At 33.9% G+C, this 72,089-nt stretch overlaps 1 protein-coding gene and 1 long non-coding RNA gene across 2 annotated transcripts; both read right to left on the minus strand.

Annotated features, from left to right (window-relative positions):
* Positions 1-9,023: 9,023 nt before the first annotated feature.
* On the minus strand, positions 9,024-9,926 carry LOC145270102 (uncharacterized). The gene has a single exon (XM_080125704.1). The coding sequence runs from the start codon at positions 9,924-9,926 to the stop codon at positions 9,024-9,026; it is 903 nt and encodes a 300-aa protein (XP_079981830.1).
* Positions 9,927-19,383: 9,457 nt separating this feature from the next.
* Positions 19,384-32,207, minus strand: LOC145270848 (uncharacterized). The gene is made up of 2 exons (XR_013865599.1): positions 32,139-32,207; positions 19,384-21,997 (listed from the first exon to the last, which is right to left on the minus strand). It is a non-coding gene; the product is annotated as an uncharacterized LOC145270848 (long non-coding RNA).
* Between the last annotated feature and the right edge of the window lie 39,882 nt (positions 32,208-72,089).

Raw genomic sequence — 72,089 nt, forward strand, 5'->3', positions numbered from 1 at the left:
GTCAACTTTAATAAATCATATGAAAACACATACAGGAGAAAATTTCTTTACTAACTCAGTGTTTGAGAGATAAAGAACTTAAATGGAACATTCGAATATCTATGTATCTTCATATAGAGTTCAAGTGTTAGCCGCAGGTTGTGGGCCCCATGATTTCTGAGAACTTTTATTTAAAAAAAAGAAACAAATCATGTTCTTATAAAATATGTGGCTGTTCTTTTGCAGATAAGTCATATTGGAGACTGACCAACCATTTTGCACATGGCTTTCTTAAAAACATTACAGAATCAGAAAACAAATTTGCTACAAAATCACATAAAATAGTAGTTTAAAATACTCCAACTTGCATTTCAGAAAATTGGAAAAATGGGTAAAACAAGAGTGAGACAAGTCTTTTTTGGATTTATTATTATTATTATTATTATTATTATTATTATTATATGAAAGAAGGGAGACTTTATAGACTGACTTTAAAGAGAATGTCTTCACTATGATAAGGACAGAGTTATAATGACTGCTCACAATCAAAGTTTGATTTCCAATGCTTCTAAGTAGATAGAAAGGAAACTGGAATCGTTGGAAAATTTTCTATTTCAGTAATTATAGGAGATAATAAAATTAGACAAACGAATTTTAAAAACTGGTGAACCAAGTGCAAAAGAGATTCAAACCAGAGAGAAACCACATTCTTGTGAAGTATGTGGTTCTTTTGAACAAATGTCAACTTCCTTGAGTCATATGAAACACATGTGAGAAACAATATTTGATGATTTTTCAAAATCAATACCTCAAAATTGTATTCAACATCACAAAACAAGAACCAGCAGAACAACGTCTATCAGGAAACTGGCCAACCATTTTTCACAAGACTTTCTTACAAATATGACAAAATCAGAAAATAAATCTGCTTCAAAAATCACACAAAATAGTAGTTAAAAATACTCCACAACTTGCATTTCAGAAAATTGGAAAACGTCTTTTCCTGATTTTTTATAATAATAATAATAATTATTATTATTATTATTATTATAATAATTATTATTATTATATAAGTAAGGAATGTTTTGTAGACTGGCTTTAAAGAGGATGTGTTGACTATGATCAGGATAGAATTCTAATGACTGCTCACTATCAAAATTTGATTATCAATGCTTCTAAGTAGATAGAAAAGAAGCTGGAATTTTGGGGAAATCTCTATTCCAGTAATCATAGGAGCAAATAAAATTACTTAAAAGGATTTAACAAAGTACTTGATAAATATATCTGGTGAAACAAGTGCAAGAGAGGCCGTTTGAATCTTAAAACTTCCAACTCCCAAACTTAACACTCTGTTGTCAAAATTTACAACTTCCAAACTCAAACTCTGTTGTCAAAACATCCAAATCCAAAACACCTTCTTCTTACTCGTCTTCTGTTTACTTTACGTCTGTTTTTATTCACCTTTTTATCATTTGCATAGAAATGCAACAGTCTGCATCGCTCTAGTGATCGCCTATGATAAAACCAACTTGGTAACTTATTTAGTGTTTTTTTCTGTTTTTGTTACAATACCAAACTTTTAAAGCATTCACACATGCTAGCCAAGTAAGTTTCGATATTTCCTACAAAGTAAAATAAGAAAAACTAAAAAGCCATATTTTTGTAATGTATGTGGCACTTCTCTAAAAAGAGAAAAGAATATAATCCTTTGATTATGTTGATAATTTTCTTTAAATAAAAAAGTTTTTATTCTCAAGTAAATGTTTAAAATGAAAGAACACAACTTTTATGCGAAGGACTTCAGGTTCTTCTTCATAAGCCTTGTGGCACCTATAACTGGTATGATTGATATCTCCCTAAGATTCCAGTTTCTTTTAATATCATACATCAGATATCTTAACAGGTTTTTACTTCTAAAATTTACTACATCTCAATAAAACATCTATTTTATATCAAGTATTCATGTTTAAATATCTACTTAAGCGTTGTAAGATTTTTTAAGTACATTCAATAGTGAACAGGAATGGAGATGAGAGATTTCCTGGCAATGTTTAACTCAATTACAGGAGATTATTGCACTTCATTTTATAGGAAATTAAATAAAGCTATCAGCATTAGGAGGCTTATTGTACTTCATTTAATAGAAAATTAAATAAATAAAATCAACATTAAGTGGTGTGATCAGATCAGCAAATATGTCCCTGCAAAATATCACTCCGATAATCAGATGATGCAGCTTGATTTCTTAGTTTCTGCATCTTCTACAAAAACTTTCTCCAGAGATGCATTAAACGATGTGAGAAATGTGTAACTCTGTGATGTTTTTATCTAGAAAAAGAAACAAAAAACTGGCAATTTTTGTTGTTTTAATTATATTTGAAATTAGTCTGTGGCATTATTATTTACTTTTGCAGCATCATGATATCGAGAAAGTATAATTTTGTTTCCCAGAACACTAGGTATAAATTGCTTGGTTTACTTAATGTAATATTTTCTTGTTCAACAGAATTTCGTAGTCTTTTCATAAACACAGTTTTTCTCACTTGCATTTTCGTTTTCAAGTGACCAAGGTTTTTTGTTTAATGCTCGATTAAATTAGGGTAATTGACTTCTGATCTCGTGGTGGTTGAGGCCTGGCTCTCACTTTAGATAAATTTAACAGACAAAAATTACACGTGTAGTAAAACAATGAAGATTTTCTGGTTTTCAAAGGTTTTATTTAAAGAGAAATTTTTCAGAGGAGGAGAGACCATTATCTTATTAACTAATTACTTCTTGATCAGTTTTTCTAAGTTAGTTTTAAGGATGAAAAGTTAGAGATGCAGACAGCTAGACATGAAGGTTTTAATAGTTTAGATTTTCCTTCCATATTCAGACTGATTTTGCTTATATAGAATCCAGATTCAGACTCCCTCAAAACTCTATTCCATCCTCAAATACGTGATATACTTTTTTGCTATATCATGTTACACTTGCATTTCTTACGTGTTTAATTATTGAACGAAACTTTCAATCACACCACCTGCAGCATTGCATATTTCTGTTTGCTGACAGATTATCCTGAGATGTACTGCTCTAAAATTCAGACGTATAATCCCAATATTAAGAGTTATTTTTCTAGTTTAAAGGTTAGGAGGAGAGAACGAGGTTGACGGGGAGAACGAGGAAGGGAAAAGTGGGGGAAGTGAATTAAAAAATAAAAAAGAATATAAAACGAAAAATACATATAAAAAGTAGTGTTAATGAAGAAATGTAGTATTGGGAATCCCAGCTTAACTGCTATCTAGGTAGTTTAGAAATAGAAAGTTATGTAAGCATATTTTGATTTCCCATCAGCGAGTTAGCAGGGTCAGAAGGTTAGGTTTGACAGAGGCATTCAAACTCAAGTCATCCTTGAACGACCTAGATAGAATGCACCAGAAAGTAAGGGGTGATACGGGAATTGTGGGTAAGCTTCCGATTGACAACCACATGGGCTGGGAGTTAGTCTAAGCAGCAGATGAAGCAGACAGAAAATTGGGTCCTCGACAATCAGGGTCCGAGATGATAAGCTTGCCTTGAATAAAAATTTGAAGCTTCAAATCCCATCTTGTTGTTCATTAATGAATCTGTCTGCAGCAGTAAGTACCACTCCCCAGCAAGATGGCAGACCAGCGACCAGAAGATATCATCCGCTGGCCAAAGCAACCAGGTATATTCACACTACATTGTGCATACACGTCTTAGAAACCTTCCAAGGCAAAAGAAACTGTGTAAGAATGAGAACACACGCACATATAGCAGTGGACTTCACATAAGATACGTAAGATCACACACACACACACACACACACGTATATGTAAAAACAGTGATGAACGTTAAAGTACTCGTAACAAGAAAACGTAAAAGTAAACGATTAGTAAAAGCAAACGTTTAATAATAATAAAGAATAAATAATAAGCACATAAACTGAAAGACGAGCACACACACACACACACACATATATATATATATATATATATATATATATATATATATATATATATATATATATATATTGTTGCCTACATAACCCCAAAGCGAAACAATGATGAGGCTAGCCAATACCAGATGCGTAACTATTTGGGGAATGCTAGGCGTCGCATGTGTTGAAAACAATTCTTGCATCTAGTATCACGGTTAGGCCACTATAGGTGAATAAAGAAGATATTGCAAAAAAAAATCATCGTATTTTTTTAGCAAAATGCGCAGTTATTTATTACTTTCTTTTCTTTTATGGTATCGATTCTTAAAAGGATTTAAAAGCACTTAAAAGCATGGTACATTAAAAATGAAAGTTTCAGCTTATCATTTTAAGCATATTTGTGCCCACAAATACAGAAGGGGTTGTAGACAATATATATATATATAATATATATATAATATATATATCGATTATAAAAAAGTACGTCATTATAAAATTCATTCTTCACTTCATAATCGGTGAAAATTACGTATTGATTGGATAATTACTTGATTTTTGATAGATTTTTAAAGTATACTTACTCTCTCTTTTTGTTTTTGTTTTGCCCGTACCGATTTTTTTTGTTTTTTTTTTACATATTAAAATATAAAAGTAACTGAAACAATTATGATTTAAAAGTTAATTAAATTTTTTTGTACACGACAACTTTTACAATCTGTTAATATTGAATAAAAATGTGAATTTTAATTTCAAGGATTTAGTTAAGATTTTTAAAAAAAACTTAGTTTTAGGAATTTAAAATGGGTATTTCGTAGAATAAAAACTAATTTAAAAAGAAAAATAATACAAATTATGATATGGAAAATTAATAATAGAAGAAATTTTGTCGGTTAGCTGACTCCATATTCACAAGAAACTTAGGTCATCTTTTAACTCTGATCTTTTTAATATTCACGGTTTTCCAAAGGAACCTGAAATATCAGGGTTTTTTTTTTAAATATTAAAAATACAGTTTAACAGATTTAATTAAAAATTATTTTAGATGTCAAATAAAATAGAAAAAATGGCTTTCAATATTTATTTTAACTGTAGAAATTAATTTCTTTCAACATTTGTACAATTTAGATATTATGCTTATCCCCTTCACAATAAATTAAACACGAAAATATCTTATTTTCTGTTTCAGAGGACAAATGTAGATAATGTGCTTAGTCTGGCAACTTCCTTCGAATTATACTTTCTTCCAATTCCAAAATCGACCTACAATATAAAGTATTAAGAACTAACGACAAAAAATAACGCATGAATTTCTGGTTGCTTTTTTATTGATGATAACACCTTCACAACTTTTTTTTAAAATTCAACTTTCATATGTTTTCGACTATGCTGAATGAGAAAATATCATTTAAATTTTGCAGAGTATTTTTGGGGATATAAAGACCTATATTATACACTATAATTCAATGGCTTCCATGTATGCGTGTGATAAATTAATCTACTTCTCTGCGACTGCCAACTCCCACTTTTTTAAATATAGTATTTGCGGGTGATTATGCTGACAACGAATATCACAGTTACATTTGGGGCAAATATCCCCTCCTCATCAAATGGAATGTTTATTGCAAAAGCCATTCCTTTAAGAATTTCCAGAATTGACATAGGAAGGGTGAGGTTATATTATTTTATTACTTTATTAAGCTAAAAAGAACGCCGGCAAAACAAAATAAGGGAAAGAAAGATGGCCGATCGCTGCTACTACTGTCTCCCAGAAGGAGAGAGAAACAGGGGAGGTAATTCGGGGTAGGGAAGAAAAAAAGTTCTTTTATTTTCAGGTCATTCTCCGCCGCCTAAGAAAGTCCAGTATCACAAGGTTCTTCCAGGACATATTTTCGGACAGCTTCTGCTCAAACTGAAAATAGAGAAAAGGAACAAATTCAAAGCTGGTAATTTTCAGCTAAATATGGAGGTTTGCGACGAACTCGAGACGAGCGTCTGGGATTTAATGCATCAGCATCTTCAAGGGAAGTTCTTTGCAAATCATCCAAATGTGAACGGCGAGGAGATGTAGGAGTGCCAGTTTTGGGGGCATAATTTTCGATGTCTGCCAGAGTATTAACAGCAGAGTCTTTAGTGACGCTTGGTGGAGGAGGATGATCAAGGCTAGACTTGATAGAGTCCTCCGTAGCAGCAAGTTCCAGCTGTGAATAGTTGTTTTTGTCACCAAGTGGTGCAATATCGCATAGTTCGGATTGACATCCAGAATTTTCACTGTCTCAACTAAGGGTTCATATTTACTTCCGCGTACATGGCATCTCAGGAGCGCAGATTTTGATTTGGCTAACCAAGTTGGTATAGAATTGCCAGACGCAGATTTCCTTTAGAAACTAAACAGACGTTCATGATGATTTCGTTATATCTCTCCACTTGGCCGTTGCCTTGTGGATTAAATGCAGTTGTTCGACTGGTAGCAATGCGCCGAGAGAGAAGGAATTCCTTGAGTTCCTCGGACATGAAAGCAGTGCCTCGATCCGAATGTATGTATGAAGGGTTTTCGAAAATAGAAAATAGACTGGTAAGGTGTTCCTTGACAGTTGCTGCCAAGACATCTGCACAAGGGTAAGCAAAAGGGAAACGGGAGTATTCGTCTACTACAGTTAGCAAAAATCGATTTCGAGAATTTGTTGGCAAAGGTCCCTTAAAGTCTATATTTAACCTCTCAAAGGGTTGACTTGCTTAATGAGCGTTTGAGGCGGAGTTTTAACAAATCTAGGCTTTATCTCAGAACAGATCTGGCATGATCTGGTTACCCCTCTTACATCATCTACGGAGTATGGCATATTCTTGCTTCTAACAAAGTGTACCATTCGGGTTAGTCCAGGGTGACACAAATCTCTGTGCAGAGCGTATAGTTTCTTGATAGAAATTGTGGCTGAGCAAATTCGAGATAGAGCATCCGCAACTGCATTTTGTTTTCCTGGACGATAAGTTATGTCGTAGCTGAAGCAGGCGAGTTCTAGCTTCCATCTTGTGATCTTCTCATTTTTTATTTTGCTCTTGCTTTTGGGGTTGAACAAAAAAAAAACAGATTTTTGATCCGTGACAAGTTTAAAATGCTTTCCAAGTAGTAGGTGTCGCCATTTTCGAATGGCTTCTACGATAGCGTAGGCCTCTTTTTCAACTGAAGAGTGTTTCTGTTCAGCAGACGTTAAAGTCCTAGAAAAGAAAGCCACAGGACGACCGTTTTGGGTGAGCGAGGCGGCGATGGCATGTTCTGAAGCATCTGTTTCGACCTCAAATGGTATAGTGTAGTCTTTGGCTACCAGGGATGCTTTTGCAATTTCTTTCTTCAGATGCTTGAAGGCATCCGTTTGTTCCTCGTTGAGGGGAAAGTGGGTGACCCTAGTTAAAGGATGTAGTTTTTCTGAAAAGTTTGAGATCCACCTGGAGTAGTGGGAAAACATCCCCATAGCTAGCCGAAGTGAAGTATGGTCTAGAGGTAGAGGGAGGTCCACCAATCCCTTGAGTCTGTCGGGGTCGCGTCTTACTGAACCACTGCTTATTGTATATCCGAGCAGATTCACAGAGCTAAACGATTAGTGACATTTGTTTTTATTCAGTGTCAAACTGTACTTATCCACGCTATTCATGAACTGCTTCAGATGGTTATCATGTTCTGTCTGGTTTTGGCCACAGATAGTGACATTTTCAATGTAGGCATAAGTTCCTTTGAGGTCTTCTTGCTTGATGGTGTCATCCATAACTCGCTGGAAGCTAGCTACCCCATTGGTCACTCCAAAAGGTATCTGACAAAATTGGTAGAGGCTCCCTGCAGCTTCGAATGCAGTATATTTTCTTTCTTTTGGTCTGATGGCAACCTGGTGATAGGCACTGGTTAAATCCAGAGTGCTAAATACTTTATAACCAGCAATCTCGTTTACCATGTCCTCTATCCGAGATAGGGGATAAGCGCCCAGAAGAGCAAATCTGTTTATTGTCTGGGAATAATCTCTTCTTGTGGTTATCAGGGGATATCACAAGCATTTCAGCTCACCATGGAGACTGAGATGGTTCGATAATCCCTTCCTTCAGCATGCGTGATATTTCAGATTTGATGAATTTAACATCTGGTAGGCTGTGACTCCTTGATTTTACTGCTATTGGACGACAGTTGGGGGTTAGGTTCGTAAACAAAGAAGGATAAGGGATATTATTAATTGCTGTCAATCCACAAATCGTAAGAGGGGGGACTGGTCCTCCAAAAGGTATTTTCACAGAAGAGTGTTGGCGTAGGAAATTATGTCCGAGGATGACGTCACAGCATAAGTCGGCCATAACAGCTAGTTTGACATCATCATATTTTCTTCCGCCCAGATTGAGGGATGCTATGCAATGCCCGAGAGTAGAGGACGAATGCGAACTGCTAGCCATAAAAATTTTTCTCGAACTTGCCATGGTCGACAGTCTCAGCCTTTTCACCTTATCAGGATGAATGAAGTTTTCCCAGCTTCCCGTATCAATGAGTATATATATTTTTTTTACACAGTGATCACCACTTATCAAGGCCCGGAAGCCACTCAGGGATAAGGGTTATTGCAAGTACATCACGTTAGTGAGGAGATTTTATGAAGTGTTAAATTAGGGGGGGCGGTTCATTAGGAATTTGTTAACATTAGACTTGAAGACATCCAAGTTGTAGTCCGGAGGGAAGCTGGCAGACGGAACAGAGTTCCACAGGCGTGCAGTTCTAAGAAAGAAGCTTTGCTCATGAAATCCGCGTTTTGATTTAGGCACAGATATAGAGTGGGGGAAATTTTTCACAGTGGATTCAGCTAGACGGGTGTTTTTCGTGAAAGATTGGCGAGGGGGGACCAGGGATTGGAGTTCAGACGAGCACCTGCCATGAAAATAACGATAAAACAAGGATAGGCTCGCAACGTCTCTTCTGTGGGAGAGGGGTTGCAGGGTAGAGAAAAGGGCATCCCCCACTAAACCACGAAGTCTATTTTGTACTCTGTCAAGGCATGATAGGCTATTTTTGGCAGCTCCTGCCCAGATATGGCAACAGTATTCCATCCTTGGCCGTACTTGGCTTTTTATATTATTATATTATATGTATATTAACAGACCTGCCCTTAATTTTACCACACAACGATGAGTGAGATAGACTCTCTGTAAAATTGTAAGATGGGATAGAAGCAAGAATCGATTCATCGTGATTTATAGCGGCTGCTGTAGGGGATCGGCAGACACGAGCAAAATGTCCTTTCTTGTTGCAATTCTTGCAAACGGAGATTCGGGCAGGGCACCTAAATCTATCGTGTCTCGGGTTCCCACAGAAGAAGCATTTTTGTCCCGAGGCAGCAGCTATAGTGCATCCCTCACCACACTCAGACTGGTCATCACTCTCTGTAACTTCGGTCTGGACAGTGGAGGCAGCTGCATTCAGAGAGTTTTGTAGGGAGTAAGAGGCTAATTGCTTTTGCGCCATTTCGAGGGTTAAAGCCTGGTCATACGCCGTGCTTAAATCTAGCTTCTTGTTCTCCAGGAGTCTCTGTCGTATATGATTGGAAGAAATTCCTTTGATGAAGGCGTCTCTGACGTAGTAATCCCTCGCCTGAGTAGCTGTTGCGGCTCGGAACTCGCAATCCTTGGCTAGTTTATTAAGGGCCTGTAAATATTGGTCTACACTTTCGTCCGTTTGTTGACGCCGAGTAGCCAGTAAATGTCTGCAGAATATAGTATTTTTAGGCTGCACGAACACAGCTTCGAGAGTATTCATAGCAGTGTTGTAATCGTCCATGTCTGATATATATTTGAATATAGTTGTAGAGACAAGGTTAATTAGTAAACGTAGTTTTTGTCTGTCTGTTAGAGGAGTCTGCTGCGTTTCGCTGACCGCGTCAAGAAAGATGTGAAAAAATTTTTTCCAGTAAAGCCATGTGTCTGCCGCGTCCGATTTACTGGCGTCCACATCTAGTCGGTCTGGTTTCAGATATTTTTGCATCTTTTACTTTAAGCTGAATAAATTGTTGTGTAGACTGAAGATTTATATAGCTTGTATAAAGCTTTATTCAACTAAAAAGGGCGCCGGCAAAAAAACAAGCAGAAAGAAAGATGGCCGATCGCTGCTACTACTGTGTCCCAGAAGGAGAGAGAAACAGGGGAGATAATTCGAGGTAGGAAAGAAAAAGTAGAGTTCTTTTATTTTCAGGTCAAACGGGGCCGACAGAAATAATCGAGAAATAATTTACACATTGTTCGTTTTTATCTGCATCAGTATAAACAATGGGAGTCAGAGAGTTTCTAGTTCGATGTAAATTGCAGGCATTAAAGTGCAAATTCTGGGATATCCAGGAAACGGAGGAATACCTCATAGAGCAGGTCATATCTGGAAGGAAGCACCCAGAACTTCAAAAACAACTTCTAGCGAAGGGTGAAAATATAACACTGCATGAAGCTATAAACTGTGGCAGGACACATGAAGCTTCCATAGGCAATATGAGACAACAAGCTGAACTAGACGAACGGAAAAAGCAAGAAATAGATGCAGTGCGATGCTAGCATTATAAACGATGCAGAGGCTCCCACCCGAGCGTAAAATATCCGCATGGGATACCATATGTTCAGCTTGTGAACGAAAAATCATTTGGCCAAAGTCTGCACGAACAAAACTGAAAACGCAGCAAGGTATGTGCCGACACGCACAACAGGGAAAGAAAAAGATTATAAACAGAAGTATAAAAGAACACGTACTAGCACCAGAACCACAGCAACTTGATGCACTCAATAAATGTCTCTCAGAGGGACAATGAAGGGATGTTTAACAAGTTTGAACAAATGTCTTTTTACTTTATCCAAGAACAAAGCGACAATCGAGCAGATTTTCACAAACCTCCCAGGCACCCATTTTCTGAAAGCTAAGGCTGATACAGGAGCCGAAGGCAACATACTTCCATTATGTACTTTCCAGAACATGTTTCCACACCTGATAAGTGCAGCAGGACAGCTACTCCCCGGTGCAATAAATATAATATAATGGTTCTCACGTTACCCAGCACGGATCCATTAAAATAGATTGTTCACACAAAGGGAAATGGAAGGCTCTCAAGCTCTTTGTTGTGACAAAAAAGGGCCTACTATCACAGGGCTACCTTGGACCAGAGATCTTAAACTAGTAACTCTGCACTGTGCGATCCAGGAAACTCTAGTCTCAATAAGATCTACACAGGATCTGGTAAATATGTAACCAGACCGTTTATTTAGTTTTGACAATATCAGCAATTTTAAGAGTGAATATCATATTGTCCTGAAACCAGACAACCACCCTATTATGCACAGAGGAAATGTCTCATACATATGAGAGAAGAAATCCAGACGGAGTTGGAGAATATGGTGAAACAAGGTGTTATACAAAATGGGTCAGCAGCTAAGTCTATGTGCGTAAAGGCAATGGAAAACTCCGCCCGTGTTTAGATCCGAAAGATTTAAACAAGGCTATCATGAGATGCCATTACAAGACCCCTACAAGTGAAGAACTGGCACATCTCTCTGGTGCCAAATATTTTTCTACATTGATGCCAAAAATGAATATTAGTTGATCAAACTTGATGCAACCTCACAACTGCTGAATACCTTGAACTCCCCTTTTGGAAGATTTTGTTTCCAACGGATGCAATTTGGTCTGGTGATGTCTCAGGATGTGTTTATCCAGAAGGTGGACATGATCCTAGAAAAGTGTCCTGGAACTCTAGGGCTGATCGATGGTGTCATTCTCTTTGGGGAAACTCAAGAAGAGCATGACAACAACCTTCATAACTTAATGAGAATTGCACGGAAGGAAAGACTTTGTTTCAACCGTGGAAAGTTTGCCATCAATAAGAAACAAATTCATTTTTTGGTGCAATCTACGACCAGAATGGAATGCACCTTGATCCCAGCAAGGTAACAGAATTAAAAATGTTACCCAGTCCATTGATCACCATCCACCTGCAGAGGGTGCTGGGAATCATCACATATATGGCACCTTTCATTTCACACCTGTCAGATCTCACAGCACCTTTAAGAGATCTCCTTAAAAAAAGAAGTCGAGTACCAGTGGAAAGAAAATCACCAGAGATCCCTCCAGCAAGTCAAGGATCTCATTTGCAAAGATATGCTGATGTCATACTTTGACCCTTCAAAGCAAACTGTTATCCGGGTCGATGCATCAAGTAGAGGAGTTGGTGCCGCTCTCCTTCAAGAAGGTAAACCCATTGGATTTACAACGAAGTCTTTAATAGAGACTGAGCAACTATATGCCAACATAAAACGGAGCTCCTTGCAGATATTTTTGGTTGTGAACAATTCCGGACTTATATTTATGGAGGTGCATTCCAGGTGGAAAGTAATCATAAGCCCTGAAAATGACCAGCTTAAAAAATTTGGTTGCAGTTCAACCTCGCCGCCAACGCATGCTGTAACGTTTGCAGGGATATGACATGACAACCGTATATCGCCCTGGGAAAGATATGGCACTGGTAGATGGATTCGCAAGGCTACCAAACAAAAAAGCTAAAGAAGCTATTGACTTGGCCCTGAGGGTAGATTTTGTTTCTATTTTCAACCCAAAAACTGGCTCAATTAAACCAAGCAACAAATGAGGATAACACACTATGTGAATTTAGGAAGATTATTTTAAGAGGTTGGCCCGACACACTTTAAGAAGTGAACAAAAATATGAGACTTTATTGGCCCTATCGAAAATGGCATATTATTAAAATCAAACCAAATACTAATACCCAAATCAATGCAGCAAGAGATATTACTGAAAATACATTATGGAAACCAGGAGATGGAGAAATGTAAACTCTGAGAAAAAAGTTGTGTTTTCTGGCAGAACATTGCCAGAGTGCTGACCCCCTGATGTCCCACGAAATCCTGGTGAGGCCATGGCAGATAGTGGACACTTACTTGTTTCACACTGACGGTCTCAACTTTATGCTCATTGTGGACTATTATTCCAAGTTCCTATTTGTGAGATTGCTAAAGGAGTTCTCTAGTCATGAAGTTATCAAACATACAAAGCAAATATTTGGAAAACAAGGAAATCCAGAGAGATGAGGTGACAATGGTCCACACTTCAGCTCTATTTGTTCCAAGCAATTCGCAAAAGATCGAGGCTTTGAACATCACATGTCTTCACCCAGGTTTCCGCAGTCAAATTGCTTCGCAGAGTGATGTGTCCAGGCAGTGAAATCTGCATTAAAAAAGCTGCTTCAAGTATTCGTGACTTGGACATGGTATTACTATGCCTGAGTTCGACTCCTCTAGATCATGCCATTCAATCACCAGAACTCCTATGCCAAAGGAAGCAAGCTGGGAACATATATATATATATATATATATATATATATATATACATATATATATGTATATATATATATATATATATATATATATATATATATATATATATATATATATATATATATATAGTATGCACAGCTGGTAAGATTTAATCAATGAACATCTGCTCACCAATAAATATCAAATGAAGATCTAAAGTTATTTTATAGTAAAAATGTAGAAAATGACATTTGTCAACTGATGCAGCTGATATTTCCTTGCATTGGATTATCAGAAGATGTACCACGATTAAGATTTGTCATAACTGCACATCGGACCAGCTGTATGTGTTTTAAATAAAAGAAGCAGACAAGTGGTCTCCTGCACTTTTCACAGAAATGGGCCGAGAACCAAAGCCGTACATAGTACAGACCCCTTCAGGAGAAACTCTGCGTTGACCCCTCCGGAAGCACATCACGTCCAGACGTACACCCCACCGAGGTTTCTCAGGAGCGTGCAAGAGACTGTTCATCCAGTATAGAAGCAAACAACACTCAAAGGCAACAGTCACCTGTTAACCAAATACCCTATGAGGTAACACACTAAGACAACCATACAACCACCATATCTGGATGTATTATCAAACCCCCAAGATTTAGAGATGAAACAATTACTGATTGACTTTTCTTATTTATCTTTGATTTTGTCTCATCAGTTTATAACTATTTTCCTTTTTCTATCGTTTTATCGAATTATTGAAAGAAGGGGGATGTGATATTATGAATAGTTACCTCCCCTTTGCCAACTCTATAAGGAACGGTGTTTTAAATATAGAACCACTTCCGTTTAGGCGGGATTTTTTTTCAGGACAACAAAAAAGGAACTCATATCAGGACTCCTTTAACTGTATCTCATGCGTTGTCGCCCTTCCTTTCATAAAAATGATAATATGTCAGTTGGTAGTGGAAATTTGGTAAATTGGATTACTTAAGGGGGTGGCTCATGAAGAATTTGTCGACGTTTGACTTGAAGACGACCATATTGTAGTCAACAGGAAAGCAAGAAAAAGGAACAGAGTTCCACAGCCTACGGTTCTAAGGAAGATGCTTTGTTCATTTTAACTATAAATATACGTTTTTATAATTGAAAATTATAAAAACTTTTTAATTTAAAGCAATATAAATAAAACTTATAATTTTAAACTATGAAAAACTTTTTAATTTAAAGCAATATAAATAAAACTTTTTATTTTAAACTATGAAAAACTTTTTATTTAAAGCAATATAAACATAATTTTTTATAATATTAAATTGTGAAAACCTTTTTTGTTTTAATTTAAAGCACCATAACTAGAACTTTTTTTATAATTCTAAACTATGGAAACGTTTTTTTTTTTAATTTAAAGCAATTTAAATAGAACTTATTATATTTTTAAACTATGAAAAACATTTTTTTTTTTAATTTAGGGCAATATAAATAGAACTTTTTATAATTTTAAACTATGAAAATCTTTTAAGTTTAATAATATAAATAAAACTTTTTATAATTTTTGTATTTCTTTCAAAATTAACAAAAGTTACATTTAGAAAAAGACGCCAAAAAACTGAAAAGGAACTGAAAAGGGCAAAAACATGGCCCCTAAAATCATTTTTCGACTTCAATGCCGAAATTAACCCCCACCACACCCTTCCGGATATTTTTCCGCTTTCCGATATCGAAACGGACAATCTTCTTTTCACTTTCTTAATTATATACATTTTTTCACTTTCTTACTAATATGCGCACGCGCGTAGTCACTTGACGTTTCACAAGGTGCATGAATACATGGCGGACATTTTAAATGATAAGAAATATTTTTCATAAAATAAAAAGTTTTCACTTCATTTAATAGTAAAAATATTGATGTAAGTTTTCACGAACTGTTTACCAAAGCATATTTTATGTTTTTCCTTCTTTTTGGGGAGGATAGGGGTATTCAATTATAGAGCTTGTGTAGTCTTACATGTGCTTCTGCAGTTTAATTAACCGTTTTACCATAAGTAACGCGCTGACATTTACCGAGTAGAATATTGTTTAACATTTCACAGAAATTCTGTGTTTACATTTTGGGAGGCGGTGGAGGGGAGATGGTGGATGTGTTTCGGCGGCCAACTTACTTATGGAAAAACGGTTAATTAAACTGCAGAAAACCATGTAAAACTACACAAGTTCTATAATTGAATACCCCCCACCCCAAAGAAAGAACGACAAATATAAAATATGCTTTTGTAAACCGCTCGTGGAAGCTTAATTTTCTTTAGATCAAGTAAAATGCAAACCGTAAATTTGATCAATTAAAATGCAAACCGTAAATTTGATCAAGTAAAATGCAAACCGTAAATTTGCGACGGATTTGATCATCAGATTTGTGGCTCGCAACATCGAATAACCCTAAAAAACAACAACAAATTAGTGGTCGGTGTTCTGTTATAGCGAAAGGTAATATTTACCTTTTAATTTATTTTAATAAATATTACTCTAAATACTGTTTTTAATTTGTGGTCTTTTCTTTACGTTCTTTCCTTTCACTCAAGATTTCCTGAAAATTACCCCTTTCCTCCACCAATAAACCTTACTTTTTTGTGCCAACGCCGCTGGTGGGGAAGGGGGATTCCAGTTACATGTGTCATATTTAGCCTTTGTTCGTTAGTGGAAAACGAGATGGCCGCCATTAAAAATGATAGGGATTACGTTGGATACTGAATGTCTTGAAATAGGCTAGCAATAATTATAATAAGCGATTGGTGAATGTCAAAGTCAAGTATGTGTTTTGTTTCATGAATACATTATACCAGGCATTATATATTTATTTCGGATCATAAATTTGATATTACTTATTGTGTGAAGTATGGCGAGGGTAAAAATAAAGCTGTTTGCAGTTGGATTAATTTGACATTTTAATAGCTTAATTTGTGTTAGTAGTGTTTGTTTTGTCCTATTTGAAAGCTAAATGATTTTAACTATATATTAGCTATAAACGATGAATTACATTCTACCATAAAATTATTACCAACGAGTTTTAGTGCGATTAAGTTTTATTTTGCGTATGGATGAGTGAGCTATATTTATGGATTGCAAAATAAACTTAACATACTACCTACGTATACTTTGTAATGATTAATTCCTATCGTCATTTCCAAATGCTAGTTAGTTCTCGCAAAAACGTGTTAACTCAAAATATTCATAACCTCCGAAAATTGTTTTAAACTAGAAAAATTACACTCTAATTCTTATATATTGAAACTGTACCTACATAATAATTTTGTTAATTCGTATACATTTTAGCAAGGGTTAAAGTCGTACATGTCGGCAAATGAAATATACCGTGCTGCAGATGGTGTGATTTAAAGTTACGTTCCCTAGGTAAACGCATAAAAAATGAAATTGTCACATGATATGGCAAAGAAGTATCTCATGAGGCGAGATAAGCAAGATGTCTGGTTGCCTGTGTCCCTCAGTTCCTGTCCTTAAGACTAACTTAGAAAAACTGATTGTGAAATAATTAGTTAATTAGATAGTGGTCTGTCCTCCCATGAACAATTTCTCTTTGAATAAAACCTTTAAAACCAGCAAATCTTTATTGACCGGGCACGAACTTTTGTTGAACATTAAATTAAATTAACCAAAGCTGAGTAATACAATTAGATTTCTGCAAATTTCTCAAACTTGTTGAGCCGAAATACCCAAGAACACGTGTCAAACAACAACCCTCTCTGTGCACTTGGCCAGAGGAAGTAAAGAGGTGGAAAAGAATCTTCAATAACTCACATACATACCTTTATCTCACACACATATTCTTACACTTTATCTCACACACATATTCTTACACATTTACGAGAGTCTGCTTTCTGTATAACGATTTTTAATAAAAAACATTACTAATTAAAAATAACTATTATATCCTTAGAAAATTGTAGATATGAAAGTTTTTTTTATAAAATTATGTTTTCCTCAATTTTTCATTTAAAAATTCTGTTTATCTTTTAATTAGCATTTATTAACTGGTGACAATAATTTGCAATAATGTTCAATTTATTTCCTTTATAATAAATATGCACGTCACAATGCATTCTTCCTCAACTAATCAAGCAATAGTAATTGGAAAAAAGTAACTCATTTAACAAAAAAGAAGTTAAGAAATAATTTAACACCAAATTTTTTATAATATCGATGATGACATGAATAGGATCGTTTACACGACCGGTTTTGTTGATGTTGTAGTGCCCTGCTCTAATTTCTCATATGAGCAGAACAACGGAAATTAGCACAGTTATTAGTTTTTTTCTAGATAAGACATCACAGGGTGACATATTTCTAACATCGTTTAATGCGTCTCTGTTTTTGTAGAAATTCAGGAATCAAGATCATTTGGAAAACACTTTTCTTTCAAATACAAATTTCTGGTTTGCGTAAGTAAAAATCGGATCACGCAAATTATTGCAAAGTGCATGGGAAAGAATTTCATGGGCGTCTGAGCTTCTGATCTCAAACATTGTGTCGTGGATCGAAGTGATATCTTCTAAGGGGAATATTTGCCTCTTGATTTTGATAACTTTATTTAATTTCCTCAAATTCACAGCATATAAGCTGCTGTAAATTGTGGAAACCGGTTTAACACATTTAGAGTGAATCTTGCCTCATCAATTACAGACGGTGCGCAACTAGATCTAGGTCTTTTTCTACAGATTTCATGACTTATTGGAATTAATAATAACGTTTTACAAGAATAATATGTTACATCGTTTCTTTTAATTTGTGGGAATTGAAATTCCCAGGCTAACTCGATTATCGCCCTTTAACTCTGGTAATCAGTCACATAGCCACGTCACTTCCTGTTCTCAATATTTCTATCTCTTTTTGCTAGAGCCTGAACCAGTCACCACGTGACAAAACTCTCTCTGGGTTGCATGACCAGCCAGCCAACCCTCCTGACAAACCACCCTAGTCTCTCATCAAAATACTTCACAAGTAACGTTAATTCTTTCTTCTTTTCTCAACGAACTCTATATTCATTTCGTCACAAGAATATTTATGCAGATAAATCTTAATTCATTCACTATCAAATATCAGTATTTGTCGTCTCTTCACTTGAGACCATTTGCTTCAATCTCAATCACCAACACACGAGAATGGAATCGTCTATAAAACAAACAGGTCAACAAATTTCATCAAGAGTTTCCTGTGGTTTGTGTGATTTTAATTAAGACAACTGATTAATGCATGGCACTTGATGGGCTCGATTACACATTTAATTAATTTCAAACACTTTTAAATCAAGAACAATTAGTTGAGAGTTGTAATTTGCCACATGACCCATGGATATATAGATCATTACATGTGACATTTCTACTCTATCAGACCAACGGAAGTTGGCCAAAGTCATTACCTATTGAACGTCTTTTTTATTTAACATATTTTTCACAATAAACATTTATGAAAACAACAATGATAAAAGGCTAACATCTTTAATATACATTTAGATATGAATATTCGTTATAAAATATATGTTTTATTTATTAAATTTAAAAATAAAAGTAAAAAATTGTTAAAACATGACATAAAAGATGTTCTTTCGGTTTTAAAGATTTACATGAGAATAACACTCTTTGTTTTTAAAAGACAATTAAGACAATGAAAGAATTGCTATCGTTTTCACATTGAATGGAGTATACTACCGGATGCCAAACAAAAAAAACATTCACAAAATCAAACAGTACAATTTTGTGTTTGCATGTTTATCTAACGCTGATTTCATATAAACAGAAGAGCTACATTACAAAAATATTTTCAGTTTTTCTTATTTTACTTTGGAAAGAAAATTGAAACTTACATGTCTAGCATGTGGGCGTGTTAAAAGAGTCGGTCGTCTAAAAAAATAGAAAAACTAAAATTGTTGCCCATTATGGAGATGCATAAAATTTTTAAAATAGTAAAAAAAATCTTAAGACGTGACCTCAGCATAAAATAATGTATCTTCAGGTGGTTTTAAAAATTTACACGAGACTATATACATAACCAAATATCATATTTTTTCTCAAGTTTTTGCGTGAGAAAATCATTTTTGACACACAGAAATACTTACACACATAACAAAAATATTGTTTTTAATTTTTATTATTTTAGTTCTTGGTTTGGATAGAGGAGAAAGAGGAAGGCATGCTACATACATAGCTGTGTGCAACTCGACTTCAATGTTGAGTTTTGGAGTTGGAAGTTTTGACAACATAATTACCGTATAAATCATTAGTTTACCCATACATACATAGTCGTGAATTTTTCATTAAGTCAGTTAGTGTGTTTCATATATTTTTGTTTTTGTTTCATTTTCTTCAGTCAACGTTCTCAGAAATCAATGGGCTCCCTATCTGGGGCTCACAGTTAAACTCTATATGAAATACATAGATATTTGGATGTTCTATTCAAGTTCTTTTGTCTTTCGTATGTATTTGCATATGACACAACATACATCACAGAAATGTGGTTTCTGTCTTTTTTAATTTAATTATTTTGTTTAAATGGCGCATTCTACTCGATGTCAGCCATTTACCCGTCATCTCATACATTTCCACCGAACAATCATTTTAAGATTCTAACATCTGTTTTTGAACAATTGTTTGAGTCTCTCTTGCACTTGGTTCCCCAGATATATCTGCCAGATAGTTTTTAAAATTCTTTTGTCAAATTTCAGTTGCTCTATAATTATGCCGAACCCAGTGTTATTAAAACATTAACTTTTGAAGTTGTTGATTTTCCTTCTTGTCTCGTATTATGTCAGGTTTAACAGCTCCATTTCTAGGCACGTAGCTGTAGGAATCAAAGTCATAGAGTTGATTAAAATAATTTGCTGCAACATTCAATATTCTACATGTTAAAGATCGTCATGTAGATATACTTACACATTCCATTGAATAGTAGCAATACTCTAGAAGGACCTGACAGATAGCTATCAAATGGCTTACACTAATTATTTCTGTGTGTAAAACGTGCCCTTGTTATTGCTGAGATCGCTCATCTTCTGTCATATTTGTAAAACAAACTTGATTAAAATGGTTGGTAATTTTCGTGATAGAGATCCTTCTGTTAGTTCTTAATTCATAAGGCTGTATGTTTCCTGTTTTGTATATGACGCAAAAAATCTGATTTCAGTGCAAAAGAAGAACCACATTTTTCATCTAGGGGGGAACACCAACCAGATGTCTACCATTCCCCCCTACTTTAGTGAGTCAAACCAAGAGGTCTTTTTAGGATTCTAGCCGTCCTTTTCAGAGCATTTGTTTGTATTTTACTTGCACTTGGTTCACCGGGTATGCTTGTTATGTACATTTAAAAGTTCTTCTTCATAAGCCCAGTTGCTCCTATGATAATTGATATGATTGAAACGTCTTTTAATTTCTGATTTGTAGCAGTAGGGATTATGTAGTCATAGTGAATGGTGTAGTTGTGTTTTCATATGCCTCAACAATTGTGACTTCTGGGCAAAAGAAGAACTACATACTTCACAAGAATGTGGTTTCTCTCTCATATGTGTTGCCATATGATTCAGCAAAGTTGATTTACGTGCAAAAGAAGAACCACATACTTCACAAGAATGTGATTTCTCCCCCGTATGTGTTTTCATATGTTTCAACAAATCTGACTTCTGTATAAAAGAAGAACCACATACTTCACAAGAATGTGGTTTCTCTCCTGTATGTGTTGCCATATGAGTCAACAAAGTTGATTTACGTGCAAAAAAAGATCCACATACTTCACAACAATGTGGTTTGTCCCCCGTATGTGTTTTCATATGACTCAACACATTTGACTTCTGTGCAAAAGAAGAACCACATACTTCACAAGAATGTGGTTTCTCTCTCGTATGTATTTTCATATGACGCAACAAAACTGGCTTCCATGCAAAAGAAGAACCACATACTTCACAAGAATGTGGTTTCTCTCCCGTATGTGTTTTTATATGTCCCAACAACTGTGACTTCTGTGCAAAAGAAGAACCACATACTTCACAAGAATGTGGTTTCTCTCCTGTATGTGTTTTCATATGACTCAACAAATGTGAATTCTGTGCAAAAGAAGAACCACATACTTCACAAGAATGTGGTTTCTCTCCCGTATGTGTTTTTATATGTCTCAACAAATGTGACTTCTGTGCAAATGAGGAACCACATATTTCACAAGAATGTGGGTTTTCTCCCGTGTGTGTTTTCATATGTCTCAATAAAGTTGGGTTACACGCAAAAGAAGATCCACATACTTCACAAGAATGTGGTTTTTCTCCTGTATGTGTTCTCATATGCCTAAACAAATGTGACTTCCGTGAAAAATGAGAACCACATACTTCACAAGAATGTGATTTTTCTCCTGTATGTGTTCTCATATGCCTAAACAAATGTGACTTCCGTGCAAAAGAAGAACCACATACTTCACAAGAATGTGGCTTGTCTCCCATATGTGTTTTCATATGACAAAACAAATTTGACTTCCATGCAAGAGAAGAACTACATACTTCAGAAGTATTTGGTTGTTCAGCCATGTTTGATTGCATCTGATTCCACAAATATATGCAATGTAGTGTATGATGAAAGGAAGCCTTGTAAATTTTTACTTTAGAAAATTTATATGAAGATATTTATAATTATTTTAAACCTTTTGAAATCCTCAATGAAGAAAGGTCCATGTTATCCATTAATGAATTTCTTTTCATTTCTTCATATTCTGGAAATATAAAATACATTAAAACAATATGTTTCATGTGGTAAAATTGAATTTCTTATGTTGATTTTTATTAAAAATATCCCAAACACCTATTGTTAATGAAATTCAAAAAAAGAAAATGAGTAGAGGTTTATGGAATTCTGGTTAGGTAACCAAACTAGTTTATTACTATTTTCAAATATTTAACTAAAAATCTTAACATTACTTCCTTTTAGAGACGATGATTGATTATTCATATTATGTGAATTCTTCAGAATACTGTGCTCATCATGATGTTATTTATACAACGTTTCTATGTTATCCCCGATCTTATTCAGGTGAATTGTGTCGAAATTGGGAACCTTTTTCTTGGAATTAGAAATCTGTATGAAACCTTTTATTTAGTACATAAGAGAAGCATTTGCTCTCGTGTTGGTAGCAATGATTGAGTAAAAAAAATTGAAATTCTATTTTTTTGTCTGATGATTGAAACTTCAATGTTCAGGAGTATGTAACTTACAACTGAATTTTACCAAGTCCTCTAACCTAAGCATCACGAATAATAGCAGCAATCTTTGTATGAAATTTAAGAAGATTTTATCTAGACATTATCACGCTGTTTTACTATATATATATATATATATATATATATATATATATATATACAGTGGCACTCAAAAAATCCCCACTTGTCATTTTTTTCAAAAACTGCAAATTATTCTCAATTTAAGCTAAATTGAATGTAACAGTTTTAAAAAAACCTATACCCCATTTTATTCATCTTTTATTCCTTTATAATTTTACCTGTTCATATTTGACTGAAGTATCTTAGTGTTCACATAAATTTTAAAAAGAACTTAAAATACTGAAGGCATAAAGAAAATCTGCACTACGGAAAATTGTATAACTCTTCACCAAATTGTATAACCCTTTGACAGCCTACACTCTTTTGGGAATTCCTTGAATTAGCCTTCAGCAATACTCTAGTGAAAGGGAATCCAAGTTCTCTTTAACTTTTGTCCACAGTTTTTCTGGATTTGTATTTTTTTTATTAAAATCAGTTGGGTCAGCAACAAGATCACTAAATTTACAGGAGTTGAGTGGATCATGTAGAGTAGTATTTTAGGGTGACCAGAGCATGGAAATAAGGGGAAATATCAGCTCTCCTAACCATAAAGGCTTCAGTCCGACAATTTATAAACACTCATGTAAAACAATATAGTGGAATAGACTAGAGAAGAAGACTAGTCAGAAAACAGTTGCTGGTCTTCTTTATAGAGTGTTTCAAGGATAAAAAGGTGAAGATACTTGAAATGAGACACGAGCCGCAATATCTTCAATACACTTTTCAGAAAGCCATAGCAGAAGTAAAATGGAGGATCTGGCTCAACGTAAGGCAGGAGTATGAAGACGAGTCGATGGAGGTTTGTCATACAGGACTGCAAATTCTAGTTAAGGCCACGAATCCGGTCCCTCAAGATATAGAGACAGATGTAAAAGAGGAAACTAGCTAAAGAGTAGTGAACTAGTATTAAAAACTTGAGTAATGAAAATTAGGTGTTACTGAACAATGGCATACTGATGCACGGGGGTAACATTGGTACATCAACTTTTTTATTAGAATTGAGGGAAAGAATTATAGACCTCTTATGGATAGAGAAGCAGAGGTATTAGTAATTTTGTTTTTAAAGCACTTACACAGGGACCTGAACTATGTGATAAAAAAGTTAGTTTAAGAAAAGCTAATGCGTCCCCATTAATTGTAGAAGGGCTCGTTCTATTGAGAGTAAGGATAGGAAGTTAGTCTACCCACCAGGATTTATTTGTTGCAGAAAATCTTCACACAAATCTGATACAAAACCGCAACTGGATTAAGAAAAATGAGGTGAGGATATACTTTGATTTAGGTCGATAAGATTATTTGACAAGTATATAGCTCTGGAAGAAGATACCCATATGTCATCAATAGTTAGGTTAGCACAGAAAATTATGTTAAAACCCAAGCATCAGCATACATTCATGATTCGTGCAAGTTTTAGAAAAGGTAAAATATTAGAATATGAAATAGAACAAATAATCAGTCGATTTATTAGCAATCTTAGCAGAGTATTGGTAGCTAATGTAGTGGTAAAGGTTAAGTTTCTGTTGATTATAACAACACAAACCAGTCACCTTGCAAAATAGCGAAGTGAAGTGTGACTTGTAACATTACAAGATTACCATGCTTGATGAACAAAAGAATGAGATTCCTGAGAGTAATTGTAAAAGAATAAAAGTACCTGAAGAATTCAAGTTAGAAGTTAATATGTTGATGAAACATAATAGATATTTGTTCATTATGGAGGATAAGGACTTTGGCAGAACTGATATGGTGGAGATGCATATCAATATTGAAATGCATGGAGAAGCATGTATCGAACACTGCTAAAGCAATGAAAGTTGGTAGACATGGCAATAGATGAAGTTATGCAAGTGAAACTGAGAGATCGAATAGCACATAGAAAAATGAGGTGCGGATGTACTTCGATTTAGGCCGATAAGAATATTCGACGAGTATATAGCTCTGGAAAAAGATACCCATATGTCATCAAAAGTTAGGTTAGCACAGAAAATTATGTTAAAACACCAGCATCTGCATACACGCAAGGCTTGAGCAGGTTTTATAAATAAATCTCAGCAGAACTGATACGGTGGAGATGCGTATACTCGAATGCATGAACACATGCAGAGAAGTACGTATTGAACACTGCTAAAGCAAAGAAATGATGGGGATAGGTGTAATTGAGAGATTGAATAGACCAGGGAGTTTGATAGTGTTATTAGTAAAAGATTTTGCATAGATTTTATGGCTTTGAATAAAGTCACAAAAAATGTATGCCTGTGCATTAAACGTCATTGATAATATATTAGACTCACTTGAGTCAGCAAAATACTTCTCTAAATTAGATCTAACGTCAGGGAACTGACAGGTTAAATTAAGTAAGAATGATAAAGAGAAAACTGCGTTCACCTGCCATCGAGGTTTGCTTCACTTTTATATGATACTGTTCAGACTCGCAAACCCCCTGGGGTCTTCTAGGTATTATTGTCCATAGTCTTACAGGACAGGAAGATTAGGCATTACCATATTTGGATGATATTTTAATATTCTTAGATACGATGGCAAGTCACTTAGATCATATAGATAGGGTACTAATCAGTTTATGTAAGCATAACCTCAGGTTGAAAGCCATAAAGTGTTAGTTTAAGAGATCAGCGAGCTGTTAGTTCGCCTGGTGTGGAAATATGTGATGTTTCAATGGGACGACACGTTTTAGTTTGTCTTTGATAGCCTAAAAAACAAAGTTTGCAGATGTAATTATACTGGCTTATCCCAATCCTGAGAAAGACGACCGGCTGTACGTGATTGAGGCATGTCTGTCATATGATCATACAGGACTGCAAATTCTAGTTAAGGCCACGAATCCGGTCCCTCAAGATATAGAGACAGATGTAAAAGAGGAAACTAGCTAAAGAGTAGTGAACTAGTATTAAAAACTTGAGTGATGAAAATTAGGTGTTACTGAACAATGGCATACTGATGCACGGGGGTAACATTGGTACATCAATTTTTTTATTAGAATTGAGGGAAAGAATTATAGACCTCTTATGGATAGAGAAGCAGAGGTATTAGTAATTTTGTTTTTAAAGCACTTACACAGGGACCTGAACTATGTGATAAAAAAGTTAGTTTAAGAAAAGCTAATGCGTCCCCATTAATTGTAGAAGGGCTCGTTCTATTGAGAGTAAGGATAGGAAGTTAGTCTACCCACCAGGATTTATTTGTTGCAGAAAATCTTCACACAAATCTGATACAAAACCGCAACTGGATTAAGAAAAATGAGGTGAGGATATACTTTGATTTAGGTCGATAAGATTATTTGACAAGTATATAGCTCTGGAAGAAGATACCCATATGTCATCAATAGTTAGGTTAGCACAGAAAATTATGTTAAAACCCAAGCATCAGCATACATTCATGATTCGTGCAAGTTTTAGAAAAGGTAAAATATTAGAATATGAAATAGAACAAATAATCAGTCGATTTATTAGCAATCTTAGCAGAGTATTGGTAGCTAATGTAGTGGTAAAGGTTAAAGAACAACACAAACAGTCACCTTGATATGGGGCTGAAAAATAGTTAAGTGTAGTGTGACTTGTAACATTACAAGATTACCATGCTTGATGAACAAAATAATGAGATTCCTGAGAATAATTTGAAAGCAATAAAAGTACCTGAAGAATTCAAGTTAGAAGTTGATAAGTTGAAACATAAAGATTTGTTCAATATGGAGGATGAGGACTTTGGCAGAAGTGATGGTGGAGATGCATATCAATACTGGGATGCATGAGCCTATATGGAGAAGTGCTAAAGCAATGAAAGTTGGCAAGATGAAATTGAGAGATTAGAAAAATGAGGTGTGGATGTACTTCGATAAGAATATTTGACGAGTATATAGCTCTGGAAAAAGATACCTATATATCATCAAAAGTTAGGTTAGCACAGAAAATTATGCAGGTTTTAGGTCAATAAGCCTTTCTCATTCATACTAGCTAATCTGAATGCTATTGAGTTGGTTAAGAATATCAGTAGCATATCACATAGAAAATAGGCCCATTTTAACATAAATCATATCGCTTAAGGACTGACAACCAATTCCTATAATGCCTATCAATTTTAAAGTTTTATAAAATTAGTCATGTACTTTAATTAGAACCGTCTTAATGAAGTTTGTTGTTTTTAATTACATAATTTTGGTAATAGCTAAGAAAGGTGAAATATGAAAGTAATCTATATTTGCCTCCTCTAAAACGTTTCATATACTCTTAGACTCAAACCATAACCTCACGACTAGGACCAATCATGCAGCTTCAAGGACGTTCAGTGAGTAACTCGATTGCAAGATGATTGGCTGCAAAAAGAGAAAGAGAACAGAAGAATTTTTTGTTAGTTTCTCATGATTTCAGGTGAAATTCTTTTGGGGTAGGGGGTATACCAGAAACCACTTTGATGATTTTGCAGTTGAAATCTTTCACATATGACAGGAATTGATCAGCTTTTTCTCATGCTAATCTGAGAAATGATGTCCTTTTGGCGACCAATGAAAGGAAGGTGCTCTATATCTTAATACTACTCTACTACTTGTGACAATCACTCGGAGTTTATCTTCTTTGGCCTCAAGATGAGGAAGGGAATTAAAAGTTTATTCGCTTACATCCTCCCAGATAACATTTGAAACGAATCCAAATTTCATAAACACAACTAAACATGTTTTCTGAATATTAACTACATTTAAAATTAAAAAAAAATGAAAATATATAAGAACACGGGGGGGTACCTCTTCCATGCGTGTGCCTAGCTCTCTTTTTTTTGGCTTTAACCTTGTGAACTTTAGGAAAAAATGTAAAATTTATCATTTTTTTTCTTTGCTAATTGTTTTTGTGAATGTCTAGAATATTTCCAACTCCCAAAAAACCTTTACAATAACGAGTTCTTTTTTAAAATTTTGCTGAAAACGAATATATACTTTAAAAAGTGGTGCAGAAACATAGTTTTTATGATATGAAAAATGTACTTGTTTAATAAGTTGGGCCCACTTTTGATTTAAATTTTAACGTAAAATCAACACCCACTTATATACATATAGTGAGGGAGCATTTTTTGTTTTTGTCTTTTAGTTTATTTTTACGATTTTATCTTTCAATAAAGACATGAGGAGATTAAAGAACAAAAATAAAGAAAAATATGTAGAGTGATAAGTGTCATTCCTTATGTTATCAGTGGTGACCATTTCTGTAATTGTAAGTGCATGCATATCTTTGCTGCAAACAAGTAGTTTTCTGAATATTACTCAATGTCATTCCTTATGTTATTAGAGGTGGCAAATTTTGTACATCGCTTATCATCTGGAAAACTTGTTTGCGGCAAATTGAAATGCGATATTCATTTTCAGCCTATAGAAGTCGTCAGGTTAAAGATGATTGTTTAAGAGAAAAGTAAGTAACAATTTATCAAATCGGCTTTCCGGCAGCCCCCCCCTCCCAAAAAATTATAACCATGTGTCCAAAAAGTGGCTGCTCATTTTACTTTAAATTTATATAGAAAAGTGATCCCCACTTTTTGAAAAATAATTTATTTTTTGCATATCATGAAACCTAATTCTCTCCGCTAATTTTTCAGTATATATTCGTTTTAAGCAACCCCGAAAACTTTTTAAAGTCTTCATTGTAAACGAATTATTGGAGTTGGAATGATTTTAGACATTGACCTTTTTTTTAAGTAAAAGTCATTATTGAAAACAAAATTTTAGTGACCATTCGATAATGATCCGATGAAAAAGTGAAAAAAATATGAAAATAAAAAAATACACAGGGGGAGGGGTACCGCTTCTACACGTGCGCTGGCATTTTTTTTTTTCACTTTAAACTTTTGAAGCAGTGAAAAACGTTTAAAAGTTATAAAATTATTATTTGCCCCAGCATATTATAAAAACCTTTACCTCCCCATGTTAAGAACGGCTTTTATTGTCTATTTTTCAGTCAAGCTGAACAACACATGACAAATGCAGAGGATGCATAATTATAAAAACTGCATTAATAATAATTCTAATCATTTCATCTATCACAGTTAATGTCTCTCAAAAGACAAAATAGTTTAATTTATCTCGTCCTCACTTTTCAAAACAAAAAGTTAAAATGTCTATCATCACAATCCGGTAAGTAAATCAGAAATCCATTATTGGATTCTTCACACTATTGTTCTCATCTTTAATTTTATTTTTACAATGTTTGCACAATAAATAACAATCAAGATGAGAACAGTAGTCTTAATTGTGAAAAAATTAATTTCCAGAAAAGAATCAATGACTGCTCAGAACGAGAAGGGAGCAATGCACTTACCTTAGGTTATGAAAGAATTGCCCCCTTCCGCAACATAACCGTCTTGTAGTATCTTCGCCAGACGAAAGTGAAAACGATTTAAGCTCAATCGCCAGCAACCAAATCAACTTGTGGTGAAAGAAAGAGAAAGGAAAAAAGACAAGGGAATCTCCCCTCTTATATAATGGAGGGATCAGATGATTAACTATCACATGATCCGGAGCAGTAAAAAAAACTTTAAAAGGATGGCTAACAACAATGGTTAGTATTCAAGGTAAGTGCACGCCGATCCTTCTCTTCTCAAGCAATCATTAATCCTTTTCTTCACATAATAATCTAAATAATACAAAGAATCATTCCTCATCTAAAAAATTCAAAACCATAATATTGTAATTAAAGAATCATGATTATTTTTTAATTTAGTCAAAGTTATTTGTAAGGTTTGCTGGTTTGGTCAAGTGCACACATATGTGTGTTGCAAGTTAGTTTAGTTTAAGCAATGTAATTCCTAATGTTATCAGTGGTGATCAATTCTTTACGTGCAAGTGCATACTGAATTGACCACTACTAATAAGAATAACAATGTTTAATATCCAGATACATACTTGTTTGCAACAAATTTAAATGTGATATTCGTTTTCAGCATACCCGAAAACATAAAGGTTGTCATGCTAAAAAAGAGTGTTAATGTGGAAAGTAAACAATAATTTACCAAAACGGCCAACAAAGCAAATAAAACAAATTATCACCATGTGGCCAGAAAGTGGGTGTTTATTTTACATTAAATTTATATAGAGAATGTGAGAAAAATAAGTTAAACTCACCTGACTTGAGGAGGTTGATGATCGGGCCAAAAACCGGTGAGGTTTAACTCTTGCTTATATCTACTGCTGCTGCTGCTGATGGAAGTGTTTGCATATGAATGACTGTTACTAACTATTTAAAGGATTGGGGCATGTGGCCAGAAAGTAGGTGCTTATTTTACATTAAATTTATATAGAAAATTGATCCCCACTTTTTGAAAAAGTGATTTCCTCATATCATGAATAATAATTCTCTGTGCCACATATGATGTATATATATCATTTTTAGCACACCCGAAAAACTATAAAATAATCTGCTGAAATAAAAATGAAAACAAGACAATTTCTTTTTTACTTGTGAAACAGTTAAAAACAAAATTTATAAAAATATTTTTTTCTTTGGTAAACGACAAAGAAGTTGGTTTTTATGTTTAACTCAATATTAAATACAAAAAACAATCGACAGCGAAAAGTTTCAACGATAAATCCAAATTTTCATTAGGATTATTCGTTTAGTAAAGGTAGTTCTCTCCCTTACATTTTTAACGTATTCTGCAAATGCGCAAAAATCGATACTAAATTCATGTAGTAATACTTACGTTTTTGTTTTATAATCTGCTTTCGATTAACTTTATCTGCTTTTATAAAGGAAACGATTATTCAAATGTTATTGACTTTACAAGCTCAACTTTACATTCCAGATGACGAACGGAAGAGTAAGTTTGCAGAAAACAAAATTGAAAATAAACCACGATAAAATATTTAGTTTTAAATACAAATAACGATTTACCAAACGCCATTTTTTTACTCGGATTTTTCCGGCATTCACCGGAAGTTATTATCTCCCCTAGTACGTTCGATTTGTTTCTATTTTTAACCCTTTTAATTAACACTAGGTACAGGTAAAAATGGCGGGCAAAAAAAGGGGACCTAGTTTTGAAAGCCGATTTATCATAAATTTTTTGTAGGTTTCCAACTACTTTTTTATGGTATTTGAAAAATTAGAGATTAAAGTTAATTTCCTAAAGGGGGAAAAATATTTGTACACATTAAAAAAAAAATATGAAAAATGTTTTCACTGCGAGCTAACTAATTCAGCTAAATTTTTAAGTTAAATATATTCATTGTAAAAATCCTTTAAATGATAAATATTAGTTTTCTGGGTTTATTTCAAAGATAATTAGTAAAGTCCTAAGATATTGAGTTAAATAAAAAAACACCTTGTTTTAGCAAAAATAACTTAATTAGCCCTAAAAAAGCAAGTAATTTACCGTTCACCAAAAATGTAACAAACTAAAATTTTGTAAACATTATTATAAGTAAGCCCAAAATTTCAGCCAATCGAAACGCTGTTTCAAAATGAAATCATGATAGTAAAAGGAGGTAGAAGTGTCAGATTTCTTTCCCTCCCCAGACGTGCATCCATACATTCATATTCTGAACGTTTGTATCAATTTTTATCCTTTTTTAATTTAATTATTTTATGTTCCTGTTTTTAAATTATTTTTTTTTAATTATTGTTCAAGATTATATAAAAATTTTGTTACACCGAAAGTTTCACATTCTTTCGAGCAAGGAAATTGCATAATTAAGCGAAATCTGTAATTTAAAAAAAGTAGAAATATTTTTGCTATTATAAGTTTTTGTTTGTGAAAATATTAAATAAACAATGTTTAATTCAATGGTAATATTGAATATTGTAGTTCGAAAAATTCATTTTTCTTCGAGTTATATCGAATTAATTAATACGGACTTTAGGTCTTTTTTTCGTAATGTTTCTGTAAAAATTATTATTATTGTTACAAATTACAATGCTTTATTTATATATTAAAAAAGCAAAAATAAATTCTTGCGTTTTTTATTTATTACTGAAAACCATAACTTTAGTAAAAGTATTTTTTGTTTAAATAGAATAATACATTTCCACTAAGATTTAAATAAAAAATAAATAATTTTTTTATATATATAATTTTACATTCCGCGATCATTATTTGATAAATACTGAAAATTTCATTAAAATTACTTAATTTCCTGAGTTTTTTGGATAATTTTTAAGTAAAAGTCAAAATGTTTATACGTTTTGAGCATCGGCATTCATTTGCCCATAAGTAACTAATTAATTCCATAAATTACGATAAACAGTATTCATTCAATATTTTCACAAAAACACACGCATATTGAAAGAAACAAAGCAAACGAAAAATGAAAAAAAATGTTGAGAACACAAAAAGAAAAACTAAGAATCGAGAAGTAGAGCGGAAATGCGGAGTCGTATGCGTAAGGAAATGAACAACACAACTAAAAGTAAGGGGGTCGGACATGTGGGTAAAGAAAATAAACAAAGTTCGTAGTTAAGATGAAATAATATTAAAAATAATAATAATAACGTTAAAATTATTTAAAAAGTGTCTTTAAGCAGGAGATATATAATGTTTTTTTACCGGAGATGACTAAAAACGGCGAAGGACAACAGAAGATAAAAGACAGAGACATGAAAGGCTGCTGCTTACAATTAGGGAACAAAACGCCGGTCAACCTGCCGGTATCGAGTCAGGGGAAACCCTATAAGAAAAATGATCGGCCAAGGGAGATAACTGTTTAAGTGACCTCATAAGACTAAGGGCATAATATATGCAAAACAGACAACTATTTAAAAAAAAAGAAAACAACTTTTTAAACTGAAATAAAAATTTAATTAAAATGTATTTTTTTAATTGCACATAAGTTAATATTTTTTTTAATTGCAAAAAAGTTAATCTTGGAACTTAACTCTACTGTTTTGTAAGTAAACTTCTTCTAAGTGAATTGATTTTGAACTTTAATTTCACTTTAAAAATATGCGTGTATTTATGATTACATATATATATTAATATTACATAGAAAAATGCGAGCATGAAAAGAAATATATATATATATATATATATATATATATATATATATATATATATATGTATCTATATATATATGATTGCAACGTCTTGTCAGACGAGTGTCACTCCCTCAGACACTTAAAGTCCATGAGGCCAATATTTTTTTTTTTTTAGTCCTACCGGTGAGTTAACACGCACAAGCAGGCATGACACTGAAGACGGTCATTGAGATCAATTATTACATGCTTCCAGCATTTCAAGCCTCCACACATCAGAACTTTTCCATCGCCACAGGACCATTTTTATAGACAAATGCCTGAGGGAGTATCTGTACACAGATGATGTTAGAGAGTTTTAACATTGTACGACAACTAAGTCTCTGTCTTGGTTCAAAATGTTGAGATCCAGCAACAAGCAAGAGCAAGATAGCCAGCAATAAGTTAAACTGCAGACCAGCTTAATGCAGGTACTGGTCTCCCGCTTTATTTGCTTCTCCTAGAAAGGTTGCCTTCACCACGGCTTATGGGAGCCCTCTCCACCCCAACACACATACATACACACAAACACATACGGTGCTAGTTGGCCGTGGCCGTTGACCCCGAAAATGGTTCATTCGCCCTTTGGAAGGTCTTGTTTATAATCCTCCAGGGAGACTAGCCACCTCCTCACCAAACAAGTCTGGTGGGGGAACCAGTTTAGTCGCAAGTGACCCAATCATGAGGCAGGTAGTACTGGGTTACATCGTACCAGTAGCATATGACATGACCTGACACAAATGTATATATATATATATGTATATATATATATATATATATATATATATATATATATATATATATATATATATATATATAGCATTAAGAGAAATACGATATTTTAGCAAAAAATATAAATTTTTAACTTAAAATATTGCAGCATTAAGGATTTTTTTTTACATTCAATTTCAAATTATATAATCAATTCCTAGTGCTGCAATATTTTAAGTCATAAATGTATTATATTTTTACTTGAATATCTTTTTTTTTTTTTAGGTTTTAACAACTAGTACTTTAACTTTTCCAATTTTAATCTTAACCATATTACTTTTCAGTCTCGCATTTTCTATGTAATCCATGATTTTTTCAGGCTTAGCTTTGAAATAAAATTTTCTTCCTGTTTCACTTATTACCCTCTCTCTCTCTCTCTCTCTCTCTCTCTCTCTCTCTCTCGCTAGGATTGTGCCGTTCAATCAACAGTTAGATTTTGCCAATACAAAAAGTCGATTAGTTTTTTTTTAATATCTTGTTACGTCATCATCTCCGCCGTTCCAAGCCGATTTGAGGTAATGAAAACAGATTTGGTTGCTATGGTAACCAACAGCCAACCAGAAAAGAAGAACTGTTTTCTCATTCCTTACTAATCCTGAGAATTTTGGAACAGTAATTTAAAATATATATATATATATATATATATATATATATATATATATATATATATATATATATATATATTTTAAAATAAAATTCCTTTTTAGTAACTTTTGTTTTACTGAACGAAAATTGCATTGTTTGTTTGTTTTTTCAAAATATAGCTGAGAAGGTGATCTATGAACTGTAAAAATTGTTAGAAATTTAGTCAGAAAATGAATAAGCACTAAAGCTTGTCAGAAATTCTGCAGAAATAAGCAGGCTCCTCATTGGTCAGTTTGTCTGCCCACGATTTTGTTTGAACCATTCAGATTGCTTGTTATTACTAATTGGTGCCAAATTTATCAAGTAAAGATATTGATATTTATTGATCAGAAGAAAATATAAAAAATATTAATTATAATTTTATTGATATTGTTTGTCTGTTGCTTAAATATTGTGTTGGCGAATTTTGTTTTTATATAAATTTGGTCCACCATCTGGTCGAAATTATATTCAGCTTAGCGAAGGTATTGGTTATCTCCCTTGCACTATTAAATTTATATCATTGCTTTAATAGATATTTTATTTGGCTGGTGATTTGGGTCCCCAATTTCTTCCTTTTCAACGACTATAATTTAATGTTGTCGGAAAATTAAAACTTTCACCTCTTCTTTTTATTTCGATGTGAGAACGACCATTTTGATCTTTCATTAATTGGGTTATTGGTAGTGTCGAAGAATAATGGCTAATTCAAATTTGTTTTCTCGAATAGAAGCAAAATAATTTCGAATAACAACGACCCTAGCTTGGATAGGAGAAAAGCTAGATGAGGAATTCAAAAGGAATTTTTCTCCAGATATACACAAAATGGATATTCGAGTTGGATGATCTTTGCGATCAGTTTATTATAAAATCCTCAGTGGAGGAGAGATTGAATATTGTCAAGATTCGGCGCAGTTTATGGCGGAAGTTAGAAGGAAAATAGCAAGTTTTGGACCTGACTTGGAAAAGTCTAATGTTAATGTCCATATGTAAAATGTAGTTAAAGTGTCGTCAATTCAGTGGGAATCTGTTGTCAAATGAATTCGAATTTCGAAGCTTCCTTAGAAAATTCGAATTTTACACATCTGATTTAGATGACGCAGATAAACTCTTTTTACTAAAATCTAAATTGGCGGGAAAGGCATCCGATCTTTTATTCAATTTTGATATAAACCTCGAAAATTATGAGCAGGTTTAAGCTTATTTGAAGGGAAAATTTTAAAATTCATCTTAGATTATTAACCAAATTTTCGAGGACATTATTCCTTGATTAGTGCAATTTTGCCAATTAAAGACCTGAAAATTCTTCTAGATCGTAGAGTTAAGTAAAAATTGACTGAGAAGCACAAGTCATTTAATAAAGATTTTTTTCTGATAATTCTACATCAGCAATTATGATTGCTCACATTCTGTTCACTAAATTTCCAAACAGCGTGCACAGAAAGTTAATGAATAAATCTAATGAACGTTGCTCTCCTCTTTCTTCCATCATGTCGTATACTTTTGACATTTTGGATATTATGATGACATCACCATTAGTTGTGCGAGGCGGGAAAATAGCCTGCCAAAAATGTTAGCTTCTTCATCAGATCCAAAATCTGATATGGCGATGAGTTCCGAGCCTAAACACATTAATTCAAAAAAGAGTAGTAATAACTACAAGTCTCTCACTAATAATGATGAGATTAATAAATTTTGCAAATTATGTAGGGTTACTGATCACCCGACTAAAGTTTGTCCCAAACATCGGGACTTGACTCGAAAATTATAAGACCCAAAAAACTCAAATTATGGATCAGGTGCCTTGGTGAGCACTCTGAGACTGATTGCAAGTGCATAAAAATGAGGAATTTAAAAGGAATTTTTCTGCAGATATACATAAAAAGGATATCTGAGCTGGATGATCCTTGCGCCGTTTGTGGATTTAAGAACCATTTTTCTATAATGTGTTCCACATCCTTTGTTGGACGTCCATCATTATTGGGACAGGAAAAACGTATATTTCATGTATTCAAAATATCAATGTAGGCGAAAAAGTGTCCGGTCTATTTTTACTATCTTTTGGATACGGTAGCAAGAAGTACTTCTTTTCTGAGGAAATATTAAAGCGTTTAAGTTCCGGGAATAAATTACAACAACTTAGCGACCTGGAAGTGTCTTTTAAATTGAGACATCAGCGCCCCTTTTCTTTTTCTGCTTTGTTGGCAAAAGATTGTAGATTATAATTTCAATGGACAAATTTAACGAGACCACGTCAAAATTGACTAAAAGAGGGGTTTCGTCTTTTTCCTGGATACTCTAAATTGAATGGGCCTGTTATTCACGGCATAATAGGCCTGGGCCTTATTCTTACAGTTAAATAATATCCGTTTAATTAAATGTTTTTTTTGGGGGAGGTTCTGTTTGGAAACTCCCCAAGTACATAATTCCCTTCGGCCAGGGGTTTAAATTTTTTAATTTCAATGCAAAGGTTAAAGAAAAGTTACTGGCCTTTGATCAGGTTATTACAACACTATGTGCCTGCTATTCATACTTAATTGATATCAATAATTATCGTTCGGAGAACCTCTTAATAGATATACACTCTTGCATTCCATTGAACTGAGGGATAAAATTGTCAGTAAATTTAGACATATTTGGCACAATGACTATTTGCTCTCAATTAGAGAAGTAGATGCCAACATTAAAGATGACGGCCCCCTCCTCTCCGAAGGTCTCAGAGGGCGAAATCGTTCTCATCAAATCAGCAAATAAGTCCCGACCCTTCCCAGGTTCGGGCAAATTAATTAAATTAATTAATTAAGTGAAGGACTAGTATGTCCAAGTTCATTCTATAAAAATATTTATCCCTTAGAAGTAAAACGCGATTCAGAATCTGCAGTAGCTGAATTTGCAGAAGAAGGAGTCCCATTCTTCTGCTCTACATGTTCGATTGCCCATGATATGGTGTGCGGCGACTCATGCGATAATTGGTATCATTGCAGTTGTGTTGGGATTGACCAGTGGGACACCATAGGAGAGGGGGTTTGTACGAGTTGTACAGACAAAATGTCGAAATAAATCCTTGTATTCCATTATCTTGTAACTTATTGACAGTTCTTGTATTCTATTATCAGGGTCATCGAATTAAGTTACTTGTAACTTATTGACTGTTCTTTTTTAAAGTACATCCTTATCTTGTTTTAAAAAAGTAATGATTATCCATTACTTTTTCTTCCTTTCCTTAGCAGTGTGTAAGAAATTCCGCAGAAATAAGCATGCTCTTTATTGGACGGTTTGTCCGCTTACGGATTTTTTAACCATTCAGATTGCATGTTATGACTAACTGCCGAATATTTCTTGGCGCCAAAATTATCTTTTCAGATCCCCAGAATTAACAAGACGCAGGATTGAACAGATATTGAATTCTCACTTGCAGCTCAAAGCTTCGAAACTAATTTGTCCTTACTATACGTTTTAATGCCCAACTGTGAGGCGAAATGATATTACCATTTACAAACACGCATGCCCTTATGTTGGGCGAATTTTATATTTTTTGCAAACTTTTGTACTGAATTAATTGACGTTTTTCACTTTAATATAATGTCTGTTAAAGACGAAATTAAGGTCTACTGTTAGACTGTTGTCAGTTGTCCGCCATTGGACTGAATCTACTCCTAGAGGCACCACGCGACTTGCAATATCGATCTAACCCTAACCCGACTTGCAGTATCGATCTTACCCTCACCCAACTTGCAGTATCGATATTGGAAGATATCTCTCAACTCTTCAACAACGGAGTTTTGAAACCCAGTATTTATCGAAAATGAGCTATTAACTCTTCGGAGACATTACCAGCCCAGAGTGGCAGATAGTTGAAGATGATGCATCTTTTGCAGCATGGATCTTTTGCTTTAATAGAATTTACATTGAAGTTTAAAAGATGAGCCTGTTTTAATTCTGTTTGGTTTTCTTCCATTCTGCCAAGGGCAAAACCTATCTTAGGATTTTTCTCATATCATCTTAGCCTCTTTCACACAGCTTAATGAGACACGTGGGAAGGGTCTAGCAGTGACCTATCAGCTAACAGGGCGCATTGATTCTATCTGATCCTTAAAGACTTAAGGGGACGTCAGTCAGGAAGGACCGGGCTTTTAGCCTAGCAACACCTCTCCTCTTTCATCCCCTGTCCACCGGACATCTTCATATAGCATTAACGGTTTTCACTGGAGACAACTGCTATTAGCTGAGGACGACAAAGGAAATGTACTGATTGACCGATAATTACCTCAAAATGAACATTCTTCCTTTATCTCCGTTTGACATTCAAGTGTCTGCTGCCAATAAAATCATATTCTACGTCGTTATTGTTAAAAAGAATTATTTTGTTCATTTTGTATTGTATTTACTAAATATATTTTATTAGGAGTAAAACATTTAAATTCCTAAAAATGATGACATGACGCACACAAACACGGGGACAAGCTGTCTCGAAAAAAATCTTTTTTCATGATGACTTCTAAATATTCCGTTTTGAAAGTAAAAAAGGAAACATTTGTAGCAGTCGCTACAAACAAGCAAAGACAACTTCTCACAACTTCAAGATTTGAAAGCCATTTCTCCCTGGCTTGCCCAATCACAAGCTCTTTCACGTGACAGAGTATATAAAAGGCGAAAGCTGTAACCATTAATTCTCTTTCTCGTTGCTTTGCCCTGAAGCACACATCGCCTGGGTACTACAAGATAGCTATGGCTCTTTTCAACTCCTGTTTGTTTCCACATGTGCCAAAAGAAGATTCTTTACCACGCTAAAGAACATACATCACACTCAAGCACGACACCACACTGAAGACTTCGCCCTTTCTTTCTCTTTTAACCGGCTTTTTTGTTCCAGCAACTACTAGCTATAAACACGTGCATGCACAAGCACTGAACTATTCTTTTCTTCAACCAGCCGGCATGATGTTAATTTTATATTTAAAAACATTGAACACTTTTCTCTCTTTCACTGAACTCTCTTACTAACACGTTTCTCTCCTCTATCAAAGTTATTAACGAAAGTGACAAATAAAGTTTGCTTATTAAAAAAAAATCTTCGCAAGCTGGTTCCGCACTCTAACAGGCGCCGACTCCTTATTTTCAAGCCACTACCAAACAAACCGAAACTGAGCGCAACACAGTCGCTTAGGTAGTGAAGCACAAAACTGTAAAATGGCTGTTCATTTTCTAAGCAAGGAAACTAAATAGTGAAAGGACGAGCACGGCACACTTTCCACATTCATTCAGGTCGAGAAGGAATTTTTGTTAGTTTCATATGATTGTAGGTGAAATATGTCAGGAAATGATCTGCTTTTTCTCATGTTACTCTGAGAAATGATGTCCTTTCAGCAACCGATGAAAATAAGGTGTCCTGTATCCAAACAGAATCACTAGCAGTTTATCCTCTTTGACCTCAAGATGTGACAATCACTAGTTTATCCCTTCTGACCTCGAGATGAGGAAGGGGATTAAAAGTTTACTTGCTTACATCCTCCTAGATGATTATCATAGGTAACATTTGAAACGTATCCAAATTTCATAACAAACACATGGATAGGGGTTATTTTACTTATAGTCGAAAGAAAAATAAAATAATATATAAATAACAGAAGGGAGAAAACGGTTCCTTACTTAATTTTCATGACCAATACAATCAAAATTAATAATGTATCACACTTATTTAAAAAAATTAAATAATATAAGATTTTTACACTACTTTTAAAAATACCTTGATTAAACAACTTTCCAGAAGGGTAAATAATGAAAGAAATTAGATATATATTACTCAGATTTTATTTAAATGTTGCATATATATAATTTATTTTGCATAACATGTATGATGCTCATGTGAGAAAATAAGCAGCAGCTGTAGGAAAGCTGACTAGTGAAAACATGAGAAGCCGCCGTCTTAGCACCTATGCAAATAAAGCAAGTGTGTGCACACTGATGTCAAAGGAAAGAGAAGAGAAAAAGACAGAAAAAAGCACACGATGATAAAAGACAGCAATCAGACGTGTTTTGATTCATATGTCGACTTTACTTTTCAAAACGAAATTAAAGTAAAATAGTTCTATCACAATCCGGTAAGTAAATATTCGAGAAGTATTATTTTTACAATGTTTGCACAATAAATAACACTCAAGATGAGAACAGCAGTCTTAAGGATCTAAATAATACAAAAAATCATTCTTCATCTAAAAAATTCAGAATCGTAGTAACAAGAGGGAGATAACGGTTCCTTACTTAATTTCCATGGCCAATACAAATCTCAATTTATAATCGATTACACTTATTGAAAAACTAAAATAATATAAGTTTTTTTACACAACTTTCAAAATACCTGGATTAAACAACTTTCCAGAAGGGTCTTACCAGCTGAAATAAATTATGAAAGAAATTAGAGATATAATACTCAGATTGTATTTAAATGCCGCATATATTCCCGTGTGGCAGGGATATCTCTAGAGAAGATCCTAATTTACCCTATATGTGCTTCAGGGTTGCACTTGCTAACACCACTGCATTTATATTTGCCCTCTATAGGCCCCACAACAGCGGAGTTACTATCTTTAAGAGCATATCTGAGAAAATAGACCACATACTGTCTTCACATCCCTCGGCTAACATCCACATATGTGGTGACTTCAACGTCCATAACGTGGAATGGCTGACCCATTAAAATAAGACAGATGATGAGGGGAGGTTTTGTCATGATTTTTCCATTGCTTATGACCTCACTTAGATTGTTCGCGAGCCCACCCGTGTGCCCGATACACCCGGTCAATATGCAGGTCTCTTAGACCTTTTTATCTCAACTTCCCCTGAGCTATGTTCATGTTCCGTTCATTCTCCTCTAGGATCCTCCGACCACTCCGTCGTATCAGTTAAGATAAAAACGAAATGTAAGAAGCCCCCAGACGTACCCCTCCACCGTACTGTATACCGATACTCTATGGCTGACTGGGATAGCTTCCGTACTTTCATATCTGATTTACCTCTGCACTCCATGTTTAAAAAGGATGTGTCCTCTATAGTATCAGATCTGACCGAATGTTTAATTGTAGGCATAGAGCAATTCATACCATCTAAAAAATTCCAACAAAAACCTAACAGCCAGCCATGGTTCTCTCCACAATGTGCTGCTGCTATCGCGCACAGAAATCACTTTTTTCATAGCTACCAACGTAATAGATGCACTGAGTATAAAGCTGCTGTCAGGACTGCCAGCAACCACTATAAAAGAGTAATAAAAAATGCAAGAGAGCTACATGACCAGTCTGTTAAATCCAAGGTAGCTGATCAGCGGCTTGGATCCCACCAGTTTTCGCAAATAACAAATAGGATCCTGAACAGAAGTGTGCGTTCTATCCCAACCATTATCAATGGACCAGAGGTCATCTCGTCAGCATCACACAAGGCCAAACTATTTGCAAAGAACTTCGCAGCTAATTCTACCCTATGCGATGAAGGCCATCAACTCCTCATATTTCCTCCTATAACAGAGAACAAGCTAGGTAACATACAAATATCTGTGCATGATGTCGCCAAGCTAATAAAGAACCTAGATTCCAGTAAAGCAACTGGCCCTGATGGCATCCCAATTATAGTGTTAAAAAAGCTTCAACCAGAACTTGCTCCCATACTTACGAAACTATTTAAGCACTGCCTTAAGAAGTGCTTTCCGACTCCCTGGAAGATCTAATCAGTTTGCCCTGTATTTAAGAATTCAGGTGATAAGTCATCTCCCTCTCAATACAGACCTATAAGTCTCCTGTGTGTTATGAGTAAGTTGCTGGAATCCATATTAAATAGAGAAATAGTCAACCACCTCAGCAGGAATAACCTTCTTAGTGACACACAATATGGTTTCCGCTCTGCAAGATCTACCGCAGATGTGCTGACGGTTATATCCCACAGGATTAGTAAATCTCTTTACAAAGGCTTCCTTTCTAGGGCAATTGCTCTTGACATATCAAAGGCCTTCGACAAGGTATGGCATAAGGGTCTACTTCACAAGATTTTCAGCTACGGTATAACTGGAAATGTTTTCTCAATCATTAAATCATTTCTCTCCGATAGGCTCATGAGTAGTGGTAGATGTACAAAAATCGGAGGCCTGCAATATAAATGCTGGAGTCCCTCAAGGGTCCATCCAGGGCCCAACTCTCTTCCTGATCTACATCAATGACCTCCCTAAACACATAATTAAATCATTCGTTGACATCTATGCTGATGACACGACCATCTACGGTAACACATCAAAGGCTGTAAATGACAAAGTTCTCTCTGATTCTCTCTCCTCTGATCTCGAGCGCGTGGTTCAGTGGGGGAAGATGTGGCTGGTTGCCTTTAATGCATCCAAAACCAAACTCCTATCCTTACATCATCAACGCTCTGATCCCCAGCTGGCATCAATTGTGATGGATGGCTCTCGTCTGGGTGAGGCCCCATGTTTTGACAAGCTCCTGATCTGAAATGGAACACGTACATCAAGTCTGTTGCCAAGGTGGCTGGAAAGATGGTGGGATCCTTCTACCGCTCCAGAAGATATCTCACTACTGATGCAATTCTCTATCTATATAAAAGCCAAGTACGTCCAAGGATGGAATACTGTCGCCATATCTAGGCAGGAGCGGCCAAAAACAGCCTATCATGCCTTGACAGAGTACAAAATAGACTTCGTGGCTTAGTGGAGAATGCCCTTTTCTCTACCCTGCAACCTCTCTCCCACAGAAGAGACGTTGCGAGCCTGTCCTTGTTTTATCGTTATTTCCATGGCAGATGCTCGTCTGAACTCCAATCTTTGGTCCCCCTTCACAAATCTTTCACGAAAAACACCCGTCTAGCTGAATTCACTGTCAAAAACTTTCCCCACTCTTTATCTATGCCTAAATCAAAACGCGGATTCCATGAACAAAGCTCCTTTCTTAGAACTGCACGCCTGTGGAACTCTGTTTCGTCTGCCTGCTTACCACCTGACTACAACAATTTGGATGTCTTTAAGTCCAATGTAAACAAATTCGTGATGAACCGCCCCCTTAAGTAGACACTTTATTAAATATCCACACTAATGTAATGTACTTACAATAACCCTTATCCCTGAGTGGCTTCCGGGCCTTGATAAGTGGTGACCACCTTGTAAAAAAAAATCATTCAGAATCGTAATATTACAATTGGTTTAATGTTGGTAACGCCCTCCATGGAATAGACTATCTCATGACGTCATTTCCTCTGGTGACGTCACTTCCGGTAACGAGTACCGGTGCCTGGCAGTCAGAGATCGGTATGTGGCCAAGGAGATCTTGTGCAAACGCCCAGCAGTTGAGGAATGATATTGCTCAACCCGCCTTGCCTGTAATATATGTGAATACATGTTTGTTTCTAAAAGTCCTGTCTTCCTTTTCTTTTATTACCATTTAACACCATAACATTTAAGAATAATGATTATTTTTTAATTCATTAATTTGTAAGGTTTCTTGCTTTGGTCAATGTCTAGAATCTTTTCAACCCCCCAAAAACCCTTTACAATGACAACTTTTATAAGTTTTCCAGGGTGCTGAAAGCGTATATATGCTTAAAAAATGGTGCAAATAGTTTTCATATGACAAATTGACGTAGGGGGTTATGTTTTTGCCTTTGTTCTGTGCGCGAAAAGTATTTTTGGCTTTTTTTTCTTTCAATAAAGACACGAGGATATTTAAGAACAAAAATAAAATATAATCTGTATACAGATACGTGTCATTCCTTGTTTTCAGTGGTGATCATCTGTTTGTGTGCAAGTGTGCACATATATTTGCCACAAACAAGTACTTTTCCAAATGGAATTCCCTTAAGATATCGGTGGTTACCAATTCTGTATGTGCAAATGCATACTTAATTGGCTACGACTTATAACAAACAATTACATTGTTTAATATGCAGATACTTGTTTGCAGCAAATTTAAATGCGATATTCGTTGTCAGCATACCCGAAAACCTATCGAAGTTGTAATGTTAAAGATGATGGTTAAGGTGGAAAGTAAATAATAATTTACCAAAACGGCTTTCAGGCAGGCCAACAAAACAAATTAAAAAATTATCACGTGGCCAGAAAGTGGGTGCTTATTTTATACTAGCAGGGCTACCCAGCGTTGCTCGGGATCATATAAACTATGACAAAATTGAAGCTGATTGTGAACATATCTGTTATCCTTAGAATAGATGAATTTGTAATGTCCATGTATCATTTGCTATTTCGAGCAACATTTTTTCTACCTACCTAGAACAAATTAACACATAAATACAATGCCTTGGTTAATGATTAGACAATCCTTACTTTGCCATCAATTTAAACATTATTGGAGTTATTTCCTTCCATACTAACAGCACCATAATTTTAAGAAAAATTATGTGATTTTTGGAAGATGTCTCAGCAGGATTTTCAAGTTGATTCATAAATACATTGACACGGTTAGTGATTAGACAAACCTTACTTCATTATAAAATTCAACATTACTGTGTTACATATTCTTTCCCCACTACCGACAACATAATTTGTTGGAAAAAAAGACTTTATTGAAAATTCAGAAAAAATATGGATGCCTAGAGCGATTTCCATAAAAAGTCTAGTGGCTTTTTACCTTGTCTGGAGCACTTCCTATAAAACGTTTCAAGTTGCTTCATGTCTTGTCTGGAGCAAATTAAAAAAAATTAAGTTGCTTCATGCATTGTCTGGAGCGAATTACATGTAATATTTCAACTGGCTTCATGCTGTGTCTGGAGCGATTCTTATATAAAATTTCTAGTAGCATCATGCCTTGTCTGGAGCGATTTCCATAAAATATTTCCAATGGATTGATGCCTTGCTTGAAGCGATTTCTACAAAACATTTCACATTTTAAGTGGCTTCATGCCTAGTCTGGAGCGATTTCCATAAAACATTTCAAGTGGCTTCATACCTTGCCTGGTGCTATATCCATAAAACATTCCATGTCGCTACATGCTTTGTCTGGAGCGATTTACATATAAATTTTCTAGTGGCTTCATGTTATGTCTGGAGCAATTTCCATGAAATAATTTTCTAGTCCTTCATGCGTTGTATGGGGCAATTTTCATAAACAATTTCTAGTGGCTTCAATCCCTATCTGGAGCAATTTCCATGAAAAATTTCCAGTGGCTTTATGCTTTGTCTAGAGCGATTTCTATAAGACAAACATTTTAGTGGCTTCATGTCGTGTCTGGGGCGATTCCCATCAAACATTTCAAATTGCTTCATGCCTTGTCTGGAGCGATTCCTATAAAACATTTTAAGTGGCTTAATGCTTTGTCTGGGGCGATTTTAATAAAAATACACTTTTAAGTGGCTTCATGCCTTGTGTGGAGCGATTTCCATAAAAAGCATTTCAAGTGGCTTTATGCCTTGTCTGAAGCAATTTCCATAAAAAAACATATCAAGTGGTTTAATGCCTTGTCTGAAGCGATTTTCATAAAACTTTCAAGCGGCGACGCTGTGGCTTCTGCCTTAGTATATATTTCCATCTATCTCATTCAATCACTGGCAACGCTGGGCCTTCATTTAATATATTAGATGACATTATTTTAGCACGGCCCATATTCCGTATGTCAGTTTCTTAATTAACAACTTGTTAAGTGAAAGTACAGAATAGTTTTAAAAATACTGTCTCCTCCTCATATTAAGAATGGTGTTCTAAATAACGTTAATACTTCAGCAGAGTCCATATTCCATGTCACATTTTTACTTCTAATATTGTTAGGTGAAAGTATAGAATAGTTTACAAAAATACCTTCCTTTCTCCATATTAAGACTGGCTCTCTAAAGAATAACATTATTATTTCAGCACCGTCTGTATCCCACATGCCATTTTTTCATTTATTAAATTCTAAGGTTAAAGTACAGAATAGTTAAAGCATACACTTCCCATATTAAAGATGGCTTTCTAAATAATAACGTTATTATTTCAGCATGGTCCGTATCCTGTATGGCATTTTTCATTTAATAAATTCTTACAAGAAAGTAGAGATTAGTTAAAAAAATATACTCTCCCCATATTAAGAATGGCTTTCTAAATAATAACGTTATTGTTTCAGTGCACCCCTTATTACGTATGTCATATTTTATTTATTAAATTGCTAGGTGAAAGTACAGAATAGTTAAAAACATATGCTTCCCATAATAAGAATGGCTATCTAAATAATAACCTAATTATTGCAGTACGGTTCTTAATCTGTATGTATATTTTATTACATTGTAAGATGAAAGTACAGAATAGTTAAAAACACACGCTCTACATATTAAGAATGGTTTTCTAAACAATAACGTTATTATTTCAGCACTGTTCATAATCTGTATGCAAGTTTTTCATTTATTAAATTGCTAGGTGAAAGTACAGAATAGTAAACAAACATATGATCCCCATATTAAGAATGGCTTTCTGAATAATAACGTTATTATTTCAGCACGGCCTTATCCTGTATGGTATTTTTTTCATTTATTAAATTATTAGAAGAAAGTACAGAGTACTTAAAAAGATATGCTTCCCATATTAAGAATGGCTTTCTAAGTAATAATCTGTATTACATATGTCACTTTTGTATTTATTAAATCGGTAGATGAAAGTACATAATAGTTAAAACATATGCTCCTTACATTAAGAATGGTTATCTAAATAATACCCATATTATTTCAGCATGGTCCATCCATATTTCAGTTTTTTATTTATTAAATTGTAAGAATAATTAAAAACACACGCTCACCATACCAGGAATGGCTTTCTTAATATTAATGTTATTATTTCAACACTTCCGTAATCCATATGCCAGTTTTTTATTTATTGTTAGGTGAAAGTACAGAATTGTGAAAAACATACACTCCCCATATTAAGAATGGCTTTCTAAATAATAACATTAATATTTCAGTACACTCCGTATTTCTAATGTCAGTTTTTTATTTATTAAATTGTTAGGTGAAAGTACATAATAGTTTAAACATATTATATCATGAATGGCTTTCTAAATAATGTTATTACTTCAGCATGGTTTGTATTCCATGTCAGTTTTTTATTTATTAAATTGTTAGGTGAAAGTACAGAATAGTTTAACATATGCTCCCCATATTAAGAATGGCTTTCTAAATAACAGTGTTATTATTTCAGCATGGTCTGTATTATGCATGTCAGTTTTTTTATTTATTAAATTCTTAGGTGAATGTATAGAATAGTTAACAACGTATGCCTCCCATATTAAGAATCGCTTTCTTAATAATAGCATTATGATTTCAGCATGGTCTGTATTCTTTATAAAATTGGATTGAGAAACGGATACTTATGTTGACTAACACTATACAAAAATAAAGGTAATACATGAAAGGAAATTGCCAGGCGTTTTCTCAGTAGTTCAGAGATCTCCCCGAATTTGTTTTTCAAAACTAATTGGTTACTTGGCTACGATCAAAGTGTAGTATCTGTTCTGATGCTTGGCTTCACTTTTTTCAGTTGGTGGAGAAGTTCTTCATGACTAAGACAATTATTTTTAATTTTTAGTAGAAAATAAAGGATAGTGAAAAACATACCCTACCCTTCCCATATTAAGAATGACATTCTAAATAATAACATGATTACTTAAGCAAAGTTCGTATTCCCTATGTCTGTTTCTTATTAATTAAATTGTAACATGAAAGTACAGAATAGTTGAAAAAATACCTTCCCTCCCCATATTAAGAATGGCATCTTAAATAATATCATTTCAGCACAGTCCATATTCCGTGTGTTATTTTCCATCTCCTCTGCCTTAAAAATATATTTGAAATAAAGTAAATATGAAATCTTAAAAAGGAGAAATATAAGTTTGTCTTTGTACTTACAAATTCAAAACTGTGAGTAAAATTTATGTATTTCATTTTTTTAATACAAAGACATAAAAAAATGAGTTGTCATCAGCTAGAATCAAGTCAAAATATCTAGCGTTCCAGTTTAATATTGTTTTCTGTATTGTGTGCATAAACGCAAATAATGTCGGCTAGTGGTTAATGTACATTTTATAAGTGTACACGTTATCCATGTATGTAAACAAAGATATAACTCGTTATAAACCATCCTTGATGCATGAATATTATTTCTTAAGAATTTCAGTGTAATGTGACCAGTAGTTTTAAGAGTTTACCTGTTAGATACTACATACACACACGTTTTTTATATAGACAAGTATGTGAGGAGATCTTATTTGGGCTGCGAATATCCAGGTTCGTGCTATTATTTGAGGAAAAATTACTTAGAGAAGGTGCACCATGGCTCATAAAAGCTAATGTGGGGTAGCCATATTGAGGAGATCTTATTTGGGCAGCGAATACAAAATGTGATTTTGAATATTTGGTCAGGGATTACTTCTACGGAAAAAGTATCCTCATGCCAGATTGTTCTGACAAATCCCCGTACAGAGAGACCTTAGACACTCGAGGATAGTGTCTAGTAGGCATTCAAGTTCTCTCGAGTAGGAATTCAAGTTCTCTTCATATGAGTCAACAAATTGGTCTTCCATACAAAAGAAGAGCCACATACTTCACAATAATGTGGTTTATCTCCCGTATGTGTTTTCATATGATTCAATAAATTTGAGTTATGTGCAAAAGCAGTACAACATACTTCACAAGAATGTGGTTTTTCTCCGATGTTTTTCATATAATTCAATAAATTTGACTTCTGTGAAAAAGAAGTACCACATACTTCACAAAAATGTGGTTTCTCTCCCGTATGTGTTTTAATATGATCGAACAATGTTGACTTATGTGAAAGTGAAGAACCAGACATTTCACAAGACTATGGTTTCTCTCCCGTATGTGTTTTCATATGATTCAACAAATTTGACTTCTGTGCAAAAGAAAAATCACATACTTCACAGGAATGTAGTTTCTCTCCCATATGTCTTTTCATATGACGCAACAAAGTTGACTTATGTGCAAAAAAAGAACCACATACTTCACAATAATGTGGTTTTTCACCTGTGTGTGTTTTCATATGATGCAATAAATGTGACTTTCGTGCAAAAGAAGAACCACATACTTCACAAGAATGTGGTTTCTCTCCCGTATGTGTTTTCATATGATCGAACAACGTTGACTTATGTGCAAAAGAAGAACCACATACTTCACATGAATGTGGTTTCTCCCCTGTATGTGTTTTCCTATGACGCAACAAGTCTGACTTCCATGCAAAAGAAGAATCACACACTTCACAAGAATGTGGTTTCTCTCCTGTATGTGTTTTTATATGACCAAGCAACGTTGACTTCTGTGCAAAAGAAGAACCACATATTTCACAAGAATGTGGTTTCTCTCCCGTATGTGTTCTCATATGATTCAACAAATTTGACTTCCATGCAAAAGAAAAACCACATACTTCACAAGAATGTAATTTCTCTCCCGTATGTCTTTTCATATGACTCAACAAATTTGACCTCTGTGCAAAAGAAATACCACATACTTCACAAGAATGTGGTTTCTCTCCCGTATGTGTTGTCATATGATGCAACAAATGTGACTTCTGTGCAAAAGAAGAACCACATACTTCACAAGAATGTGGTCTCTCTCCAGTATGTGTTTTTATATGACACAACAAAGTTGACTTATGAGCAGAAGAAAAACTACACACTTCACAAGAATGTGGTTTCTCTCCCGTATGTGTTTTCATATGACGCAACAAATTTGACTTCTGTGCAAAAGAGGAACCACATACTTCACAAGAATGTGGTTTCTCTCCCGTATGTGTTTTCATATGACGCAACAAATCTGACTTCCATGCAAAAGAAGAACCACATACTTTACAAGAAAATGGTTTGTCTCCCGTATGTGTTTTCATATGATGCAGCAAATGTGACTTCTCTGCAAAAGAATAACCATATACTTCACAAGAATGTGGTCTTTCTTTCGTATGTGTGGTTATATGATTCAACAAATTTGACTTTCTTGCAAAAGAAGAACCACATACTTCACAAGAATGTGGTTTTTCTCCCGTATGTGTTGTCATATGATGCAACAAATGTGACTTCTGTGCAAAAGAAGAACCACATACTTCACAAGAATGTGGTCTCTCTCCAGTATGTGTTTTTATATGACACAACAAAGTTGACTTATGAGCAGAAGAAAAACTACACACTTCACAAGAATGTGGTTTCTCTCCCGTATGTGTTTTCATATGACGCAACAAATTTGACTTCTGTGCAAAAGAGGAACCACATACTTCACAAGAATGTGGTTTCTCTCCCGTATGTGTTTTCATATGACGCAACAAATCTGACTTCCATGCAAAAGAAGAACCACATACTTTACAAGAAAATGGTTTGTCTCCCGTATGTGTTTTCATATGATGCAGCAAATGTGACTTCTCTGCAAAAGAATAACCATATACTTCACAAGAATGTGGTCTTTCTTTCGTATGTGTGGTTATATGATTCAACAAATTTGACTTTCTTGCAAAAGAAGAACCACATACTTCACAAGAATGTGGTTTTTCTCCCGTATGTGTCTTCATATGAATCAATAACGCAAACTTCTCTGCAAAAGAAGAACCACATATTTCACAAGAATTTGGTTTATCGCCTATGTTTGATTGCATCTGATTCCACAAAAAGTATCTTGAGTTTAGTGTATGATAATAAGCACTCTAATAATTCTAACTTGAGAAAATTTCTTTGAAGGAATTTCAAATTATTTTCGAAGTTTTTTGATCACCAATGAAGAAAAGTCCTTATCTCTTAATGGGTTTCTTTTCAGTATTGCAAATTCTGAAAATATACAATAAATTTGAAAAAATAAAATACATGTGGTAAAATCTGATTTTTATTAAAAATATTCACAACATTGATTATTGATTAAATTCAAAATAAAATGAGTGTATAAAATGAGCGATAGCCGTTAAAATAAATCGCAGTAAAACTGTTATTTGCAACTTTCTAAAGAACATTGAGAATTATGGAGAAGCAAAATACTTTGGTAGGCCCCCAAAATCTCTCCTGCATTGAGTAGGAGAATCAGACCGGTTGTTATGAATGACAGAGGCCTTTCTTCTAGTCAAATTAAGGCAGTTACAGATGTTGATTGCAGTCCAATAACCATCAGACGCCACCTACAACAAAAAAGCAGGGTAAATAAAAAGTGTAAACAAATTCCTCGATTGCTTCCACGTCACAAAGTTGAATACCAAACCTGGGACGTTGATAAGTGTAAGAAGTCCTGTTTTCTAATGAGAAAAATTCAATTTAGATGGTCCTTATGAGTTACAGCGATATTGACATGACAAAATCTTAAACATTTTCTCCACACATCATAGTGGTGGATGGTCTGTAATGGTATGGGATGCCTTTTCTTACAGATGGGGCGATGGAGCTTCAGGTGGTGCAGGGTCGTCAGACAGCAGCTGGTTATATTAGCATGCTACAAAAAGCATCTTTGATGATGGAGGGACATCGTTTGTGTGGGGATGGATGATTATTCAAGCAGGTTAATGTTGCAATCCACAGTGCAAGACGGACTTTGAGCTTTCTACAAGAAAATGGAGTCCATCTCCTGGAACATCCTTCATACTCACTGGACTTGAATCCAATTGAAAATGTTTGGGGATGAATGACAAAAAAGGTTTATCGAAATAGCAAACAATATTCAACAAAAATGAACTTCGTGAAGCCATCTTCATAAACTGGAGCAGGATCCCTCGTACCTTAATAGAAATCCTTATTTCTAACATGCCCCCCAAAATTTCTGAAGTCATCAAAAGCGGTGGGGGTAGAACTCATTATTAAGTTTTATTGTTGAATGTTTTCATAGACTTTTTGTACAATTAAATACAATTTTTGTCTCTGGTCTTATAATTTTGATCATGTGTAAAAAGCCTAATTTCATAAAAAGGTAAATTTTAAAAATTACTCTTTAGAATTTGATTCCATAAACTTTTAGACCTTATGTCAGAAAAGTTTAAAATCTATCCTTAAAAAAGTATTTTTAAAAGATTTTGAAGTGGTCTTAAATTTTTGATAAACAGTATATATATATATATATATATATATATATATATATATATATATATATATATATATATATATATATATATTGAAGTGGTCTTAAATTTTTGATAAAAATTATATATATATATATATATATATATATATATATATATATATATATATATATATATATAGTGACACCAAAAAAGTCCGCCCTTGTAATTTTTTTCCAAACCTACAAATTAAAGATAAATTAAAGGTAACTGTCTAAATAACCTATACATCATTTGGTTCGCCTTTTATTTCCCGATAATTTTACCTTTTCATATTTGACTTTTAATTGACATATCCTTGTTTTCACGTCAATTTAAAAAATTAATTTCTAATCGGGAAGGCAGAAAGAAACTCCATGTAATTGAAAATTGTTATTTAAATGTAACTGTAGAAAATTAATGCAACACAAACACAACAGGAACACAATGAACTTTTTAATATTTAGTAGCACAGACCCCATGCAATTTGACATTCTGCAATTTTTTTTTTATTTTTCTCTGAATTAGTCTGTGGCAATACTCTGGTGAAAGGGCATGCCACTTCTCTTCAATTCTTATCCAAAGTTTTTCCAGATTTGAAATTTTACCATTGAGTAGCTGTTGCTTTATGTATGTCATACGTTTTTGCTAGTTTTAGGTCTGGAGATTCTGCAGGAAAATTCAAATAAGGAAAATTATTCTTTTCAAGGAACATCTTTGCATTGCAAGCTATGTGAATGGAACATTATTCTGCATGAAGATGGTATTATCATCCAAATTCCGACCAAAGTAGTGAATAAATGCTCTGTCAACATATTAATGTACTTTGGTTAATTAATTCGACCTAGAAAGCAAAATATATGCCCTTGACCATTGGCACTAATTATGCTTACATCAAAACTGAACCTCTAGCACCCTGCATCATTGAAACTGTGCACCAAGCATTAACGTTTCTTAACGTTGATTACTGGATTAGATAAACCACAAAACTGGAGATCACTAAGAGAAAGTCAAAGCATATGGATTAAATGTTACGTTGTATAACCTGCAACAACAACAATTACAATTAGAGATGCTTTGCTGCCTAAGAAGTGGATATTTTAAGCTAGGTTAAAGCTCATTTTTGCTGCAGAGTTTTTGCCTTCTTGATTTTGTTATTTTTTTAAATTGATATGAAAACTACGATACTCTAATTAAATGTCAAATATGAACACGTAAAATTATAGCGGAATAAAAGATGAATTAAATTAGGTATAAGCTTGTTTAAACAGTTACATGCAATTTAGCTTATATATTTATATATACTTCAATTAAATGTCAAATATGAATAGGTAAAATTGTAGAGGAATAAAACATAAATCAAGTGATGTATAAGATTGTTTAAACAATTACATGCAATTTAGCTTATATTTTCAGTTTTTGAAAAACACAAGTGCGGACTTTCTTTTTGGTGTCACAATATATACTGTGTGAGTGACATGGATCACATTTGTACAACTGTCAACATTTACATGGACACTTTACTACTAATGTGACGTTTTAAAAATGACAAATTTTCATTTTTTCAGCCATGTCCTTTGTATATAGATATACAAAATTTTATTCGTATAACATAATGGCAGTATTCAGAAGTGATTTGACTATCTTGCTTTCTGGTGGAGAGTTTTTCTTAAGCTTTCTACCTCATTTTAATATGTATTGTTATTAGTATATTAGTATATTTTTATTAGTATGTATTGATTTTGCTCGGTGTTTTAGGGAACAGACAGTTTCTTTACATTATATAGTTTGTGAGGATTGAAATGTTATACTGGCTACATATTTAAAGATATATAGAGTGTTATTAGAGTCTTTTAATGATGATAACCCCATGTGGCATGAGATGACTTAGAAAATAAGAGACAAGAGTTTGATTTGGAGTCGTATTATTATTTTGTTCTTTCGTCAGTAGCACTTTGTTGTTATAATGGAGTAGTATCTATTGTCAAATTTTGTGCATGGATTGACTTCACTATTGAAAAAAAGGCAGTGGTGTCAGTAACAATATAAATAAGGGGAAATCTCTTTTTAGGAAAATAGTGCTGTTGGGAAATAAAAGAGACAGTGGACAAAAAGGAGGTGGATTAATGATACCTTGTGATATTTCAGGGTAACCGGAGTAGTGGATGGGGAAAAATGTCAGAAGTTAAATGGAAGATCTGGCTCGACATAAGGAAAGAGTATGAAGAAAATCCCATGAAGGTTTTTCACATGAGACAGTTGATTCTAGTTGAGGATATGGGTCCAGCCAGTCCCCAAAGATATGGAGACATAAAAGAGGAGTAAGGGACTAGTACATGAAGTAAAGAGAAGTAAATAGGCAGGTAGATAATTAGATATTAGTTATTGTGGCGAGCTGGGCCATATACAGAGATTCTGCAGGAAGCATATCCAAGGAAACGGGGTTGCTCCATTCCTGTGATGCCTTATAAACGGAACAAGGACATCAATGCACATAGTTGGTAATATGGGCGCATCAAATTCATTTTCAATAAGAATTCAGGGAAATAATTATAGAGCTCTGGTGGATAAGGGAGCAGAGGTGTCAGTAATAAATTTTTTAAAGCACTCAGACAGAGACATAACTATGCGATAAAAGCATTAGTTTAAGAACAGCTAATAGGTGCCAATTAATTGTAGAAGGGATCCTTCGATTAAGATTAGGAATAGGAAGTCAGTCTATCCATGAGGACTTCTTTGTTACAGAGAATCTCAGTACAAGTGTCATACTATACCACAACTTAAGAAAAATGGGTTAGGGTGTATTTTGATTTAGGAGCAATGAGACTATTTGATGAGTATATCGCTCTGGAAGATTTTGCCCATATTTCATCAATAGTTCAGTTAGCACAGAAAATTACATTAAAAACACCAGCATCTGCATACATACTTGAGAGGGAGCTGCAAAATAACTAAGTGTAGTGTGACTGGTAACATTATCGAGATTACCATGAATGATGAACAAAAGAGAAAAAAAATTGAAGGGAATAAAAAATACCTCAAGAATTCAAGTTGGAAGTTGATACTGGAAAGCATTAACTCATACTGAGACGCCCGTATTGAAAAGCAATAAAAGTTGGTAGACTTACAGAATAGACAAAATGATGCGGACAGGTGTCATTGAGGCATTGAATAGCCCGTGGAGTTTTCTATTAGTGTTAGTAGAAAAGATTTGGTGTATATTTTCGGGCTTTAAACAAAATCACCAAGAAGTATGCCTGAGCATTACTGGTCATTGACGATATACTAGCTTTGCTCGGGCCAGCAAAATATTTCTCAAAAATAGACCTAAAGTCAGGGTAATAGCAGCTTAAATTAAGTAAGGACAATAAAATGAAAGCTGTGTTCACCTGCCACCAGGGTTTATTTCAGTTTAACCTGATGCCACTCAGACTTGCAAATGTATCCAGGGTCTTTCCAGAATTAATGTCCATAGTTATACAGGTACAGCAAGATTATACATTACCGTATTTGGATGATATTTTAAGATTCTCAGATACGAACATATAAATAGGGTACTAGCCAGTTTATGCAATTTATTTAATTTTCTCAGATACGATGGAAAGTCACTTAGATCACATAGATAGGGTATAAGCCAATTTACATAAGCACAACCTTAGATTAAAAGCCATAATGTGTGAGATTTCTAGGAGAGAAGTACAGTATCTGTGGTTCAAAGTAAGTGAACAGGGTATAGAGCCAGACCCTAACAAAGTCAAATCGATAAAATTAGAGATTTCTTCAACATCACCTCATATTATCAATGATTTATCAAAAGATTTTGTTTGCCTTTAATGTTTTCCTAAAAACGAAGTTTGCAGATATGGTTATATTGGCGTATTTTGATCCTGAAAAGGACAACCGGCTGTACACAGATGCATCCAATCATGTATTTGGGAAATATCTGTCGCAAATCATCATATGATCAAAGGAAGAGCAAAGAGGCTGAAAAACCAATTTACTAGTTATCACATAAAGTTAATGATAAAATCGAATCATTTGGAGCCAAAAAAGTTTGCGTCATATAAAAGGGTTGAGTGTTCATCAGTATCGTCTGAACATTCTATGATTTCGAGTGTAGATTTAAGAGGCAGATAGGGAAATTTTTAGATTTAAAGATGCGGATGAAGAATGGTAAATCATCTATAATGGAACAAAAATAATTCATAGTGAAAGACGAGATGATGTCGAAACTCAACGACAAACTATTGATAAGGTTATATGTACCGTCACATCATAGAAAAAGACTGTGCAGTACGATGACAATAATGGTCACATGGGCGTGGAAAAGATATTTCACGCCAATAAGTAAAAATATTTCTGTCCGTGTTCATTTAAGGAGGTGAATGAATACGTAGGCAAATATATTTCATGCCAAACCAGAAACCTGAGAAAGCAACAACCTCAAATGCTGAAGTGTGGTTTGCCTCGTTTTCCTTTCGCAAAACTGATATTGGATATTTCCAGGCCCTACCCTACACTTTCAGGTAACTAGTACATAGTGACGTTCATCGATATGTATAGTGCTTGGCTGGAGACTTTTGTGATCCCTAATAAGAAGGCAGAAATGGTGGTGCATCTGTTGTTGGATGAGATTTTCCCAAGATTCAAGGTACAACTCCAGTTGTTACCAGACAATGGGTCCAAAACTGTTAACAAAGTGATGAAGAAGGCATGGGAGGACCTCAACATACATCATGTGACCACATCATTTTATTTCCCCTAAAGTAACGGAAAATAGAAAGATTTCATAGGATGATGTATGACATGTTAGCGAACAATGAACAGTCATGGCATTTATACATAAACCAAATGTTGGCGACTGTCAGATTCCATGTGAGCGAAATAATGAAATTCTCACCATACTTCTTGGTCTACAACAGAGACGTGATCCTGCCATTAGATAATATATAAATGCCTTGTAGAGTATACTATGGGGACGAGCAACACGAGATCGCTCTAAAAGAGATGCATCGATCTTTTACTTTAGTAAGGGATAACATTCAGGAAGCTAGGAAAAAACTGGTAGAGAACTCTGATAAGAAAACAAAGTCAATGGATTTTAAGATTGAAGATCTGGTTTATTATGTTAGAAAACATATTATGTGGTTATATAAGATTAAGTACCCGTTGATGGGCTTAATGACAAACGTGCATGTGTAACATCTGTGGACAATGTCAATCAAGAAATGGGAAATTCCCAGCATTGAAAGACCATTATGAAAGAGCGTATGAGTTGGATAGCAATTCAGGCATAGTACAGGCTGTTATCTTAATATGGAGGAGTTAACATCAACAAGAAAGATCGGATCAGGAGTCTGATGTACCAATGATGAAGAGGAGAGTCATAACACAGAGCATAACGTCGAAAATTGCATATATTTTAGACACGAATTATCCCCTATTTTCATCAAATATGATATTAGGATCCATTTGAAAAGGCCTAAAGTAGGTTCAGTGTTTGGAAGTGGTTAGGGTTAGATGTCAAAGACGATATTAGGATCCGTTCAGAAAGGCCCAAAGTAGGTTCAGTGTTTGGAAGTGGGGAAGAGGAACAAGTGAGATGGAATTGTTTAGGTTGGGTAAGATCTATTTTCTGTTTTTAAAAGAATATTCCTTTCTCGGGTTCGTTCCATGCATGATTAAAAAAAGTAATTGAAAGTGATTATGAGAAAGACAAAAGAAATTCATTTTTAAGTTGACACAAAAAGAAAGCAATTGGACAAGTTTGGATTCATCTGCAGTGGTCAAAAAATGGAAAGGAAGGTGATGAAAAAGACACATGCATTAAAGGGCATTTGTGAGAAACATGTTCGACACCAAAGTTATATTTTGAAACACAGTAAAGTGCATTGTTGGAAATTACTGGAATAAATTCTTGTGTATCCACTTAAAAAATGCTGAGTTATATTTCAATGTCCTTCCTTTTTTGTTTCTGCGATGGTACCAGAAAATGTGCAGGTCTGGGTTTTGAAATGTAATAACACTGTTCGAGTGTAAGAGCCACATTAAATACTTTCATCTCTATAAATGATCAGTGAAATTCGAAACCAAGATCCCAGTGACTGTGCCAGTTGCTTTATTACTGAGCCATAACCAAAAGCAGCATATCAAGTCTAGGTGGAAACCATTATTTCTATAGCAGCAGCACCGACACCTGACGGTTTGAGATTTTGAATTTTTGGTTTATAAGCTGTGCTGATTGCTGCTAGCAGTCAACTTCCTTTCTAGTTTACCAAATAAAAGGCCATTTCTCAGGCAAGCTGAGCAGATGAAAACATTCATAACGATTAAACATTGGCAATCCTCTCTTCCATTCCAGCTCTTGGACTGACAACACACTGAATGGTGATTCTACTAACTAATTTCCCTGTTTCATTGGCATAGAAATGGCGACAGTCTGCATTGCACAATTGACCATCAACAATAAAACCAACAGTTTTGCCATTTTAGCTTTTCTTTCCTTTATTTTTGTTACACTACCAACTCTTCGAAGTACACACACACACATGCTAGCCAAGTCAGTTACACACATGGACCCATTCTACAACCAATCCTTTTCTTCTTTTTTACATTTTTACTAACGAATAAAATTAATAAAGTTGTTTTTAATGTTAGAATGAGACTTTGTCGTTCTATACTACAATCCTTTCAGCAGATAAATATAAATTAGCAAATTATGGTTAAACCAATAATTTCTCGGGTAAATTCGATACAATGCTATCAAAAACTTCCAACTTTAAAACTTGAAACTGTTGTCAAAACATCACACTCCAAAACTCGATACTCTATTGTAAAACCTTCCAACTCAAAAACTCAACACTCTTTCAAGTTAACTTGCACACGACCACGTTAATAGCATCCTTTATCCAATTTGTTCTTCTGTTTGTTTCACAAACGTCTTTATTCACCCATTTCATTTGCATAGAAATAGTGAGTCTGTATTGCACAAGTGGCCGTCTGTTAGAGAATAACAAGGCAGAAGCAGAAAATTATCTGTGGATCTATCTGTTTATCTAATTATCTCTGTATCTATCTGTCTATATAATTACCTATCTAGCGATGAGTTGACAACAAAGATTTGAAGTCATTTTCGATGACATGTTATGTGTTCCAGTCTGTGCAAGCATAGCTGAAGTTGGATTAGAGACGCCGAGAAAGACAGATAGGATTAAATAGGTCACCCTTGTGAAGGAGACGTCTCAAAATGGAAGCAAAGAAGAAATCTCCAATCCAAAGATATAAAATCCTACACCGTCTTGGGTCCTGTCTTGAAGCGTTCCTTTAAACAGATTCGAGCTCCCCAAGGACATATGACAAACCTATCATAATTAGCAGAAACAGGTATGACGTCATGTTATGTTATATATGTATATATGTTGACATGCAAGCGCACAGCAACACCTAGAAGAATCGGGGGCATCTACAATAGACATTAAAGATCTGATGACAATAGTCCGTTACGCAACAAACACAACATACATAGTAACACGTCAACAATAAAACTATTTTAAGCTTTCCTTTTTGTTATACAACTAACACTTTCAAGCACATGCTAGCCAAGTAAGTTATAATTTTCCTTACACAAATTCAGAACATCCACTTATGAAAGCCCCATTAATAATAACTCCAAGCTTTTCATCTATCACAGTTAATTGCTTGATCTGATGACAATAGTCCATTACATAAAAAACACAAACATACATAGTAACACGTCAACAATAAAACCAACATCCACCTATGAAAGCCCCATTAATTATAACTCCAACCTTTTCATCTATCACAGTTAATGTTCAACAAAAAACAAAATATTTTAATTTTGTGTTGTCTTCACTTTTCAAAACGGAATTAAAGTTAAAGTGTATTATCATAACTCCAACCTTTTCATCTAGTACAGTTAATGTTTCATAAAACACAAAATAGTTTAATTTTATGTCATCATCACTTTTCAAAACGTTAAAGAGTACTATCACAATCCGGTAAGTAAATATGAAATTTCCATTATTGTGCTGAAAAACAAAAACAAGTTTTCAACATGTAAAAAATACATGTTGAAAACTTGTTTTTGTTATATCCAATATATGAAATCCCCATTAATAATAACTCCAACTTTTTCATCTATCACAGTTAATGTTTCATAAAATACAAAATAGTTTAATTTTATGTCATCATCACTTTTCAAAACGTTAAAGGGTACTATCACAATCCGGTAAGTAAATATGAAATTTCCATTATTGTGATGAAAAACAAAAACAAGTTTTCAACATGTAAAAAATGTAAAGAAAGAAAAATGTTATTGGTACGTATCATTTGGACTATTGTTCTCATCTTAAGTGTTATTTTTACAATGTTTGCACAATAAATAACGCTCAGGATGAGAACAGTAATCTTAATAATCTAAATAAAACAAAGAATCATTCCTCATCTAAAGAAATTCAGAACCGTAATATTATAATTTGTTTAAAAATCATGATTATTTTTTAATTTAATCAAAGTTATTTGTAAGGTTTGTTGAATGTATTTTTGAGAGAACTTAAAAATACATAATAATAAGTTTCTTTAATTATCAGCATTCTTCAAACAAACGAACAGAAAATTTAATAACTGCATTTTCAAATAAATTAACAGGAAAACTCAACAAGAATAGAAACATTTAATTTTTAAAAATGAGAAAACAATAACTGCATTACTTAATTTGTGAAATTTGGCTAAAAAAAGTCGATGTTTCCAAAATGGGGGTTCGATTTACTAGAGTGTTGTATGAGAAACAGAGTACACCTAAAATAGTAAATATTGAATTCTTTTTTATATATAATCTGGTAGATTACTGAGTATTAGACTTCGTTGAAAAAAAGATAAAATAAAAAAAGATGACAATAATAAAAAAAAAACTATACACAGTGGGAGGGTATTGCTTCCATACGTGCATCGAGCATTTTTTTTTTACTTTAAACATATGAATCAGTGAAAAACTAGCAGTATCAGAATTTTTGTAGGAATTTTTGACACCCCTAACACGAAACTGCGAATACAATATAAAAATCTCGTAATTTCTCTGTTAAAAGTGGGTTATTTATTTTCTTTATGGATTATACTTCCAAAATAAACTATTACAGTTGTTTTAAAAGTAATAAAAATATTTTTATTTTTTTTTAAAACAGTAATGAATTTTCCGAACTCAATATTTTTCAATTTTTAAACTCAATATTTTTAAATTTTAAAAATCTATCAAAATTTTTCTATTGATTCTATTTTTACGATATTTTCAGGGTCAATGTGAAATTTTATGTTCTTTCCAATAAACCGAATATAATATTTTAGACAAACGTTTTTTTTAAATTCACGCCCCCCCCCATTTTCACGCCCCCCCATTTTCACGCCCCCCATTTTCAACTTTCTCTTAAAAAGTAAATAATTAATTTATGTTTAATAGTTTTATATATCACAAATTGAAGAGAAAAGGTCAATAAATAATATATTCAAATTTAAAACAAAAAAAAAATCAGTTTTTTAGAAATTTACCTGTAAAGTCCGAAGTTTAAAACCTTATTTTATAAGAACACATTTTTTCTTTTTGTCTTTTTTTTTTTTAATGAAACCTTGGTCCTTGCTCCTTTAATTGAAAAAAAAATTAGGGCTTGAATTACATTTTTCGAGGAGTTATAAGCTTAGAAAGATAGGGGGTCGAATAATTTACGCCTCTCATTTTGAAATGTCTATTAAAAAGTAAATAATTAATTTATGTTTAATAGTTTTATATATCACAAATTGAAGAGAAAAGGTCAATAAATAATATATTCAAATTTAAAACAAAAAAAAAAATCGCTTTTTTAGAAATTTACCTGTAAAGTCCGAAGTTTAAAACCTTTTTTTAAAAAAAAAAAACACATTGTTTTTTTTTTTTTTTTTTAAATAAAACCTTGGTCCGTACTCCTTTAATTGAAAAAAAAAATTAGGGCTTGAATTACATTTTTCGAGGAGTTATAAGCTTGGAAAGATGGGGTGGAATTATTCACTATTTTCACGAAATTTCTGACACTGCTAGTGAAAAACATATAAATTGAAAAAATTGAAAAAAGAAAATTTATAAATAAATAAGTTGTTTGGGTCCACATCTAAAATCTTTGCAATCCTCAAAAAATATTTTACAATGACGACTTTTTAAGGTTTTCAGGAGTTCTGAAAACGAATATATACATTAAAAGTGGCGCAGAGAAATAGTTTTCATGATATAAAAAAATTACTTTTACAAAAAGTGGGGGATAACTTTTCATTTTAATTTTATGTAAAATGAGCACCTACTTTATGGCCACCATTTTTTGTTTTTGTTTCTTGTCGGTTTTTTTTCTGATTTCATGTTTCGATAAAGAAAAAAAAAAACAAGAAAAATGTTATCAATTCTGTACGTGAAAATGCATACAGAATTGGCCACCACTGATAACATAAAGAATTACATATTAACTTTTTTTTATGTTTAAGTCAGTATTGAAAACAAAATCTGATAGATTAGTGACCATTCGATAATAATCCGATGAAAAAAAATATGAAAATAAAAAATACACATACGTGACGTGCGCCATGTAGTAATACTTACGTTTTTGTTTTATAATCTGCTTTCGATTAACTTTATCTGCTTTTATAAAGGAAACGATTTTTTAAATGTGATTGACTTTACAAGCTCAACTTAACATTCAAGATGACGAACGGAAGAGCAAGTTCGCAGAAAACAAAATTGAAGAGGAAAAATTATTTCGAAATAGAGCCGATCTATTTGGTGAGTATCACGGATAAAATTATTATTTTATTTGACATTTTAATATTTACATGAGAGAGAACAGATTACAAGTTTAACTTTTTTTTTTTTTTTATTAATTCTCTAATTCGTTGCACGTGCAATTTAAGGGCTGGCACTGATTTAAAGCCACGTTTTCGTATTTTTGTTTATTTATTTATTTATTTATTTATTTTAGATTCCTGAATTTTTTTAAATTGTGTTTGAAACATTTAAGCCTAAAGTTTATCTGATGCTTGTGCAGTTTACCAAACTCATTAAAAATGAAGATATTGGTGAACATTAGTTTATCATATTTTTTTATATATAGATTTCCTTTATCGTGTTAAATATCTAATTCGTTGCACGTGCAATTTAATGGCGGGATCAGGTAGATGAACATATTTTTGAAAGCTTATCATATTTTTTAATCGTGTTTTAAAGATTAAAGTTAATCGATAATATTGACTGGTTACTTAAATTCGGCTCGAGGAAATAATTTATCCCGAATTCTCCTAAGACAGCAAAACATCGAACCGGAAATGTAAATATGAATCGAAACGTTTAGTCCTCTCCCCCATTTTCTCAGTTTTTTATTATCGAAATGAAACGAAACAGCTTTATTTGTTTTGTTGTTTTTGCTTTTTTTTCTCTTTCTTTTTTTTTTATCGAAATGAAATTTGTTTTTGTTTTCCTTTTATTTTATATTTTTATTTCATTTTTATTGAGAAAAAAAGGGGGGTTAATGATTGCTCACGAGAGGGAGAGAGCGGTCGGTGTGCATTTACCTTGCTTACTAACAAAAAGAGACTGCCTGTTTAAAGCTTTTTTTCAGAGGTCAGGTGACAATTAATCTCATGACCTTTTCGTTATTTAAAGGGAGATTCTTCCCAGTCGTCAAGTTTTTTTTTTTTTTTTTTTTTTTCAGATGAATTTGTGGCTGGTGCCGGAAAGCTATTCTTTGATTACCTAAGCTTTGCTGGCTAGCAATTTTTAACTGACTGTCACGTCGCGGAAGGGGGCAATTCTTCTGCAACTTAAGATAGGTGCACATTGCTTCCTTTCCTCGACTGAGCAGTCATTGGATTTTAAGGGAAAATTAATTTTTTTTCACATTATTAGTTTTTTTTTGGGGGGGGTCTTCTATATAAATAAAGGTTCCACCCTCAAATTTAAAATTACTACTACTAAGGTTTTTCTGGCTGCTGAAAACGAAAACAACGTTTAAAATTTCAGGAAACAAATATTTTTTCAGACATGAAAAAATTATCGTGTGAAAATGAGGGGGGTCACCTTTTTATATTAATTTAGCGTAAAAAAGCACCCTCTTTACGGCCACTTTTTTTGGGGGGGGGGGCAATTTTAAAGGGAGTGTTTATTTGGTAATTGTGACCAACCAACCAGCAAAAATGAGCGCTTGCGCTTACAACAACGACCACTAGTTATAACAAAGAATTACATTGTTAAAATATATATATATATACATGAAAAAAAAAGTTGTAATGAAAAATGTGTTCCTGGCGGCGTCAGAAACTGAAAAATTCAAATTTAGAAGTTAAATAAATTTATTGTAAAACATCCCTTGAAGGATAAATATGAGTTTTCTGGTACTATTTCAAAGATAATTAATAAAATGAAGTCTTAAGATATTTATTGGATTAAAAAAAGAACATTGTTTTTACCAAAAAAAAAAAAAAAAAAAAACATTGCTCGTAAAAAGAGGCATTGTTTTTACAAAAAAGCTTAATTACTCCCCACCCATCAAAGAAGAAGTTCGTAACAGATCCAGCTTTGCATAATCAAAACAAAAGATAACGCGTCGCTCATAAGTTCTACAAAAGCCCCCCCCCAAAAAAAAATGTCAGGAAGTCAATTTTATTTAATAACTAAGGCTGTAACAAGAGAATATTTGTGTCATTGGTTTGACTCTCGAGTATATATCCGACACAGATAATCAATCGAGAACCGCATCACTTGGAATTTTTTAATACCAATAATAGAGCATTCCCCCCTACTGTTTACATTTATTATTTTTTTATCTGGTTCTTGTATTTGATTTTTTGTCTTTTGTATCCTGTATGATTCTTAGTTTCATACATTTTGTGTTTGTACCAAACTCCCTTTACTTTGAAGTGTGGAAACTTTCTCCACTGAAAGGTAGAGGATAACAAGGATTTTGCAACAATGGTTTGTTGCGACCTGTGACTAGGTAAAAATTGTAGAACCTTGTCGGTCTGGTAATAAGGGTAACGATTCAATTTCCTTCAACTCCAATCCCAACTGAAATCACAAGCAAAATTCAGTTCACTCCATCCCTCTTATGATCCAGTTAGCCAATCAAATAAGTTAAACGTAACAACTACCAATATAAAAAGAGTCATCACCCACACAAAAGATTTCTGCTGCCACTCTTCCTGAGAGTCGCAAGTAAGTGCTTCAAGTTTTCTCAACACCCTCCCACTCAACAGAAAACAAAATCAATTGTTATTGATTTTGGAAAGCCTTCTCAATATACATATTCCTCATTCTTGATCCCCAGAGCAGTGGTGACAAACCCAATCTTTTTCATCTGGCAGAGCTGCACTGATCCCAACGCATCTAAAATGGAACCAGTTATCACATTGATCACAGCAGATCATGGTTTATCCGTCATCAGGTTTATTACATCCGGGACAAATCCAAACCTGCTCACTCTCAATGCAAATTTGTTGTCTAAGTCCAGGCCATCAAAACTAGGGCATTTGACCTTAGGCCTAAACATAGAGGTGTCAACTTGAGATGGCTGCATTACATTTGGGAGCATGAATGGAGGAGGAGAATCATCCTTGTGAACCTCTGCGGTTAAGGTTTGTAAATCTCTTTCCACTTCCTCTTTGAATTCGATAAGTAATAAGCATGCGGTGCCACCTTATCTCTAGGAAGGAATTTAACCAAGTTTTCCTGAACTTGGTCCACTTTAGAAAGCCACTCGTTTATGTTATCTGTGGTGTTTTTCAAGGCACATGCATTCACTGCGACTCTTTTCTTTAATTTTTCTAATGTGTATCCGATAATGTGTTTATATCTTTCCTCTGTATCCAAAAGAGCCTCAAGAAGGTGATCCGTTTTTTCTTGCATTCCTAAGGAATCCTCAAGGGAAGACATTTGTTCCACGGCCATAATAATAAAAAATAACAGAAGAAGAAAAGGGGGAAAAATGCACAAGGTCTGCAGATCAATGTTGCAACATGTGGAAACTTTCTCCACTGAAAGGTAGAGGTTAACAAGGATTTTGCAACAATGGTTTGTTGCGACCTGTGACTAGGTAAAAATTGTAGAACCTTGTCGGTCTGGTAATAAGGGTAACGATTCGATTTCTGTCAACTCCAATCCCAAACTGAAATCACAAGCAAAATTCAGTTCACTCCATCCCTCTTATAATCCAGTTAGCCCAATCAAATAAGTTAAACGTAACAACTACCAATATAAAAAGAGTCATCACCCAATAAAAGGTTTCTGCTGCCACTCTTCCTGAGAGTCGCAAGTAAGTGCTTCAAGTTTTATCAACAGAAGAAAAAGGAAATGCTAGCTCCTTGATGACTTCACGAGCCCAGCGCGGATTTTGGTCTCTTTTTTGGTTCCAGCAGATTAGAAGATACTATTTTGAATCTTATTATTGTATTTGTTCATGGATACGACATGTTCATTATAAGAACCAGTGTTATTTTTACCTTATCGAACCAAATAAAATCATTAAAATACATAACTTATCCAGGTAGGTAGAAGAGTAACTTATAGAACAAAATAAAAGTATTAAAATGCATAACTTTCCCAGATAGGTAGAAGAGTAATTTATCGAACCAAATAAAAGTATTAAAATACATAACTTATCCAGGTAGGTAGAAGAGTAACTGATCGAACTGAATAAGAACATTAAAATACATAACTTATCCAGGTAGGTAAAATTGTAACTTATCGAACTGAATAAAAACATTAAAATACATAACTTATCCAGGTAGGTAGAAGAGTAACTTATCTTGCTTTGTCAGTTTTTTTTATTTGCTGGTTTCTCTTAACAAAACTCCCCAAAACGGTGAATTGTTATTATATGATTTTTTTTTATTACAAAATATTTTTCTACTTTATTTTTTGTTGCAGTGAAATTTGTTTTACATTTAATCTCTTTAATTCATTTTTTTCTCGTATAGATTTACTTTAGATTAATCTTTTAAACACAATCAAGAAATAATCAGAAATCTATATAAAAAATAAATAAATAAATAAAAATACGAAAATACGGCTTTAAACACTATCAGTTTCCGCCATTAAATTGCACATGCAACGAATTAGGGAATTAATAAAGATGAAACTTTTAATCTGTTCTCTCTCATGTAAATATTAAAATGTTAAATAAAATGATAATAATTTTATCCGTGATATTAACCAAATAGATCGGCTCTATTTTGAAATAATTTATTTTTTTTATTTTCCTCTTCAATTTTGTTTTCTGCGAACTTGCTCTTCCGTTCGTCATCTTGAATGTTAAGTTGAGCTTGTAAAGTCAATCACATTTGAAAAATCGTTTCCTTTATAAAAGCAGATAAAGTTAATCGAAAGCAGATTATAAAACAAAAACGTAAGTATTACTACATGGCGCACGTATTTGTATTTTTTATTTTCATCTTTTTTTCATCGGATTATTATCGAATGGTCACTAATCTATCAGATTTTGTTTTCAATACTGACTTAAACATAAAAAAAGGGACAATACGTAATTCTTTATGTACTCAGTGGTGGCCAATTCTGTATTCGTTTTCTCGTACAGAATTGATCACATTTTTATTGATTTTTGTTCTTTAATGTCCTTGTGTCTTTATTGAAACATGAAATCAGAAAAAAAGCGAATAATCCTAATGAAAATGTTGATTTATCGTTGAAAATTTTGCGCTGTCGATTGTTTTTGTTTTCAATATTGACTTAAACAAAAAAAAAATAACTTCTTCATCGTTTACCAAAACAAAACAAAAAATAATAATAATTTTATAAATTTTATATGTTTTTAAATGTTTCACAAGTTTTAAAAAAATCAGATTTTGTTTTCACTAATGACTTAAATATAAAAAAGGTCAATTTCTAAAATCTTTCAAAATTACAAATATTCTTTACAATGACGACTTTTATAGGTTTTCAAGGATGCTGAAAATGAATAAATATTTCAAGAGGCGCAGAGAACTAGTTTCGATGACATGAGGAAAGTATTTTTTCTAAAAGTGAGGATCACTTTTTTATATAAATTTAATGTAAAATGAGCACCCACTTTTTGGCCACATTGTGATATTTGGGGGAGGGGTTAAAGCCGTTTTGGTAAGTTGTTACTTACTTTCCACCTTAATAGTCAGCTTTACCATGACGAATTCTATATGTTTTCGGTATGCTGAAAACGAATATCACATTGAAAGTTGCCGCATACAAGTAGTTTTATGGATATTAAGCTAAGTAATTCTTTATGTTATCAGTTGTAGCCACCATTCATAACATAAGGAATTACATTGCGTAATATTCGGAAAACTCGTTATTGTCTTGTTAACTCCACTTTTCTTCCCAAGAAAAGTTTCTCTTCTTTTGTAAAATGTGTTAATATGGGGAACACGCGATGCATGGTGAATACCATCTGATAATTTAAAATTAACATCGGTAGATGACACTTGATGCTTGAGTTTATAAACAAAGAAAAAATTCATTTCTTTTGTCTTTCTCATAATCTTTTCTTTCATAACTCATTCCTAACGCTTCACATACTCTGACAAAATGGTTAACCGAAAGCATCTTCCAAAGTGTTACATATAAAACAAATCCCGAGAAAGGAATATTTATTAAAAACAGAATATAGATCTCACCCAACATCGAATTCCTTATCGCTGGTTCCTCTTCTCCACTTCCAAACTCCGAACCAACTCTAGGCCGTTTTGAATGGATCCTATTACTGTCTTTGACATCTGCAACGTTGATGTTAACTCCTCCATATTGGGATATCAGTTTGTTCTGTGGCTCAATCACTATCCAACTCATTGGACTTTCCTCAATCAACGTTGTCCACAGATGTTCCACATGCAACTTCTGGTGGTTCTTATAAAAAACAAGATTTCCAATCTTAAAATCTACTGACTTTATTTTCTTATTCTTGTTCTCTATCAGTTTTTTCCTAACTTCCTGAATGTTATTCCTTATCAAAGTAAAAGATCGATGCATCTCTTTTAGAGTGATCTCATGTTGTTCATCACCATAGTATACTCTACAAGGCATTAATATATTATTTAATGGTAGTATCACGTCTCTGTTGTAATGCAAGTAGGATGGTGATAATTTTGTCATTTCACTCACAGGAAATCTGACGCTGTCAACATTTGATTAATGTATAAATCCCATGACATCTCATTGTTTCTGATCTTTTTTGCTTAACTGTCATGCATCATCCTATGAAATCCTTCTATTTCTTTGTTTAGTGTTTAAATTGTGTAGTCACATGATGTATGTTGAGGTCATCCAATCTGATGAGAATATCATCCAACAACAGATGCACCACAATTTCTGTATTCTTATTAGGGACTGCAAAAGCCTCCAGCCAACCACTATACATATCGATAAAAGTCACTATGTACTAGTAACCAAAAAGTGTCTTTGGGTAGGGTCCGAAAGTAGCCAATGCCAGTTTTATGTAAGGAACAGGGGGACAAAAGCACAGGCAAGGACGAAGCCCCCAGTCCTCCTCTCTGAAGAAGCACCCAAAGAAAAAAGTTACCACATCCTTGCCCTCTCTGTGATAATGATATCAAAGGAGTATGTGGTGAAAATTGTGGGAATGCAGGTGTTCTATGTTCTAAGTATGAATCTCAAAGTTCGATGTGTCGACAAAATTTTCTGAGTGGTTCACCATATAGCGAGTGTACCTGTGGTCTTGGAGGGAGTGGTATGCACCCCATCCCTACCAGTCACTCATTATATGAATGTATTTTAATATTATTGGGAGGAGATTCCCTCTATCCATCTTTTAACCGATAGGACCAACCAGTGGAATAACAATTGCTTTTTGCTAATTCTCTCTATTCCACCAAACAGTCAAATTTGGGATAGAGGACGGCCTTTATTATATTTATACATTCTTTCTATAAATGACAAAGACTCTTTGGAATTTCTAAGAAACCATGTAATGTATCACATGTAATGTATCACATGTAATGTAACATGTGTTGTCTTGCAGGTAATGTTGCATGTGATGTATTGCACGTAATGTTGCATGTGATGTATCACACTAATCTTACATGGGATGTATTACATGTAATGTTGCATGTGATATATTGCACGTAATGTTACATGTGATGTATTGCATGTAATGTTACATGTAATGTATCGCACATAATGTTACATGTAATGTATAACATAATGTTACATGTGTTGTATTACATGTAATATATTGCATGTAATGTTGCATATAATGTGCCGCACATAATGTTAAATGTAATGTATTACACCTAATAGTACATGTGATATATTACACATAATGTTACATTTGTTGTATTACATGTAATGTTACATGTAATATATCCCATGTAATGTTGCATATAATGTATCAGACATGTTACATGTGATATATCACACGTATTGTTACATGTGTTGTATTGCACATGTTACATGTAATGTATCGCATGTGATGTTACATGTAATGTATCACACGTAATGTTACATGTAATATATTGCACATAATGTTACATGTAATGTATCACACGTAATGTTGCATATAATGTATCGCCTGTAATGTATAACACATAATGTTACATGTGATGTATCATATGTAATGTTACATGTGATGTATTGCACATAATGTTACATGTAATGTATCACACGTAATGTTGCATTATTGTCATTGTACTGCACAAACACACTTTTTTCTAAGATGCAATGGTACATATAACCTTATGAATGGTTCATCGCTGAGTTGCAACAAGTAATACCACTATCTACTAATACGTCTATCACTATTATTTTTTGTTTCATTTTAGACAAGTTATCATTCTACATCTGCATCTCGAAATCTCAAAATTTCCTTATCTTTCTCTTGATCCCTAATTAAATCTAAACCTGATAAATAGGGCTGTGACAACAGCATATTCTTTTCATTCGTTTGACTCTCGGGTATATATCAGACACAGTAGGACTAAGTTAATCAACTGAGACCCACATCAGTCTATATAAAAACATAAGATATTAACGGATATATACTCACGAGTCAAAACAATGAAAAGAATATTCTGTTGTCACACACTAATACTGATAACGTAGGATGCTGGTGCAATACCGATGAGCCTTAACCATATATGATGCAAACCGTTTTGACTCAAAACCATTCGAGTTTATTGCACCTACCAAGTAATTACCATCTTATTCTACCGGGGGAAATCATTGTTTTGATTGAATCCACATTCTGTGAAAAGAGATCAACAAAAACATTCTCCTTCCCCTTCAGGTACTGTATGATGCAGCTATAAGCAAAAATACACAAAGCTCACGTCTGTATTTTCCTGTTGAGTAAAGGCGAGTTTAATAAATATTCTAGGGTTTGTGATCTCAAAAATTTGTCATAAATCGCTGATCATGTGACGATACAAATGGAAGTTCCCATTTTATCGATTTCATCCATTCACTTACTTTGAACCTCAGAACTGACATTTCATGGCTTTCATCCTGGCAGAGTGCTTACGTAAACTGGCTTGTACTATCCTTTCTATGTGTTCAGAAAAACTTCTTTGTGACTTTATTTGAAGTCATAAAATCTATGCAAAATCTTTTACTACCATCCTTCTTTTCTATTTAAAATATCAGAAAATGTTGTTTTTTTTTGCTTTAGTTGTGTTCGATATGGGCATCTTCTTTTCTATTAACACTATCAGAAAATGTATTTTTTGCCTTAGTGCTGTTCGATATGGGCATCTCAGTATGGACTCTTGCATTCCAGTATCGATACGCATCTCCACCATATTGGTTCTGCCCAAGTCCTTTTCCTCCATAATGAACAAATCTCTATTCCGCTTCACCAACCTATCAACTTCCAACTTAAATTCTTCAGGTATTTTATTCCCTTCAAATTATTCTTACAGATTTCATTCTTTTGTTCATTAGGCATAATAATCTTTGACTATTTCTAAAACTCACACGAGTCATGCATGTATGCAGATGCTGGTGTTTTAACAATTTTCTGTGCTGACCTTAC

Source organism: Euprymna scolopes, chromosome 46 (genome assembly GCF_053919585.1).
Source record: "Euprymna scolopes isolate OS-2025 chromosome 46, ASM5391958v1, whole genome shotgun sequence".
Taxonomy (NCBI): domain Eukaryota; kingdom Metazoa; phylum Mollusca; class Cephalopoda; order Sepiida; family Sepiolidae; genus Euprymna; species Euprymna scolopes.

Coding starts and splice junctions, on each gene's coding strand:
- LOC145270102 (XM_080125704.1), bottom strand. CDS start 9,926: ATGCAAAAATATCTGAAACCAGACCGACTAGATGTGGACGCCAGTAAA.